We start from the raw sequence: 72,089 nt of genomic DNA, 5'->3' as shown, positions 1-72,089 counted from the left end.
ATAACCTCAAATGGGCATTACACATGAATCACCTTACATGTAAAACAGCACGGTCGATTGATTTATTGAACAGATATCGGGCATTGTTGCCAATGAATCTAAAACGACAGCGTTCCAATTGAAGTATTGTTTATTAGCGTGGGGAGTATCATCTGCAGCTGCATTGCACAGCATGTATATACTTTAAAAGATAGGCATTAAGAATAATCGAAAATCAAAGCATGACAATACTTCAGATTTACTTGAGTGCCGCGGATATTATCTTTTCAAACTTTATATTCCCTGTACTTATCAGAAGTAATATTTTCTCAAACTAAAAGTAACCCCGAATTATTTTGTTTTCATATGCACTGACGCTACCCCGTTATCAATTTAGTTGCGCAAATTTCCGAAAGCAGACAGAACTGGGGCAACTTACTGGAGTTTCAAATTTGGAACCTCCTAAATAACTATATTAGTATAATATATTTATTAGACGGATCAACATCCTTGGTTTTTATAGAAAACGTAAAAAACTACAATTTTTCGCAACACACTAGCCTTTTTCAGAAATGCTCTGTGGATCGTTTTAGCTTATGCATACCCACTTAATGTATGTCTTTTACGTTCTTTTGCTGTTTATTTACGAAGTTACTACTGAGTTCCATGGTGTTAAACTTGCACGCTAATTATGCGATGTGTTTAGAATGTCGTCAGTTATTTCTTCTATCACGTTTGTATATTATACGCAACCATGTTCACCAGAAACCAAAACTGTTGCGCTTCACGTACGGTGGCTCCGAGGGCCAAGTCAGGCGACTGATTCTGATAGGATCGCCTTTAGCCATAGAGTCACTTCATTTTCCGCTGTATATTATAAACAAATAAATGAAGGGATAATAAATAAGTAAATAAATAAATAGAGAGAAAACCCGCAGTGACGCACCATTTAATATGCAGAGTATTTTATTCTATCTCAAATACCCGAAAGTGCGGAAAAAAATTATCCGTCGAGCCGGATTCGAACCAGCGACCTATGGATGCCCGCGCAGGATCAACCTCTACAGTCCACCGCTCTACCAACTGAGCTATCGACGGCACACCTGGAGGTTCTCCTGAGGGAGAGCTTGAGATTGGAGTGGGTCACACGGAGAGTGACACACTTCAGTGCTGGCCGGGACGCGCCATGAATCCTCGTTGAGAAACTGGTTCGGCCACCACGCGGTCGCATGAACGCAGGGCTGATTGGGTGTCGGCTGGCGCCTCACGTTACCCAGGCTTTCAGAACATCTGATTAGCAATCGGAATTAAAGCTACCATTTAGAATGTTCAGGAGCGGCACCTAGAGCTTACCCTGTGACGCGCTTCCACCATATCTTTCAACGCTGCCGGTCGCAGAAGGCACACGGACAAAAAAACATTGACCGAACGACCTCACTGGCGTCGGCACGATCAAATGTCAGGCTCGTGACCTGATCGGCATTTGTGGTTACCTTACGTCATTATTATTATATCAATGACGCTTAATATTATTCTATAGTTGACGTAACCTGCAGTGATCCGTGAAAACCCGGTGTCGATGTAATGCGTGGCGTCCAGAAGCCTTTAAGACGCTCCGACGTCATGCAGCTTTGCATGATGTCACATAAGCACGTTGATAGCATCTAAAGACGGGGTGCTGCGTCATCAGCGTAACTTCGCTCTGTGGCAGACGCGCCTACAGCACCCGCTGCATGTCCTACCACATGCTTAGACCTTCTTCAGATCTAAGCATGCAATTAATTTATTATTGCAATAGCAACTGTATGGACACTCCAGGTGCAATTATGTCGTCGGCGTCACCGTGAGGTTAGGTATAAAGTTCAAGGGCGATAAAATCGTCGCCGAGCGCCACATGCGCGAGTGAAAGCGTCTGACGGTGAGCTGGCGGTCGCGGCTCAATGTGGCGCACGCAACGGCGGAAAGCGGGGCGGAAGCGCGCCGCCTTCCGTCGCGCCCAAGGCTTCGTGGGGAGGGGAGGGAAGGGGGTGCGTTTTACCCCGGGCAACCGGGCGGCTGCTGTATCTTGAAAGCCATCTGTGATAGGTACAGAGTCCGCGCTGCGCTGTTATTGCGTTTTAGTTCGCGTTGATGTGAGCGGCAGCACGAAGGCCGAATGGCTCGCTGCTGCTGCCGCGGTTGCTCACTGCAGCGTTTTCACAGCGAGCTTTCGCGGTCATTGCGTGAGATGTGTTTATGTTGGCTTTGCGCATGTTACACTGTCCTCTTAATTTAGTTAGTATGCCCATGTATACAAGTTTATACGGCCGATAAAGCTGCTATCCTTAATTCCTATAGCTTTCCACTAATTTGCTGTCGCAATCGGTGCTTGGCCTTTCGGGTGAAATTGCGCCTCCTTTTGTGTGTGTTATTCACATCGCCACTGCAGGCATCCGTGCTGAAGAGAATCAACGTAAACGGTATATATACTTTAAATTATCTCTATCAAGTAAGTTTTATATATGAACAGAAAATGCCTAGCGCTTTCTTTTGTTCAATAGGCACCAGATCAGTTTTCTCTACGAACGGACAGTCGCAGTTAACTAATTAAAAGGCTATAAGCGCACAAACAACTTCAAGAGGAACGCATGATACTCGTAAATAAACATGATAGTAATGCACGCCGTGGTATGTACGTGAAAAATATAGCCCGCTTGTAGAGAGATCATAGGGCTTAAGAAGGAAGAAAGTTCTGGATACACAATGTTTCTGTAAACATGTATAGGCCTCATTTACTGCTAATCATTTGGCCAAAAAGGTATAAGTAAGCAGTAAAATTTCACTAATATCCTGTCTTGAGCTAAGTATATTTCTGCTCTGATAATACTTTCCGTGATAACAAAAGACAGTCTCGCAAAACGAAACTGGTAAAGTGGCTCACGCATACAGCCTGCCAATTAAAGGAGGCTGCATTCCAAGTACTACTCGAACACTATAAAACCATGTCTGGCTGATGCACTATCCATCTGAATTATCACCGTTGGCGCTCGCCGAGGCCGATGTTTTAGCCGCGCCGTCGAAACATGCGCAATGTAGCAGTGCCGGCAGAAGCTGCCGCGATTCCCCATGGTAACGAAGCAAGCGCTGACCTATATTGAGGAAGAAGAAAAGGCCACGTGCCGTAATTTGCGTGAGATCCCGTGTTTCTGGCTAACACTGCAGTGCCTTCTAGCACTTATGATTTTTGAGAAAAGTGTAGTTATATTTGCTGGAGGTGCGTTAAACCTCGTTATAATATCAGCAACGGGACGAGTGCATTACTTATATTCCGCCTTAGTTTCTCTGCATAATGAGCGCGAGAATATTATTCCGCGTCGGCGGAACACCCGAGCGGCTTGTAGATTTATAGGTGCGCCTATAGTGACCACCAGGACTTTCTTTTACGGGACAGGACACCTATAAGACGCGCTGCATAATAAAGCACAGTCATGCTGGACACGCGCATGCGAACCTTCAAACAACGCTCATACCCACCGTGCTTGCTCAGCGGCCATGGTGTTCGGCTGCTGAGCACGAGGTCGCGGGATCGAATTCCGGCCGCGGTGGCCGCATTTCGATGGGGGCGAAATGCGGAAACAGCCGTGTACTTAGATTTAGGTGCACGTTAAAGAACTCCGGGTGGTCGAAATTTCCGGAGTCCCCCACTACGGCGTGCCTCATAATGAGAAAGTGGTTTTGGCACTGTTGGAATCTCAGCGCTGACACCCGTTGTTGCAAATGGGTCGCAAGCCCCAAGGGTAGCGTTGGCCTGGCGGCCTGGGGCACAACTGGAAGCATCCGAAGGTCCCGGCAAAGCATGAGTCGATGGTAACAGAACAACTTGTTTATTCTAGCATCGCAAAAGAGCGGGCGGTCAGGTCGACCGAAGTGGAGAGACGGGAGAGCACGTTACTCAACAGAGGAAATCGGAGCCTCCCTCTTGGCGTCCGGGGGCAGCTGCTTTTTATACTCTCGCAGTCGCGGGCAAGAAGGAACGTCTCTGGATGAGACCACGTGACGGCGGCGCTCGGGCACGTCGAGACTAGAAGGTGAGGCATCCGCTGGGCCGGCGCCGGTCAGACCTCCTCGCTTCACACTTGGGGAGCTCCTCTCCCCGGCTGCCGCGCCTTGACAAGCGTGGGCACCAACATGCACACACACACACACGCGCACACGAAGACACGTGGCATTGAAACATGCCTGGACGCGCTTGGCGGGGAGGCGTATTGGCGGCGCTGAACGGGCCAAAATGTCCGCCGCTTTGAACGAAGCCCCGGCGTCCGTTGCATCCGCGCCGGCTATACCGCGCGTTGTAGGCGAAACGTAACAGACCGCCCCGCCGGGGGAAGGAGATCCCGATGGTCAGGGGACTGCATCCGCTGTCCGGAGGGATGTCGCTCGATGATGCTCATAACCGAAGTCGGGCGTCCTTCGGCGTTTCTTGAGCGCAGCGCACAGAGAAGGCCTCGTTCTCTCATTCAGGTTCACACAGGACACTGCAAAGTGACTTCGGGAGAGTTGACATTGTTGTTCTCGTTCCTGGCAAGCGTTAGAACTACGCCGAAACTCAACCGCTCAGTCAGCAAGCACGACACAACCCTCACTAAGCCATGCCAGGCTCTTTCCCCTTTTATACTACTGCCTAGTTCCTTACAGTAGTCTAGCAGCACCCAGAACGCGTCCACAAATTTGAAAATTGCACTAGAAAGCACGTCATCACTTTGAAACACTAAACAAAAGCAATATGTTAAAAGTCCTGCCTCAGGAAGAAAAACATCAGTAACAAACAACTCTGAGGCTGATTCCTACGTTAGGGGCTTCGACTTAAGCCATCGGCGTTACCGTTGAGACTCCCCTTTTTGTAACACACCTCAAAGGAATGTTGTTGCAAAGCGAGGCTCCAGCGCAGGACGCGGCCATTTATGGAAGAGATGGTCTGCAGCCATTGGAGAGGGCAGTGATCCGTCTCGAAGCATGCGAAGCGGTGACCACAGCGAACGACCGTACAATAGCTCAGCTGGCGAAAACCCCGTAGCCGCATGCGGCGCGGTCCTTAATGCAAACTTCACCCCAGGCAGACACAGCTCCCAGTCAGTTTGCTCAAACCACAATGCTCTCCACACGCGCTTCATGACGGAGTGGAGCTTCTCAACGGAATTCGACTGTGGGTGGTACACTGAGCTGTCTAACAGCTTTACCCCACACCTTTCGAGAAAAGTTGTGGTCAAAACGCTAGTAAACACTGTGCCCTGATCTCATTGGATTTCCGCAGGAAAACCAACTCGCGCAAATATGGACAGTAGTGCATTGACTATCTCAACTGAGCTGAGTTGTTTAAGCGGCACTGCTTCAGGGAACTTTGTCGCTGGGCAGATCACAGTCAAAATGTGTCTGTACCCCGTGGCTGTTACCGGCATAGGTCCCACTGTATCAATAACGAACCGTCTAAAAGGCTCCGTAATGATAGGTACCGACTTCAACGGCGCCCTCGATTTGTCCCCTGGTTTGCCCACCCGCTGACAGGTGTCACATGTCCTCACAAAGTGGTCTGCGTCCCGAAAACACCCTGGCCAATAGTACTCTTGCAAGAGACGGTCCTTAGTTTTCTTAACTCCTAGGTGTCCGGACCACGAACCCCCATGCGACAAGCGCAACAGATCCTGACGATAGCACTGAGGCACGATCAGCTGATCGAACTCCACTCCCCTGCGGTCTAGATACTTCCGGTACAGGACCCCACCTCTTTCCACAAAGCGACCATTTTTCTTGGCGATACCTTCCTTGACAATGCAGCGTATGTTTTCTAGGCTGCCATCCTTTTTTTGCTCGGCTATCAAGGCCGACCGGCTGACTTTTAGCAACCTATTAAGTCCGTCTGACGTAGGCGCGATGAGCAAATCTGCAGATAGCTCTTCTAACTTTCCCATGTCGGGCATTTCCTCTCCAGTATCTGGTGCCTTCAACGCTACAGGCTCAATTTTATTCAGTTCGGGCGTGCTCAGAATATCAGCTTGCTGCGCCTCTGACCCTTTCTCATTTTTCGACAACGTCGGCCCCGCAACTACCGCTTTTGCAGCGAGCTCCCGAACCTTCGATCTGGTTAAGGCCTGAACGCTAGCCTCACCAAACAAAAGCCCCTTCTCGCGCAGGAGGTGATCGGACCTGTTCGAAAATAGGTACGGGTACTGGGGGGGCAGCATAGATGACACTGCGGCCTCCGTCTCAAGCGCTCCGAAAGGACCTTCAATAAGCACTTTTGCTACGGGCAGACACACGCTATGAGCTTCCACGGCTTGCTTGATCCATGCGCACTCGCCCGTGAACATATCGGGTTCTACGTAAGAGGGGTGAACTACATCCATTGTAGCTGCGGAATCGCGAAGCACTCGGCACTCTTTCCCGTTCACGAGGAGGTCTCGCATGTAAGGCTCGAGAAGCTTCATGTTCTCGTCAGTGCTGCATAATGAAAAAAACATGACTTTTGTTTTTGTTTCCGGACACTGCGCTGAAAAGTGACCCGGCTTCTGGCACGTATAACAAACGCGCGCTTGCCTCGTCTCGAACCGCTTTCTGCGTTCGGCTTCGGTTGCCGCCGTCTCCTTACGTTCGGTCGGGCTGCTTTCACTCGCATCCGCACTACGTGTGTCGCCCCTTGCTCTCATGGGCGTGAACTTCGGCCTCTCAAACTTGGAGCCAAATTCACCCTTTTGACCGTCCTTAGCTCCGCGAGCCCGACGCGTCACAAACTCCTCGGCTAGCTCAGCGGCTCTAGCCACCGTACTAACGTCTGGCTTATCCAAGACCCAGTACCGCACGTTCTCAGGTAACAGACTATAAAACTGTTCCAGCCCGAAACACTGCAGAACTTTCTCGTGGTCACCAAACGCTTTCTCTTCTTTGAGCCACTCCTGCATGTTTGACATAAGCCTGTAGGCAAACTCTGTATATGACTCACTTCTGCCTTTCTCATTTTCCCGAAACTTCCGACGGAACGCCTCCGCTGACAGCCTGTACTTTTTTAGCAGACTCGATTTCACTTTGTCGAAATCCTCTGCCTCCTCTCTCTTCAAGCGAGCGACTACGTCGGCCGCCTCGCCGGGTAACAAAGTGAGCAAGCGCTGTGGCCACGTTTCCCGAGAGAACCCCTGCTTCTCGCACGTTCGCTCAATGTTAACCAGGAACAAACCAATGTCCTCTCCAAGCTTAAACGGCCGCATCAGGTCAGTCATTTTGAACGATACTCGTTCTCCTGCACCGTGTGCCTGACTTCCATTACGAGCGCGTTCCATCTCTACCTCGAGACGCTTCATTTCCAAAGCGTGTTCGCGCTCTTCTTTTTCTTTCTGCTCTTTAAGTTCGCGCTCATGTCTTTTTGCCCTCTCCTCAATGATCTCAAGGCATTCCGACAGCTCGTCATCCTCAGCCTCTAACTCAAGAATAGCCCTTAGCAGTTCTGGTTTTCTGAGTTTGTCTGAGACATCCAGACCCAACTCTCTTGCAAGCTCCAGCAATATCGGTTTGCGCAACGACTTCAAATCCATGGCTGCTCTGAATGCTGCTTTCTCTACTGCCTACTATTGTCTTGCCGCAAACTAACCCGGCAGCAACGACAACCACAATTACCAGCTCTGTTTCTGACACTAACAAAAGCCTGGCAAAACTCAGAAGAAGAAAGTCCCGCACTCACCAAACCTCGCAGCCAAGAATTCAGCGCAGTCGTTCCGCTGCAGGCAACCAGTCATCACACAGGGCTCGTTGCACTGCTCCCGGATGGTCGTTGTGCTGCTCAGCATACAGTCAACCGCATCTCTTCGCTGCTGACCTCCGTTGTCGCGATCTCACCGCTGGCAGACAGTTGTTGGAACCGCACCGCTGGCACGAGTTGTTGCAAATGGGTCGCAAGCCCCAAGGGTAGCGTTGGCCTGGCGGCCTGGGGCACAACTGGAAGCATCCGAAGGTCCCGGCAAAGCATGAGTCGACTGGTAACAGAACAACTTGTCTATTCTAGCATCGCAAAAGAGCGGGCGGTCAGGTCGACCGAAGTGGAGAGACGGGAGAGCACGTTACTCAACAGAAAAATCGGAGCCTCTCTCTTGGCGTCCGGGGGGGCAGCTGCTTTTTATACTCTCGCAGTCGCGGGCAAGAAGGAACGTCACTGAACACCTATACAAACTTAGAGAAGGGAAACTGTACCTTCCACAGTGCTACCGAAATAAGCGTAGCGGTGGCGTCGTGAACTAAAGTATGTGATCACAGGTGGCGCTGTACAACAGGAAACGGAAACGGGGTTTTGCACACGCTTTACCAGGTGTTCTGTGGCTTTACTGGGTTTCTGGCTGCTGCGCCTCGATCGTGCTCCCGCCAGTTTACTTGCTATGTAGCAAACGTAGCGCCTACATATTTATGTAGGCGCTACGTTTGCCACACAGAAACCAAACTGGCGGGAGCACGACCGAGGCGCAGCAGAATACATGTAGCGCTGAGTCATATCGAGTTAAGGCACACTCTGAACTGACTTTACAGGGCATCCCGAGCGGTTTTTCGTTTATTACGCCACCGTTACCCTGAGTTAAATTGTGCCACCGCGCTCCAGCTGTTGCATTTCGTGTAGGACTACTGACAGAATGCGGTTTCCAGGTGGCACGATGGCCTCGACTGGAATAAACGCACACGCCACCAAAGATTGAGTAAGCCTGAAAATATTTTATTTGCATTTTACAAGTACAACAAAAAGCACACGTCTACGCATCCACACAAACGCGGTTACATAGTCAAGAACATAGTCAAGAAATGGCTCATTAATAAGGGCAGCACAAACGCACAAGAAAGAAGACCTAAGCTACAAAACGTACGGTCGGCTGCTAAGTATAATAATTTCCCTGGCACCGCGCGTCACTTTTATACAGCATCTTTACAGCACTACCAGGCCGGGTAGTTTGGCGTAAAGAACGCAACAGCTTATACGGCCGTCAGCTGCCTCTTCCTTACGGGTGTCATAATTATCCTAATCTCCGCATTAACGTCGTGCAAGTTCGCATACAGGTATCTGTATCTGAACCATATGTGACAGCTTAATACACGTGTAGTGAAATTATGATAACCACTGCGTCTTATCAAACGTATTGGTTTTGCAAATGCGCATTACAGCTGACGGAACGACATACTGTAAGTGAAGCACAAGAGAACAAGGACAAAAGGAGGATACAACACTTGAAGAAATGAAGAATTAGTAGGCATACAGCAAACAAGCGATGACGGAGAACACACAATGATGCATCGGGTGTTCTGTGACATCGGTTTGCGTACTTACGGTGTTATGGAGATCAACGGCATAAAAACGTACCTTCAAGCGTACTCCCTCAACCTCCGCCGCATTCATTATGATAATCAACGCCTAAACAAAATGAGGCACTATTCTTTGCCAAGAGTAGACCTTTTTACAGCAAGTCTATGTAATGACTCGCAGACGAAACCAGCATGCTTTCGAAAATGTTTTACCGCCGTAGTATTCGAACGCCAACGGCCAGGAAACACATCGATACCAATAGGCTGTCGGCTGCCGGTGGTTAATCGAGCACAAAAACCTTGACGCTATGACTAAAAAGCAGCTTCAACAATCAAATTTTAAAAAAATCAACTGCCTATTTGCCTGAGGTAAAAAAGCATCCTTAAACACCTCGATTGTTCATGTCAATGGTTTGTGTAAATTAAAAAATTCAGCATGTTCAGCGCCCCTAGCAGAGAAAGCACAAATTAAAGTATTCGACCAAATTACAGTAGCTCCACTTGCGCGCTTACGCTGAAACGCGCCTCGATTGATTTTTCGCCCTCTGTGGCCATTTGTTGAACTTGAGAGTGTGCGGGGCCTGGGAACGTCTCTGGATGAGACCACGTGGCGGCGGCGCTCGGGCACGTCGAGACTAGAAGGTGACGCATCCGCCGGGACGGCGCCGGTCAGACCTCCTCGCTTCACACTTGGGGAGCTCCTCTCCCCGGCTGCCGCGCCTTGACAAGCGTGGGCACCAACATGCACACACACACACACGCGCACACGAAGACACGTGGCATTGAAACATGCCTGGACGCGCTTGGCGGGGAGTCGTATTGGCGGCGCTGAACGGGCCAAAATGTCCGCCGCTTTGAGCGAAGCCACGGCGTCCGTTGCATCCGCGCCGGCTATACCGCGCGTTGTAGGCGAAACGTAACAGCACGTAAAACCCCATAACTCTTTTTTCGAACAAAGCTCATGTGAAAGGAGCAAATGAGCACGAAATAGACACGAGTGGCAAGAGAACTGAAAGGACAATAGCAGATACGATTAGTTCGCACGTCACATCGGTATAGATCATTCAATGCACAGCGCGCGATACCGCCTTTGTAGTTCGCCGCGTAGCAAACAAAAAAAGAATGAAAAGAAACAAAAAGGAGGCGGCACTCACGACGTAAACACGATTTAGCCCCTTGGCAACGATGCGGGACGAGGCATGCAAAAAATGCCGCAAGCGGGTGCTAATCGGGGCAAGCGAGAAGATTGTCCACACTTGCACTGAAGCTCGTTTTTGCCTGCATGGCAACAAAACCTTTTAATTTGGTCTGTCTCCTCTAATAAGGATACCAATATCAGAAATATTTGTTCTAAAATGCTCCCCACGCGATACACTCCTACTCACAGTGTTTAGCCATGATTTACAATAAGGACTGAGTGGCGAGGGGCCCTTTAACAACGACGTTCTCTTCGGCAACACCGTAGTCAGAAAGAGAAGGCGGCGCGAATTTTGGCACCAAATGGGTTGAAATGGTTTTGACTAGGCCTTAGTCGTGCGCGAAAAAAGGCTGTTCCAGACAGGCAGGGTTCAACAGACCACCTCCATCAACCTTGAAGCTACGACATGATTCGAAATACTGAAGTGTACTGGACGCTGGAATAGTTCAAACAAGGAAGTTTCAAAAGCGTTCATTATGTATGCACAGAAGGAAAGTTGCAAGATATACGCACCACAGGGACCAATAGCGGTCATTATTGGCGAACTCCGACTTTATGTTTCCCTGAGTGCATTGTAAAATTTTTCGGTCTCATGTCGCCGTCTTGGGGGGTCTGTTGTCTTTTATTCTTAAGCCGTAATATAATAACTAGATCTATCTTTTTTTGCGCACTTACAAGCTCTGTTCGTCGTCCTGGTTGTATCCTCTAATAGTCTGAACTGGACATCATATCCTATCAGTGTTGTTTCCAGAATAGCATAACAACAGCCCAAAAGCGATCAGCATCTTCGCTTAGTTCGGAGTATATACCATTGTAAACAACGATTAACGTTGTCCGTTTGTGCCCGACGTCCTAAGAATTTCGTTTGATTGATAGTGATGTTACACTTGACTTAAAGCGCAAAGAAATAAACACGGAGACAGAGGAAAGGAAGACCAGACAGCACGAGCGCATCTTGCTATACAATGTCGACAATGGGGATGTAAACCTGTTCTACGCAATACAATTGTTCTCTTCGGCGACCGAGACGGGGCAACTAGACATGTTGTAGAGGCTTTCTACTTTCACTAAAACGGTTCCACGTGTGACAGCTAGCCCGGCATTAACCTTCACACAAGTGAAATAATATATCTCGATAAATCGTTTTTCACTGCTAACACACGCCATCAGTCCGCACACGAAAAAGGCCTGATTCAGAACTTGCTTTTATGTCTTACGATCGGGGAACTTTGGGTATTTTGTGTTCTTTGTGTGTGTGCGTGCGTGCGTGTGTGTGTGTGTGTGTGTGTGTGTGTGTGTGTGTGTGTGTGTGTGTGTGCGTGTGTGTGTGTGTGCGTGTGTGTGTGTGTGTGCGTGTGTGTGTGTGCGTGCGTGCGTGCGTGTGTGTGTGCGTGCGTGCGTGTGCGTGTGCGTGTGTGCGTGTGCGGTTGTGTGTGTGTGTGTGTGTGTGTGTGTGTGTGTGTGTGTGTGTGTGTGTTTGTTTATGCGCATAGCCGTGTTGCGACTGAATTTTACAACTATTTTAAACTTTTGGGGGGGATCGGAGCGTGCTTGCGCACTGATGTATTCTGCTTTCGATCAGTGTCAGCAGGTACAACGCGCAGTTTTCTGAAAACAAACTTTAGTTTGAAGACAAACTAACGGTCGTCCTGTCTGGTCTTCCTTTCCTCTGTCCTCGTGTATTTCTTCCGCTTCCAATCAAGTATGACGTCTCACAAATTTGTCCGAGTTTCACCTCTTATAGATGTTCTAAATATAGCTCCCTAAATTGTAGTTCTCAGGATCCATTTGTACTTCTTGTAGTTCCCTGACGGGCACCTGATGTTCGTTATGCATGTTTTCCTGCCTCTCGTCAATTTTGAATGTCGCCGCCGTGGGCTGCAATCGAACCCACGACCTGGTTTGCGGCAGCACAAGGCTGAGTAACACTGCCGGTGTTTACAGAAATGCTGTGATCATCAAAAAGATGCAAGAAAAGACCACCCATCACGCGCATACTGTACTAAATGTTAAGAGTGCGCCTTTACATAGACGGGCAGAAAGAGCTGCAAGAAACTCAATCAGGGCGAAGGCGGTAAAGTTGGCCCGCGGTGGATGCCTCTGAGCTCTTCTCTACGTTTTAGATAGTGTCCCGATAATGTGCGGGCTCCGGCTGCCTTGTGCTTTCGGACCAGCCGCGATCCTTATTTCGGGTTCGTATTAGAGGGCTGAATATCTGCTTGCTCGTCCAAATACGTTTGGTCATCCTTGTACCCAGTAAATGAATTGCCGGCTTCACGGTTATATATGAAATGGAAAGATTGTTTGATTGATTGATTGATTGATTGATTGATTGATTGATTGATTGATTGATTGATTGATTGATTGATTGATTGATTGATTGATTGATCCATCCATTGTTTGGGTGTAATGAGCAAAAGCCCTAATGGCACTAAGTTGTAAATGATGCTGGAGGACTTCGAGGTAATTTGGCCACCTGGGGTTCCTTAACGCGCACGTAAAGATAAGCATATGAGCATGTAGCACTTCGCCTCCATTGAAATGCTTCCCCCGCGACAGTGATTCGAAGACGACAATACCTCGTGCTCAGCCGCGGGTGGCCATGGCCACTGATCCACCACGACGGGTCACAATATAAATAGTTTGTCACGACGAGATGAAACGCATTGCGAATTTCGTCGTCCCTCGCTGTAAGAATATTTCGGGTGAAAAAAGTTATGCAGATTAAACAGCGCGGTTTGGAATCTATTTGAAGCCAAGGTTTCGCGAAGCGGTTAATCAAACGCTGTAAATTTTTCCATTTCACTGCTGCGTCCTTGGCAAAAAGGTAACGCGAGCATATGTGCTGTCGGGCGTTCGTGTCACGCAGTGTGACACCTGCGCCAATAATTCGTGTTGGCACGCTAGAGGAGCGCGTGCAACTGTGGCCTGATGGTTGGCGCACCGGGCTGCTCGATGGGGGACGGAGGTTTCTTCCAACCATCGGTTAATTCAGTTTTTTTTTTAAGGTATTCGCGATTCGGCTAGACAGCAGCACATCCGACAGTCATGGTGAGGAAAGTCCGGCAAAGATCGCAAGGACGGCTTCGCTTTACAGTTATTTCGATTTAGGTGCATGGCTAGGAGGTAGAACTTATTGCGGAGCTCTCTCATAAGGCGTCGCTAATAGTCCACAGCACAGCTTCGGTACGTCTCAAGAAACAGTGCAAAGGTAAGTGCCGCTAATGGGCTGACCCACCACGTTACTTAAGATGCCAAGCGAAATCCTTGCAGTAACCGGTCGTCGCTCCGTCCACCCTCGCGATCCCTTTTTTTCGACCCAATTTCACGCGTGAGACGTTATACACTGAACTGTATAAAGTAGAAACTCTGTTACGTGGCGACCGCGTCGGGCTCGAGAAGAAATTAATTTTGCCGTCGGAACGCTGCAGAAGAACAAGACGCCTGGTCCTGATGGCCTTAGCGCTCAATTTTACATAAAATTTCAGAAATTCCTCTGTCCTTTTCTGGAGCAGCTTTTCGAGGAAGCGTATCAATATGGTGAGCTTCCTCCATCTTTCTATCAGGGCCACACAACGTTAATATCAAAGAGCACTGATGATGAAACAATAAAGAGAGTAAATGGATATAGGCCGATATCGTTATGTAACCTGGATTACAAAATATTTGCAAAAGTACTGACAAATAGATTACAGACAGTCATTACTGAATTAGTAGGTGATCATCAAACATGCGGAATTCGAGGCCGCTCTATACAGACAAATGTTCATATCGCACGTTCAGTCCTTGAGTGCATAGAGGGTAGTACGGATCAAGTAGCTCTTCTCCAGATTGACCTCGCCAAAGTCTTTGATAAGGTTCAACACGAATTTTTGTTCCAACTACTGCGACATATTCAGTTAGGGGATGTATTATGCAATGGTATAACACTTTGTTATAAACATTGCACTACAAAGTTAATTGTGAACCGTACCCTTTCAGATATAATACAAGTACAGTCATCCATTCGTCAGGGTTGTCAGCTCTCGCCTTTACTCTTCGCCATATTCTTAGAACCGCTTTGCTTAAGCGTGCTTTGTGACTCGAGCATTAAAGGATACATGTATGCCGATGAGGAAATTAAAGTGCTAGCTTGTGCAGATGACATTGCCTTCTTTTGTGTCGATAAGCCAAGCATTACCAAGGAAATAAACGCTACCCTGCGTTTCTGTGAGACTGCAGGCGCTACTGTAAATTTTGACAAAAGTAGAGGCTTTTGGCTAGGCATGTGGGCGCTCACTCCCTCTGTATTCGCGAATATTCATTGGAATCAGTCTCCGTTGCGATATCTTGGAGTACCTCTCGATAACTTCCGTAATAGTGGACCTCATTGGACGTCCACGATAACCACTATCCGTCGAAAGGTGACAACCTGGCAGGGACGTGATCTCTCCATTTTTGCGAGAGCGAAGACATGCAATACATTTCTCGCTTCTAAGCTTCTTTATGTTCTGCAGGTCTTGCACTGCTCATGTGTCCATGTCCAGGCATTTCATAGAATATTTGCATGTTTTATTTGGCATTCATCTTGGGAAGCCATGAGAGGGGACAACCTTTTTCTCCCGCTTGAAAAGGGAGGACTGGGTCTTGTGCATTTGTTTGTGCGACAATTGGTCATGCGCTTATTTTACCTTAAAAATGGCCGTCATCCATTCCTTCTCGCAGTTAATCGAGCACGTCTTGCGTCACACCTCCCTTTTCTTTTTGTCACGACAAACTTTGCTCAAGAACTACCGTTATGGGGCTTCTTAAAGGAACCTGTCGACACTATTTCATTCTTAAAAGCCAGATTCACCCTTGAATATTTGTTTACCGTTAATCGCACGTCGCTAAATGTAGCACTTATAGATAACCTTTTCCCTGAACCTCTGTACCGAAAGCCGTATCTGTCTCTATTTGGTCAAGATGTTCTTTGCCGTGTCCGTAGAATGTGCATTGCGCCAGCAGCGAAAACGTTTTTCTTTAAGCTGCACGCCTCCACACTGCCAGTTAAAACGTGGCTTCAGGAAAAAGGACTGTATGTACCCTGGAATACAAGTTGTAGACTTTGCAATCAACCCGAGACAATAGAACATTGCTTTATACTTTGTCGTGACGCATTTCTCTTTTGGGACATTTTGCAAAGAACTATCAAAAAAGGCTTTCCTCTCACATATTATGGTATCCGGTTCCTTCCTTTCAAAAAGACAGCCAGTAATACACCATATGATTTGTTTATGTTATGAGGACTTTATTCATTATGGAGAAGTCGAATGATCGACAGACATGCCGAGCCACCTCGCTCGACAAGGTCTATCTTCCGAGAAGAGACTGCTAAAGTCCGTAGTGGGGTGGCTACATATGATCCCGTCCCTGATTGGATTTCGCGTCTGGACGCCTGTGTTTGTTTGCCAGAATTTTGAACTGTCATTGGACTGTATACTATCTGTGAATTTGTTTCTCTTATATGTTCATATGTAATGTAACTGCATTGGTTTGACAGTACCGATAATTCCATGCAATAAAGAAGAAAAAAAGTCGGGGGTGTAGCTCAGTTGGTAGAGCGCTCGCTTAGCATGCGAGAGGTACTGGGATCGATACCCAGCACCTCCACGACTTTTTTTATTTTATTTTGTCGAGAAAAACAAATATATAAAGCAGTTCGTTATTCGGTGTCCTCCTTCCAATACGTTGAGAATAAGAAATGCATTTTCTTTAGACGCATTTGATAAGACATTTTTTTTTCACCTATTCACACAACTTTCGAGGAAGGCTGTCAGATTTCTTAAGAGATAATGCTGATTCATTGTGGCCCTCTCGGTGAACAATTTGCCGTAACATTGCAAGTACCAGTACTACTAGAAAATTTAAATACCAGGATATCACAGGTGCGCTTTCACCAAACGGTCGGGGAAGCAAGACACAGTAAAACAAGATATCAACTGCCTAACAATCGCCTATAACATTTAAACCATCATTCTAAGATGTTCATCACAAAATCGGTATTTGCTCTATGATGCGAACGGATCCTTTGTTGAAAATATACGTGTATTTTACTTACTTATGCAACATCATTTTGTTACGATATATTTTATATACACGCTTTGCTGGCGTTCGGCTGCTCAGCACGAACTGGCGGGTTTCCTTCCCACACATGGCGGTCACATTACCACGGAGGCTGATCGTGCAAAAGCGATGATTTACCATGCTTTTGTGCACGTTAAGTAACTTCAGGCAGTAAAAGTTATTTTACAGCCCTTCATTACGGCAGTTTCGGGATGCTTATGCAGTACAATATTAAGCACGATTGTGTTAAGAGGAAGCTTTAGCTCGGGTGCTGCTATCTAAATACATGTAAAATGAGAATTCGTTTTTCTCGGCAACCACTGCACCAAATTTCACGAGGTTTGTTGCATTTAAAAGAAAAACCTAAAGTCTAGCGACTGTGCGTTTCAAATTTTTTAGTTAGCTTGTCAATATTTTATTAAAAATTGGCAAAAATCGAAAATTTTCAGAAAACGAAACTATCAAGTTTACAACTCTGTAACTCAACACCGACAAATAATACCACAATTCTGTGAATTGCATCTAGTAGTACACCTAGAGCGTACAAACTTGATGTGTTACACATGAATATAAAAAGAAATTAGTGATATGGAAATACAGCTTTTGTAGAGCCCTCGTAAACAACGCAACAAATTCACGTAACATGTAAAATTACATATCAAATTTGTCCGCTTTGAATGATCTAATGGATGCCGTTTACAGATCCGCGATATCTCTTTTTGATGCAGAGCTATAAATTTTTAAAAATCGTGCTTCTATTTTTTCCAAACGGTCGAATATTTGAAAATCCTTTTAACAAAATTCAAGCCCTAAATCGAAATTCCGCTTCCAACAGTCACTAGAATTTACCTTCTCTTTCAAATGCAACAAATTTCATTAAAATCGCTCCAGGGGTTATCTCAGCAAAACGTTTTTGCGTTTTACATGTATTTGAATAGGCCGCGTCGGAGTTGAGCCCGAGCTAAAGCTTCCTCGTAAGAGGAAGCTTTAGCTTGGGCAAAAATAAATAAATTTAGCAGGCTTAAATAAAGTTGGCTCCAATCCAATCCAATAGCTCGCGCCCAACTCCAACACGGCCTATTGAAATACATGTAAAACGCATTTGTTTGCTGCTCTCAAATGCCTCAGGGGTACTTAAATTGGATTTTGCATCGTTCCACAGATGCGACAGTGGACATCTGTGTGTGCACGGACGCAGCCTGCCAATCAGAAGAAGGCGTCTGCTCCTTTTCAGAGTTGCAGGCAGTGAAGGGCCAGCTCCGGAGCATGATGCAGCGACTCCGCCAGAGCCAGATAAAGCTTGCGAAGATGAACGTGTGAGCAAGCAGACAAAAAAGAATGGATCAGGACATTCAGAAGCCGTCTGCTCGCGAAAAGTTGATTTTTGATCAGTGCTTGATGAAAGCGAACGCGAAGTCTCCAACAGCTGTAAGGTAAGCTAGTGAGATGCGCGCAAATGCTGTGTTGCCCTTGTATGATGTAGGTTGCTCAGTAGCAGGGGCGTAGCCAGGGGGGGGGGGGGGGGGGGGGGGGGGGGCTTATGGGGCTTCAGCTTCCCCGCGAAATTTTTTCGTGCTGTCCATGCACCGCCGACCAAAGCAACCCCCGGTGCCGAAAATCATTCTAGATTTTGTCTAGAGGTCTGTTTCACGCTCGAAAAGCCATTTCACCGTGAAAATTGCGAATTCGGGCTGGATTTCGCGGCCACGCCCATGCGGCGGGAGTCGCATAACGCAAGCAGCCCCAGCCGAGCACGAAGTTTCAAGGATGTTTTGATGGCGAACGGGCTCACCGCAGCATCTCGCGGATGCTGCGGAATCTACACTATATCATGGAATTTACGGAGCGCGTGGATGTCAATTCCGAAATTTTATGGCTATAAAGTGCTCATAAACTGTTGATTTGAAAGGCGTATTGACATTTCCAAACGTGTACTTTAGATTTTCAATTGCGCAACTTTGTTAGTTTAATGCTCCAATAAATATTTGACGCCAAAGGTCCATTGATTTTTCAAAGTCGTACATCGGGGCATACAACGAAACAAGCCAAATCAACACGATATCAGAGAAGTTGGCAAAACCCGCAGCCAGGCCCGATGAGACGAAGCGTCGCGGTGGTTCTTTCGTGCCGTCATGTCACATTAAAAAAAATCTACATTTTTTTTCACCTGCGCCAAAGCATCCAGTGATGACACTAAAGCCAGACAAGGTAACTAGGTTATTTATTCTTTCTACTTTGACATTTAATCGCGAGGACACGCGGGCTGCCAGAGCCAGCCAGGGCACATGCGTTTTTCTCGTGTTGCCCCGACCACCGCGCGGCGCACTTCGGTGCGCGTTCGGTTTTCTCTGGCCGAGTGCTTTTTCGCCTGGCAGAGCTCTGGACGCTTTCTAGCTAGCAGACGAGAAAAAGAAACAATGGTTGCTAGCCCCCATCCCTGTGGGTATTCGACGGACTGCACCGCGGTCGCTTGAGCGCAACCTCTCCAGAAAGTCTTGTCTCGCCGGTGTATGAAACCGAGCAGTATGCGCATGGTTCTTGGTGGACCAAGCGTCTCGTGTTTTCTTCGATATTCCTTCAATAGTCACATTAGTTCCCCAAAGTAGGCGTTCGATTGTGACCAACATACTTTGCGTTTTTTTTTTCATTACGGTGCCCCCGCTCCACAAAAGGAAAAAGAAAGCGTTGTTGCGGTGCAGCGAATTGTCGCATGGTGAAAGTTCTATTTTGTTACTTCTTTTGCGGAAAGTAATGGGCCATGGGACGCTTCAGTTGACGGATACTCTTATTATATTATTGCGTAGCAATTATATGGACACTCTAGGCACATTCCTGCCGTCGCCGTCGCCCTCATGTTCCGCATAAAGTCCAAGGGCGATAACATCGTGACCCCGCGCCGCATGCTGTATGTGCGAGTGAATGCATGGGGGGGGGGGGGGGGGGGGGTCAGGGGAAGGGGTGAGCCGACGATGGTGGCTCAGTCGCAAGGGACAAAAGTGAGGAGCAAGCGCGCCGCCTTCTGTCGCGCGCGATACATCGGGGTGAGTGGATGGAATGGGGGCAGGATCTTGGATTCTGTGAATCTGTGATTGTGCATCATGTTTATTTGCCTTGTTTGACGCATTATATACCGTGACTTTTTCTTAGTTACGCAGATTTATTGGAGACTTACTTATACGTATGTTTAAATATCTTGTTGCGAGGTTTTGTGTGTACGTGCAGTGAACTTCAATTGTTTCCAGTGGCACTCTTTTGCCCTTTATCAAGCTGTATCTTCGCATTTGTATATTCTATTGTGTCTCCTCATTTCTAACGTACGAGGGCGAGTCAAATGAAAGTGAGCCTACCCACCCCGCGCAATTATGGTTCTGTTCATTATCTCCAAGGCCTGCGCGTAGCACACAGGCATCTCTCATTTACAAAAAGTGACACGCAGGTGTGAGGATAAATATTCTTTAATGCTCTCATGCACTGGGTTGAACATGGTTGCGTGCCGTAATGGACGCTCCAGAAGTTGAGCAGCGTGGGGCCTTGAAGTTTTCGACAGCTGAAGGTGCTTCCCAAAAAGAAATTGGTCGCCGTATGGCTGCCGTGTAAATTGAACATTGCATTTCATTTGCCACTGTGAAGCGTTGGAACAACGGTTCAAAGAAGGACGGGAAAGTTGCAAAGACGATCGCAGACCGGGCAACAGCCATCGTGCAATCACCCCTAACGAAATTGCAAAGGTTGGTGAGCTGATGAGACAAGAACGGAGGATGCGCATCGAAGAACTGGCAGAGCGCGTGAGCATCAGTCACGGTTTGGTTCACGCCATAATTCATGAACATCTCGGTTATCGTCTCTTGTGTGCGCAATGGATGCGCAAGATTTTCACCCACTGCCAGAATAGTGAGACGATCGGCGCTGCCTTTACTCATCTGATCCGCTATCACAATAAGGGTGACAATTTCTTGACTCCAATTGTGATCGGAGACAAACCATCATGCCACTACCACGAGCCTGAAATACGACGGCAAAGCTTACAATGGAAACATTCGAATTCACCACCCCCAAAGAAAGCAAAGGCCTTCTTTTCTGCCGGTAAGGTGTTTGTTTCCGATATTGTGAAACGCCGGATCGGCTGCGTGTCGCAATCAAGAACAAACTACGTGGAAAATTGACGAATGGGATCATCTTGTTCCACGACAATGCCCGTCGCCACGTCGCTGATGTGGTTAATACAAAATTGGCGGGAAAGTTCAAGTTCAAGCGGGAAACGCTGAAAAATCCGCCATACAGCTCAGACCTGTCGCCTTGCGAGCGGTTAACCAAGGGGCCCGATTTTTATTAGTCATATCGGGCCCCTCGGTTAACCCCCTTTCTTCTCGTTTATTACATAACGAGGGTCTTGAACCCGGCTACATTGATGCCTTCAGGTAGCATATGTGGGCTTATTGACCAGTTGCCTTCACCCAAAAATATCACGTTCTCGTGACGCCTGCGGCAAAAAGGACGTTTCACGTCCGCCGCCAAGGTCTGTGAGTGGTGGCGCTGGCTAACACACCCAGGGTTCTACTCTGACACATACATACCCAAGAAAAGTGGATAGGGAAACAGGGCCGCGTTAGCGCAATTGGTAGAGCATCGCACGTGAAATGCGAAGGTTGTGGGTTCGGTTACCACCTGCGGCAAGCTGTTTTTTTCATCCATTTTAATTTCCATTAACTTATCGTTTCTTTATTTCATTTATTAAGGACAAGTAATTTCCATGTTGTTCTTGGTGTCAGTGTTTGTTGGCTTCTGATAGGACTGCGCAGTACAGTAGCACTAGTTGAGAGCCTCCTCAGCTCTGGCTTCCGCTATGTGCTCGTAGAAAATTTCGGACAAGATCCATTGGAGGTAACTGTATTTACATTTCAAGCTAATGTGCTATAAATTGGTTTCTCCTTCCATAACTTATTTGGGATAGTGAGGCATGTTGCTGGCGATGGAGGGCAGCCTACCGTCCAGCACTTCTTATTCATCTACATTATGCTGTCTGTAAACAACTTGGTGCGACCACCCAAACGTGCTTCTGTTGATGGTGATGAGCCACAACTTCTCCTCAAGCTACAGGCCTCTTCGAAAAGGAAAAGTCTTCTAACAGTCAGGTAGTACACCATCTTTTACCATTTTGGTATAAAAGAAACATTATTAGAAAGCAAAACAGTATTTTGCTTTCAAAATATCAGTGATAAACAACTAGTAAACTCAAACTTGTAACGTGTTAACCACTCACGCCTCTGGTGTATACGTGCTCTCAAAAACAATACTGGAGCATGAGGACGCGAAATGTGTGTTTCAGGTTGATGCCCTAGCAGTCCTCTTCAACGACGTTTTATTGAAGCCACCAGACAACATTCAAGTGGCCTCGGCTTCAAGCCAAGTGCTGTCTCCGAAAGAGTGCATACTAGACTACCTCGCAGGATATGTGACGAAAAAGTTCCTGACCATGAGCTGCCTTAGCTGTGTTCAAGCTCTGAAGGGCTCGCCTCGGCAAGCAAGCGTCCTAATACTTGCCAAGTCAAGAGGTTTCCTGCAGGTGCCGTCATGCCGACTGCTCAGTCTCCTGCAGATTGTGGAGAGCTGCGTTGAAGAACTCACTGTTAATAGAGTAGCTTGTGCGGACATCTACATGAACATTGCGGAGAGAGTTCTCTTGGATAACCGCACTTCAGCTGTTGCTGTAGCTTGTGGCTGTCACTATGTGGGCACCACGGCAGAAATTGTGAATTTATTTCTCAGGTGCCGTCTGCACTTTTTCACAAGAGAACAAACTTGCACGGGCAAGTAAGCGCGCAGCATGACCAGCCGGTGGGGACAAGAAGGTGATGTGCTGAATTCCTTCCGTAACAGTTTTAGCCATGCAGACAAGCAGCAGTTTTTCTTTTCACTGCCTTTTTCTCAACGCGATAGATAATTGTAAAAGAAATGCTTTTTCCTCTTTTCATTTTCTGATATGTAGATCCTGTTCATTTTTCTATATTAAAATACTTCATTAAAGCGAACATTGTTTAACTGCGCTAACAAACGGACCACAGAGACAGCATGGGACAAGGACGGGCGCAGACTTGCAACTAATGTTTATTCCACAAAGACCACATATAAGTACACCCCCGACATACACCACTGCGCGTGCGCGAAAAGAAAAAAGAAAAGAAAAGATAAAGGAAAGGAAAACTTTGTATCTGCAAAACGCGACCTACTTACGCTCGTCAATAAACCTCATCTCACTGTTGTGTAAATAAACTGAGGTGTCACTGACAGAGTCTTGTCCCTTCTTTCTAATATGGTACGCCTCGAGTAGCTCTCTGGCTCGGCTATCTCGGCAGCGGCACAAAATCTTTAGTTCCTTCATGATCGGCTTGCACGGGCACGGCAAGATGGAAAGCAATATTACTGAAGACGCAAGGGAGCGCAAGGATAAGAAACGTAAAGTTGTGCCTTATGTTCACAAGACTTCCCACAACTTAAAAAAAGGTTGTGAAACGGTATCGATTTGAGATAGCTTTCTCGGCTCCCGGCAAGCTCGCTGGGCTATGCTCGCGCATAGGAAGAAGTAACGATAGGATCCAAGGGTGCGGAACAGAACACACCATTTTCCACGTAGATTGCAGTGTTGGAGTAGTTTATCAGATACCTCTATCATGCGGCAAAGTTTACATAGGCCAAACAGGAAGGTGCGTGAATGTGCGCTTGCGTGAGCATGAATTGTCAATTAGAAATAAAACGAATGCGCACCTACCTGCCTGTCCACTGCTTGGCGTGCCCGCGCAAGCCGATCATGGAGGAAGTAAAGATTTTGCGCCACTGCCGAGATAGCCGAGCCAGAGAGCTACTCGAGGCGTACCGTATTAGAAAGAAGGGACAAGAGTGTGTCAGTGACACCTCAGTTTATTTACACAACAGTGAGACGAGGTTTATTGACGAGCGTAGGTAGGTCGCGTTTTGCAGATACAAGGTTTTTCTTTCCTTTATCTCTTCATTTTTTTTTCTTTTCTTCTTTCGCGCACGCGCAGTGGTGTATGTCGGGGGTGTACTTATATGTGGTCTTTGTGGAATAAACAATAGTTGCAAGTCTGCGCCCGTCCTTGTCCCATGCTGTCTCTGTGGTCCGTTTGTTAGCCCAGTTAAACAATGTTCGCTAATATGTACCAACTCGCCCAACAGCAAGTTCTGCTATACTTCATTAAAACTGCTTCGTAGCTTGCTGTTTTATGATGTGCTTTCCATCATATGTATTTTGCATTATTGCCTTGTTCAGTGTAAATATTGTTGCGCAGCAGTGTCATGTTCACAAACATATGTTTTCAAATGTGCCATTATACTGAAGCTTGTGACGCAATGGGCATTAGCGTCTGCTGAGCTTGACACGTTTTGGGGCATTTTGTACCACGTTATGTGGTTCACACTCTGAATAAATGGGCAGTGCAGCAGCGTCATGTTCGTGAACACGTGTGATTATTTTTGTTTACATTAATGACGCGAAACACAGCTTGATTCCAGTTAATCAAGTCTCCCCAGTGCAGTCTTCATTACGCAATCTCACGCCATGCAAACGTAATCCGTCCAAGTAACACACGCTGTCAATATGAAGCATGCCACATCGGAGTGGAGGTGACAGCGAGACTGGTCCCAGAAGGCGAGACATTTGTGAAAGCGCAACGAACGCGAGAGCTGCAGCTGCACGGGCGCCTTTGCGTAGCTGCGCAACGTAAACTGAGACCCCCTTTCGTTCGTACAATGGCTACGTAACTTATCTTGTCAAAGTTACACGTTGCAAATGAACAAACGGCAGTTGCAAACTCGGGAGTGAGGCTAGGCTAGACGTCAGCGTGTATTCACGCGACACACGGACGTTGCGTTGCGAAAGCTTCGTAGTTCCCGCTTTGAAATGTTGCCGACGCTCTGCGATAGGCTGCAGAAGAATGAAGTTAACTTTTATAACTGTAAACACGGGAAATCAACAGATTTTCTGTTTTGTAATGCAGCAGTGGCAAACTCCCGCGGCGTAGACGGTCTCATTGCAAATAGCTAGCGCGATCGGCGCTGCCTCAAGTCTCGCTGCGAGGCTTAAATTTGCGAGTTAGCGAGTTTCTTAGGCTCGCACGGTGTCACAAGCCCAAGCAAACGACCTATTCGCAAATAAATAATCTCATGCTCCCCTGCCCGAGATAAGGAACTGCGCTGTAAGGACACATACATTCAATATCGCGGCGTCGCCACGACTGCCTCCATCGTTGCCTTGTTAACTTGCAAAGGTAAGCGAAAGAAACATTTTCAGACGCAGATGCAATTACCACATTCTACATATGGCGAAATATGAGTGATAGGATAGGATAGGAATAACTTTAATAAAGTGCCGGCAAACGACAATTTAACGAGTCGTGACGCTGGCCAAGCGTCGACCCGGGGTTATACCCTACTCTGCACTAGCCCAGTTGGGCCCGTTTGTAGTGGGTCATGAGGCTTGTGCTTTTCGAGCGCACCCCGGGCCTGCTGGACGGCCCATAGTTGTGAGTCCTTGTCTGCAGACTGCAGTGCACTTTGAAGTTCTGACGGGTAAGTCCTGGACGTAGCTGCCGTCGGGAACCTGGCACCGTCCCACATTATGTGCCATTGGTCCGTCGGACCCGCTGCACAAACACCGCACAGCCCACTCGGATAGAGCTCTGGGTGAAGCACGTGCAGCATTGCGGGGGCGAGGAGTGACGCGGCCTGTATTTGTCTTAGGATTACGCCCTCCTCCCGACTGAGTGCGGGGTGGAGAGGCGGCATTGTCCGTCGAGCTAAGCGGTAACACTTGGTTACTTCATAGTTAAATATTAGCGCTTTGATGGAAGGTAAACGGTTGCCTCGAACCGGTACAGCAGTTTCAGCCTAGTGCAGCGCGCGCGGACGCGGAATTCCCCCATGCTAACAGCAGCAACCCTAGTGGCAGCTTCTGTCCCTGTATAAATCTGCGGGCGGAGTTTCTTGACCAGAAAAGCATTGAAGGAATCTGCTACGAGCGACGTCACAGCGTGCGATGTACGTAGGCTCACTTGCTCGATATACGTCACCTCCTCCGCTGCGAGCGCAGCGCTCGCGAGGAGAAGGGCGAACGGCGTTCGGTTTAAAATTTTATATCTTTCCGCGGTGCGTAGTGATGTAATACTTAGCAGACACGATCGTTACCGCGCGCAGTATGCACGGCACTTGTCAGTTCAAAATGGTCAGACCTGGTAAGGGCACTTAAAACACCGTAGGGTACAGGGGACACTATGGAAGCGATCGAGCGTCAAATCAACAATGCTGTGGCCGCCGCGGTCGCTTGACGGCTATAGCATCGCTCGAGGTTTCGGATTCAATCCCGACCGTAGCAGTCGCACTTCTATGGGAACGAAATAGCGAAACATTAGTGCGTTGAGATTCAGGCGGACGTCAAAGAACACCAGGTTGTCAAAATGAATCCGGAGTTCGCCACTATGGCGTGCTTCAGAATCCTATTGTGCTTTTGACACGTACAGCCCCATAATTCAATGAAATCGTAACGCTTCTGCCACGATGCGGTGTGCCATGTGAGGAAATGACAATGCTCTGCCCTTTGAGAGATTATGAACAATGGCGCACAACACCTTAAGCAAACACTTATCCATGCGCGTTCGGTGTACTGCGCCGAGAAACAGCAGAGGTGCACACAAGGTAACGTTTAACAGCCGCTCGCCGTTCTCGTATTGGACTAAAGGCTAAATAAATTACACATTCGGCGCCAACGTCACCGCTAATTATCATCAATGAAATCAAACAGCATACAAAGCTTCGCTTGCATCGATTCCCACAGTGCATGGGATCCGCATATATATACATATATATATATTTTCCAACGCGCTAAATTAGTCCGCTCGTTCTACCTATCCGCATATCATGGCTGATGCCCGTTGCTCCAAGAGTGTTGACCCATCTGATTGATCAGTACGCGCATGCGTATGCACTTTGAGAGCGTATCCATCTCAGCGCGAAGCTATAACCAATACACTGGCTCTAAGATACAGGAGGAGGACAGCGAGTAGAGCATTGGGCAGATGAAGCACGATCCGTACATTGGACCAGAAAAAAAAAAAAAGAAGGACACTGATTCTGCTCGCTTCATCGTGCTTTTGTTCCGATTAAGTACCGGTTCCACGAAATAAAATCTAACTCAAGTCAAACATATATAAAGATAAATGGAAGATAGGAAATGCGGCGAGACCAAGTGGAAGACAACTTCGATTTGCTGCCCTACAGGTCAAAGATAAAATCTGTGTTCATACCCGTGCGCTGATCAACAAGTGAGAATGAACTACTGGCAACGTTGACGAAATATACTTGTTGCCTGTACGCTGACGTTAGACGATATTTGGCATTTCCCACTCTCCTCAACCTAGCTGGCTTACTTCAAGCGTATAGTTAACAAGATGTAATTATAAACACATAACTCCGTTGGGTTCCATCGCGTAGGGCAGGGACTCAGATCCTTAGAGCGGCGTGTAATCTTTTGAACCTCTGGCGGTACATTTACGAACGTGAAATTATGGCGCAATCAAGACCGTACCCTTGAGAATAATTTGTCAAAGGTCATGGCTTCAAATAATTGCGTCTTTTACTGCCTGTTATCCACAAACATTTGCTCACCCATGATGCTCGTCCTTTTTTTCCTCTTCCCCCGGCGCACAGCAATTGGCTAGTCAAATGTGCTGATCTCTCTGCCTTTCGTGATAATCAACATTTTCTCTCTGTCCATTCGGCCCGCCATCTTTATTTACCTCGACGGTCTCCAATACCGGCATAGGGGGCACTGATTTAGCCGTCAGTGGGAGGTGTTTGCCGCGGCCCCAGCACTTTTGCATGGGCGCTGACTATTGGCCAGGCCTTGAAGCGATCCGACGCCAGATATTCCTTGAGTCCAGGCAAGGCGGCGACGCTTTCGCAATACTTCACCAGAAAAGGGTAGTTCTTGGGGAAAGATGTCGGGCCAAGAATCTTGACAGCCTGCACAACAACAGGCATCATAAAACGTCGGCCTAATATGTACTGAGCTGCACCGAATAAGAACAATAACTTCCAATAAACTGGCCAAGAAGGATTATCACAATTCACTTGTGACGGTTACAAATTGTAACTTTTTCTCGTTAAGTACAAGAAACCTCAACAAAATCGACGCAGTAGTTGCGGAAAAAGAAAGTCTCGTTCAGACAAGAGCTCGCGCACTCGCGCAGCCTTAATTCGACAATATATATATATATATATATATATATATATATATATATATATATATATATATATATATATATATATAGAGAGAGAGAGAGAGAGAGAGAGAGAGAGAAGCCCGCGAATGCACGCAACTTATTAGACTTTTGCGCTCACGATGACAGGACGTCGAATGCAGAAGGGACACACAACATGTCGCCGCTGTATTTGCGCATGTTGTGTGTCCCTTCTTCGTTCGACATCCTGTCTTTGTGCGCGCGAAAGTTTATTCAGAACCATGCACAACCAACTCGCCCAAAACGTAGCGCTTTGCAATACACGCAATATTTCCGCGCGACTTCCGGCACTTTGCGTGTATTCGCGCTCTTCTTTCACGATTGGAAAAACACTTTTATGTAGCACGTATTCAGAAATAGAAAGCTGTATCCGGAGTTTCTCATTTTGCTCTACAATTTCCTCATTGACACTTATCATCTAATTATAATACTTGAAAAGCTGAGTAATTAATTACGCCACCCGGACTGTAGGGCGACAGACGCGATTCCCGGCCCTGACGTCACGCGAGTGGCGCTCGCGGCACCGCCGTAAGTCGCACCCGGGGCTAAAACGTTGTTTGGGAGAACATTTGCACGTTTGTTCCTTTAACATTCTTTTTTTTTGCCTGTAACGTGCGTACCGATTGTTTTGTAGAATATTTAACGCGCTGGTATTGTGCACGCAGCCAACACCTCCGCGGGCACCTCGCAACATGCGTCATCAAATAAGCTTCACATGGCTAAAAAAAAATTTTTTTTTTTTTTTGAAGTAGCGTCCGTCTCGTCCTCGTGAAGAAAATCTAGTGCATTTGAAGGACGCTGTACAACATTGTCAGTATCTGCGCAAAGCTGTCATGATAAAAAAAAATTGAGCGCTAGTTCTCAGGCGGTACTTAACGGAGATTGGCGGTTCACAGTACAGATAGCGATATTAAAATTGGTTCGATGCAAGGTCGTTCTGCATCACCCCCTTCTTCAATTTGAAATTTCTATTTACTTCGTATATTGGTACAAAAGAATTTCTTTGTCGTTTTTTAAAGTGTTTGGGCATCACACGGCTGGTTTTGAAACAGTTCTTTCTTGCACTAAAGTAGCCAGAATTGCTTGGCCTAGACATATACACATGCGCTGTCCTTCCCAACAGAATGTGTGACAGTGTGGCGTCCTTCAACTTTCTTATAGTTTGATCAGCGAAACAGTAACGAGTCAAGCAATCGACATGTCAGCACCTCCTTTTATCACATCCTTCCTTATAGTGTTGGTATGAAACGGTGGTATCAATAGTATTAGATTGGCTGCACTTATATTAAGAGTAGTAGTGGCGGCGGTGGTGGTGGTAGTACCGCTCTCGTCGTCTTAATCATCATAAGCTTGTCTTTCATCGAGCTTATCTTTTTCTGTCCGTGTTTAAATTCATGTGAGAGGCTGAAACACCATCTCTGGGCAACTGCAGACAACATAACAGCGTGTCTGCACGTCTCTCGTGGCACAGCGAAATTTTACAGAATTTTTCCATTCAGCCAAAACTCCGAAAATCGAGCAATTCCATCTGAAGTCCTCAGCAATTTAAGCATATTACAAGGTGTGTGAAGGTACATCATGAAACGTTGTTCAGGTTAAAGCACAGTGAGATAGAGGGTTATTATATGTTTAAGAGGAAGCAACAGCTAGCGAACAATTATGCTTTCTCTATACAGGTTGGGGTGATTAAATGCAGGTACGCTCTTCTTGCCCTTTTTGAGTCGGTAAAGCAGACAACTGCGATAGCATGACGAAGCGTCACAACACAAGGCCCAATGACAATCAAGAATATTGAACCTACCATATCTGAGATCATGCAGAAGAAAAAAATGCAAAAAAAAACACTACAATTACAATGGTACGTTACGTGCAATCGTGGTTTACAAGGCCGTCCCCGGTGCCCATGAAGTCATCCTCCGTTATGTGAATGAAAAGTGTTTAGCAACTTATACTACAGTTGTAGGAATCAGTTAAGTTAAACGTTCGCGCATCTGTAAAATAAATTGCGTAAGGCAAATAGAGCAGCGCAGATGTGTTTCCTCTTAAATACCACAATCATCATGTGCCGTAAAGCATTACAACTTCCACTTGATAACATCACCACAACAAGAAAATTTGAACAAGGCAACCAACTCGTCAAGCCGCTGCAGCTTGTCTACAGTTCACAACACTGGCGTTCTAAAATCTGACAGGTGAGCACAATTTGTTACTGGCATGGGGCCGCTGCGCGGGCAAGTCAGTCCACATGCACCGACCTCGAGGGTGTCTTGGAGCAGGAAGTCTATGTAGGTGACGCTTGTTCCCGCGCTGAAAGGCCCGTACTTGATCAGGCACGCCTCGAACTGGCGAAGCGTGTCGGCGACGTCAGCCAGGAGCTTGTGCCGCTTGTCGTCGGTGTAATTTTTGTCGTAGCAGAGAGCCGCCATCCGCCTCGCTAGGTCCATAATCTGCAGGCGAAAAAAGAAAAGCAAAGCAATTATACTAGCCGTTTACCGACATACTTGCCGTCCTTTATTCTTCAGTTTCGTGTATTTCAGGCTGACCGTCATAGGTCTGAACGTAATGTAGGCCTAGTCGGTTCATCATAGCTACAAACGGAGTCAGTGAACACGAGGGACAAGAAAAGGAGGCGGGGACGATCACGAGGCGCTCTAGCAACCAGATGGCTTTTCCTTGAATGCCCAGAACAAATAATGGTTATATATCGAATTTGCTTACAACCAGTATTTATTCCGTATTCCAAAGGTAAAGGTCATGGCCAGGCAGACACTTCCTGCTAAGTGTGGTGGTTTAGAAGCAAGATTGCACTCTCTCAATGTTCGTTTATAAGAGGAGAACTCGCCAGTCTACCCTGCGGTAAACAGGTGGCAACATTTCTGTTCGGCAGACAACGAAAGCGTTATTGCAGTTCCTGCATGTCATGGGACAGGGCGAGGCGAGTGACTTGATTAGGGCCACTTTCTTAATATACCATGAGCAGTCATTACCTCTCCTAACCATCAATCATCAGTGTACTGTTTATTTATTTACTCTTACACACTGCAGCCCTTTAGCGGAGCTATCGAAGGAGTGAGTACGTGGTGTAAATACGCAGTTTCAAAGAAATAAACACATAATATAAGAATAAACGATGTAGTTTAAGCTACGAGCAATGAACCATAAGTAAACAAATTCGATAAATAATTAGTGTCGTAAAAGAATGAACCTGCGAGAAAATATGAAAGTCCATGGTACAAAAAACTGATCAATCTAAATCAAAATTCTTCTTTGGAAATCGATCCAACGTGGCCATTTATAATATTCAATAGTTCAGTGGTCCGAGGAAAAGGACAGGCCGAGAATAAACTGCAGATAAAGTACGCTCCAGATAAAGGAAACTAGCTTAAACGGAAATGCTAGATGAACCGAACAAGGCTACCAACTTTGGTTGGCCGCCCATAGGCAAAATGTTAACAAACTTCCCTTAAACGGAATGCCTCTTGTTCTTGTGAGCACTCCGATTGAACTGAACTGGAACCTAAACTAACACGTACTTCATAGGCCACTATATCAAATACAAAACCCGAATAGAGCGATAATCATGATCTCTAAAATGGTGCTGCGAAACAGTCAAGAACGTTTAATCCATCAAGTATTTGCGGTCTGTGGCGACGACTACTACTATGCGGCGTTCACATCGTACAACGTTCACGTTCCGTGCCTTCAGATGGCGCCAGTCGAAAAAAGTCGCAGTTTGATTCGAAAGTGGAACCATGAATTGCGATGGCAAATTAGTGGACATCTACACGAAGTAACGCTAGTAGTTTTATCGGCCGCATAAACTTGTAAACATAGGCATGCTAAGGGTATTAACAAGCATGGTGTCACGCGCGCACAAGCAAACATGAGCACATCTCACTCAATTACCGCGGAAATTCGTTGTCAAAACGCTGAGGGGAGGAAGGGCGGCAGCAGCAGCGAGCGAATTGGCCTTCGTGCTGCCGCTCGCATCAACGAGAACCAAGTCATGACAACACCGCACAGCGCGCATTCTGTACCTGTTGCAGATAGCTTTCAAGATACAGCTGCCTGACCGAGTGCACGCAGCCGCCCGGGCGGCCTAGGGCAGAACGCCCTCTCTACCCTCCCCCGAAGCCTTGCGCGCGACGGAATGCGGCGCGCTTTCTCCCCATTTTCCTTCGTTACGTACGGGAGACTGATACGCGATCGCCGGCTCACCCTCGCACGCTATCTGGCACGTACAGCATACGGCCGACGGAGACAATTTTATCGCCCTTGGACTTTATACGGAACCTCACGGCGACGCCAACGGCAGAAATACACCTGGAGTGTCCATATAACTGCTATCGCAATAAAAGCGAATGCACAAAATGAGAACACTAGCTACCATAACGGATCTCGTAAAAGACGTGAAACGGGGCCCTCTTTCGCAGTCTCAGGTCCTCGTTGACGCGGACAACGGAAGACGAACAAAAAATGCACGTTGTCTGGAAGTCAGAACCGCAGCTTTTTTAAGGTCTAGATGAGAATGCGTACATCTCAACACGAACAAATGGAAAAGGTACTTCTCCTTTGGGGGAAACACCCTTGCTGCGCCAATATTCCTTTGAGTTGTCTCACTTTGAAAAAAGAAGGCAGCAGAAGTTTAATACAAAACGGGCTTGAATGGCTTATGTGGAAGCGGTAATATAGAAATCACAGCATAATAACGTCGCATTGTTCATCGCAGTAAAATTAAAACACTCGAAGCATTTCGTGTCATTCGCTTAAACACGAATTCGAATCAACAGAACAATTGCGTTTTTTGTCTTCGGGCTCCGCTTTAACGGGTTCTAATGCATGGTTAGTACGTGACTGTTTCCTGAGTTCGATAATTTAGCATGTGTTAAATCAGTGTTTAGCGGTGCTTATCGGGATGACTTAAATAGGAGGTGCAAAAGTATCCGGGATTCTATAGCGCATCGTTTAGAAAGAGAAGTGATGCCAAGGGGCGCTAGATGAAGAGATGGTGAAAAGGTCATATTGTAGCGTATGAAGCGAACGACTTTCTTTCAGGATCGATTTATTATGTTTATATGGGTGATTTGATACGAATTCCAAGGAATGGCACCATACTCAAGAACTGGCGTTACGGGGGTTCTTCTTTGTAATTTTGTTTCCTTTCGAACTAGTCGTAATGAGCGACTTGTCCTTGTATTCTACAACGCTCCTCCACTTAGATCTCCCCTTTGACTCGACGTGATGTTGACGTAGCTTCACCTTTTAGAACGGGCTGGCACTAGTCTTGCGCCTCAATCGCTGACGGTGAAGGGGCTTTAGCGGGAAGTAGCCGGAAGTGGATGGCAGCGCCGCTCCTTGGCAAAAGCGGTCACTGCTCTTCGTTGACACTCCACAACGTTTCTTGAGATGCCTAGCGTGTTTTTCAGTCGAGGGGCGGCGCTGTGCTCAACTCGGGTTGAGTGGAGGAAGACGGAGGATCGTTTGAGAATACGGGGGTTCGATAACCCAGCTTCTTCGGGACATTGCCGCTAATAAGCTGCATGTGCTTAGACGAGGACAAGGTTGGGCTGAAGAGGTGACAAATGTACTTACATGCTAATACAGACTGCATTATAGAATCATTATATGAGTAAACAAATGGTCTTGAGATGACCATCTAATAAAGCACGTTGCAACTCTCTTCCTAAACTATGTCCTCATTTGCCAATTGTAGCATCACCTGCAATAAGCTCAAAAAGGAATTGTCAGGATAATGGTGATCCTCAGGATTTTATTACATTACAGGCAAGGAATCATCAGCGCAAAGATTAATTTTAGCAAAAAAGCGTGTCTGGAGTGTCATTAATATACAAGAGAAAAAGCAGAGGCCCTACCACGAAGCACTCGGGTACGCCAGAAGATACATGTACTTCACATTAACCAAAAGAGTTAAAAGAGACATATTTGTTACCATTGGAAAGTAACGTAACAATAAAGTCAACAAAGGAAGGGTGATGACGTTAAGTCTTTACAAAAGTTAAGAGTAAGTTACAGTATAAAAAGCTTCCGAAAAGTCTACGAATAATGTAGCAAACTGAACACTTGAGTCAAATGGCTAGAAACGTGTGATGAATAAATTAAGCTTGCTTAGTGACAGTGCTGAAACCACGTTGAAAACCATGCTCACCATTATAGGGAATATTGTTAGATTTAAAAAAATTGAGGACGCGGTTGTAGCTTGTGCTTAACGTAGTTTGCATGAGGTAAACGTTAACGTTATAAGTCTGTAACTTATGAAATACTGCTTTGCGCCATATCATAAGAAGCCAACAAACACTAACACCAAGGACAACATAGGGGAAATTACTTGTGCCTAATAAATGAAAATAAAGAAAGAATAAATTAATGGAAGTTAAAGTAGATAAAAACAACTTGCCGCAGATGGGTACCGAACCCACAACCTTCGCATTTCGCGTGCGATGCTCTACCAATTGAGCTACCGCGGCGCTGTTTCCCCATCCACTCTCTTGGGTATTTATGTGTCCTAGTAGAACCCTGGGAGTGTTAGCCAGCGCCGCCACTCACATACCTTGGCGGCGGACGCCAAGGTATGTGAGTGGCGGCGCTGAGAGTCTAGCTGTTTTTTCAAGTTTCTCCTTCGCTTTAGTAAATTCACTTCTCCGCAGTGGATGACCCTTACGACATGCGCACCGTAATCTGGCAAGACGACTCTGCATGTGAGATATTTGCCTCGTATTCCATGAAATCTCAACATCTTTTTGTATTTAGGGAGGCGAAATCTTTCGAGGCATGTTTTAACAATGTTTTAAAAACACATCACTAAACTGTTAACATCACCAGAGCAATTAATTTGCACAGATCTGTAAAACACTCTACTTAATTGTGGGATGTCTATTATCGCACATCAACAGCTTGGCTGTAATATCGAAAACTACTGTACTTGTAACGACGTTTAGGAACAGTTTGTTCGCATTTTCTCTTCTCAAGTGCACATAAGCGGGCAAGAGGGATATAGCTCAGGCTGACCTCTGTGCTTTTCCTGGACATAAAATTCTAAATCTTGTCAAATCACTATTATCCTGATATATACAAAAAGTTGTGTATGCAATAAACACGGTTAAGAAGCGTGTTTTTCTCTTGTTCTCTTTCTTTTTCATTGAAGTGCGTAAAAAGGAAACCCCACATATAGAAGGACCAAACGCACTTATCTGCCTCCATAAATACGCATCACTCGAATGCGACGGCAAGGTTTCTGGACGCTCATACAGCAAAGCTATCGCTCGTTATCGAGAGATGGCTTCGTAAGAGCATCGTAATCACAATTTTGGGGAGAATTCTGCCGATGCTCTATACCCGCTTCTGCGTCCATTCTCAACTGCTGTTGATATCTAGTTTACCGTTCTTGCTTTCTGTTATCTCTTAGTTATAGTTCCCAGTACACGCTTTCTATTTCTTTGACCACTGAGATGTTTGACATTTTTCTTGCACATAGGCCCCTCTGCTATGTACCTCTGTACATAGAGTAGCGTTTTTGTTCCTTCCTTCTTCTCTCTTTCTCCTCCGCAGCAACCAATCACAGGGGCCTTTTCTAAACAAGCGTCTTACATGCGTTCGCCAATGGCTTCATCAGAAAACTATAGTGTTTACGGCGAAGCATACAGCATCTATTGCGGTAAACAGATGTGAGAATTTGCGCAAATGCTAGTTTCCCACATTCAGTATACTTCAGTGGTGCCTCCAGGACGCCAATCCGGCAACGGAGACGCCAAAGCGAGAACCTGGAATGGTCTTCGTGTTTTGGGTCCGTAGAGGTCGTAGTGTGCAAGACGCATATAAAATCCGCTGTGCATGACACCGGACCGTCAATTTTTTTGCTTGAACCGCTTGCGGCGCTCTTCCAAGAAGGTCCTGCTCCGCATACTTTATTATAATCTGAGGTGCTTTCCTGAGGTATCCATATGCAAGAGTTTTATTTTTTGCATGCCAAACAACCTCGCCGCAATACAGATTTTTATGGCGGTGAACCTTGCTATAGTGCATTCGTCCTTATGGAGCGCAGCCACCGGTGGCGCCGAAAACGGTTTTTCGCTTTAAATGTGCAGGTTAATTGCTTTAGTGAGCGCCAGTAGTATACCTTCCTCTCGATCTGTTGGGTTTGATATGAGAAGTGGTGCTGCGACATCACACATTTGTTTTATGCTGTAAGACAATCTTCTGACTCAGATAAATTATGTATTTTAAATGTTATGCACTCATTTCAGCGCATCGCTGCGTCTTGAAGACGATGGTTCAGGTTTAGTGAACGTGCGATTCTAACACTCAGCGCCATTGCACAATTAGTCAGAATACGGCAAAATCGTTAACATTTACGTTCATTTTACGATGACTGAGAACGTTAACGTTATTAGCATTGAAGCAACGTTGCGAAACCCCGTATCGTCACCGCTTGAACACGTCATGAAGTGAGGCTCGACGCACAGCCGCGCTCCTCTCACGTTTCCCTCTGGACACGCTGCGCCACCGGGTGGCGCGTGTACAAATCGAAACAAAATTTTTGTGATGATGACGATGATGATGCTGATGATGATGATGACACAAACACGGTTGTCTGAATACATATCGCGCGCCTTCTGTTCCGGCCAGCGTCTCAGAAATCTTAAAGGATTTCGTTTGTCGTTGAAGAGTGGAACGTACCCAGATCTATGTAGTAAGCTAACGTGGCGACAGACAGGTTCATCCAGCAGTGTCACTAGCTCAGATCACATAACCAGTGACTTAAGTTGGCTCAAACATTATAAATGCAGCTGCAGTGAGCAGCTCGACGGGGCGGTTTCCCACTGCTTTGTCAGCTATACCGCAGGAAGGTAACGTTCGATACAAGTTGGTTTGAGCGCTTATTTAAAGAATTGGTGCGCATGGACACATCGTTACGTGGAAAAAAAGGCGAGAAACACTACTTGGTTCAAAATAAAACACTAAACTGGAAACGGACAAGCTGGAAACTCAGAAAAAGAAGGGAAAAAAAAGACAATGCAACAAATAACAAATGCAATCGGTGTAATGATTCGGACACTGAGACCAGTCTACTGGTTTTTGAGGAATAAGTCGGGCACGGTTTTTACAAATATAAGAGCCAGATAGGTGCCGTTGTTTTGTCCAAGTTCAAATAAGCGTAAAGCGTACCATTTGCTTTCCGTAATCCTTGCGGCCGCCATCAGCATTCCGTTGTTAAGGGTTTCTAAATTCACACGCAACTCTATTTATCTGAATATTTGTCATAAGTGTTAGTGTGTTGTCTTCCTTGATTATTTCCAGTTTATAGAGGGCATTAGAACTTGTTTCTCTCAGCTTAGCAGCCCGATAGACCATGGGCTACTCAATGACTCATGTTGACGGGAAAATGACTAGAGACATAGATCGTTTGATAGCTAGATTGAGAGATGCCGGAAAGTGCGTAAGTTATGGAAGAATATTCATCGCATTAAAACATACGTGACTGTATTGCGCCAAACAGCAAGAGGGCAGCAACAAAATGATGTTTAGAGCTGCGTCCAAAATGGCACTTTAAGAAGCAAAATTCTTTCCTGCGAGCACTGCACTGACAAACATGTATATCATCATTACTAAAGACATCACTTAAATGAATCTGAACTAAGGTGACATAAATTATCAAAATAAATATAAACCAATTTGTCTAATGTATCATAAGTACACCAGTCCTGTGCACGAAAGAGGCATATCTTTGGCTTATAAACGCTCAGAATTTTAGTTTTACGTTTGCTCACATAATACAGACATACCATGAATTTGAAGTTACTTCCATAAGAATAATAAAAAAGAACATGTAGATAAATTGACGCATGTATATTGTTCATATTTTTTCTAACGACTCGAATACTCCCGAGTCATTCTTTCTTTTGTCGATGTGTACGCTCCATCGGTGCTTACGTTATGACGCCCTGAGACGACCCGAAGACGGAGGGCCCGTATTGGCCCTAATTTATGGCAACCAACCAATGGCAGGTTTAAGACACCGCTCAGAACGCGTTTTTATTGCGTGCCTCTATCACGCGGCGTTCATCTACTTGAATCGCGCTGCAGGCAGATGACACCCACTATAGCTTCACAGAGAACGTAAGCAGGCTTTGAACCTTCACTTTATCGACAATAAGGAAACTGCGTATACATAGTGCACTAGTTGTTCTAGTGCACTTGGTGAAGCGAAACTCTCGTAAGTGCTTAATGAAATTCTATGTAAAACTAAACGAGCTGCGTGCGAGGGTTTCTATTATAACTTCATGCAACATACAATGGCATAAAATTTTCGTGTTTAGGCACCGCAGAATTGCAAATTTATTGTCCTGCAATGTTTATGCCTCCGCACTACACCGTTCACGGGCTGTGCCGCAATGCAAATAATAGTTCATGCGAATCCACACGATGTGACGTCGACGTAATTGTGTAACGGGGACGAAGGCGGCGTTTGATGTTTGACGAGGGAAGGATGGTGAGAAGGAGGGCACGCTAGAGAGGAGGACGGGAAAGGCACCACTAATGTTAACTATTTATTACTCGACCTATCGTGTATTCTTCCGACAATTTTTGCATACTAAAGGTTTTGCAAGATGTCATTCTATGCTTGAAATCGAACACCTTGCCGAGTTTAGAAGCTAACCAAAGGTCTGTAGGCCGCTGGGAGATGGGGGCCTGCGGTAAAACCGCAAATGAGGCAGTGCATGGTGACATTGGTTGGGCTTCTGTTAAAAGTTAAATTATGGGATTTTGCGTGACAAAAAAAAATTTCTGATTATGAGGCACGCTCTAGTGGTGTACTCCGGAACTTTCGACACCTGGGGTTCTTTAACGTGCAGTTAAATCTAAGCAGACGGGTGTTCTCGAATTGCGCCTCCACCGAAATGCGGCCGCCGTGGCCGGGATTCGATCCCGCGACCTTGTGCTTAGCAGCCCAACACCACAACCACTAAGCAACCACGACAGGGATGGGTCTCTGTTGAAGTCGGAGAATCGCAGAACAAAATGAATATTGAACATGTACTCGGGTACAAATATGGAAATAAATTGGCAGGTAATGTGCACATATCTGTCCCTCAAAAGCGCGGGCGCAGAACGAAGGAAGAGGTCAAGAAAATTCGCATCCAAGAAAAGGGTAACTAAAAGTGTAAAAAAACAATTAGGAATCATGAAAAAGCAGGTGAGAGAAACCAAGATAGTGAATTGAATGCAATGAATCGAAGCATAAAAAACCATGGAGGTTTACAACAATATAAATACATGAATTAATAGGGATTATCTATACAATATCACAAAGGGCAGTGCCTTGATATTTGAGGTTCGAGCTGGTTGCCTAAAGGTACAAACATACCGCAGCAAATATTCGCAACAAGATGAGAGATGTATACGCTGCAGCGAAAATCCGGAGCCTTAACCAGTCGGAAGTCGAGACAAGCAAGATATGTTTAGATTATTGGTGGTAAAAAAAAACAGGCAGGTGATTCATAGCACCGGACCGGTGACAAGCATAGGTAGCTGTACAAAGCTGATATAGCGGCTTTAAAGATCAGAGAAAAGATTACGGAGCTGTAGACAAAATACTAGACTGATAAGCACGTATAGCATGCCTGATTAGCTCAAGGAGTCTAGCCAACCACTTGGGAATGCCAAAAAAAATGGCCAATATCATCCTCAATATACACGTGTTTTGTTTTGTGTTTACAATAAATCAAGCTTGAGCAAGCACTCTGACTCGTTTCTTTTCTTCGTGTTTGTCCTTGGCGCTGTTTCACCGCATCACTTGCCCGTTTCACTCCTGCGTCTCTAGCCCAATGAACACTGACGCGCGCGCACTGGCTCTCGAATGTGCTACGCACGCCGTCACGCAAGCGCCAATTGTCTCAAAACACTGCTCGATGTTAATTGGCACAAAGGAAGAAGGCGTGCAGTAGTTGCCCGTAAGGGCATCGGGCGGTTGTGCTAGGACACCGAGGTTGGATGCCACAATCCGACAGGCACTTATTTCATTTTCTACGTATGAGCTATTCGACAATACAAGAGCAGCAGCCAGCAACGGGCGGGATGGTTTGCAAAGGAAGCATTGGAATTAAATACACTTTCTTAAAGAAGCAATGGGAACAACGGTGTATTTTGCCGGAAGCTTTAGGACGCTTTTTTGCCAAGTTCGTGCCACTTTGAAAATTCATTCCAAGTGGGCCTGGCCTGCCTCATGTTCTCAGCGGCTTCAATTATTCAATTGTGACGTGTTCCTTAAAGTGGCTAAAACGGATTAATAAAATGTCACTAATAGCAAATCATTGACCGCAATTCATTGACTATTGCATTAAGTCGTCGCTGCTTCTAATAAGCGACGCCGTAGTCGGGGAAGTCTAATAATGCAATGGGGCAAAGACAAACTCAGTAAGAAATTATGTAGATGCACCTAGCCATTACTTTCGCACACACTTCTGTGACGTCACGGCCACCAAGGAACCCGGCTAGCTTTCCGAATGCCCATCCCCGTAGGTATATATATATATATATTAACAGTTGTACTTGAAGAAACTTTTTTGATTTCAAAAAATTGTTCACTGGAGACAGTTCACTTTCACAGCCTGAGTCGCCTCACATCACTAAGAGATCCGCGTCTCTCAGTGGCGTAATCTTCCTTCGTGTAATTGTCTTGTGCTTCGCTACCACTAATACTGCTTCGCCTTTCTGGGAAAAGTGCAGGCTCTGTTTTTCTTTTTTTCCTTTTTTTCCTTTTTTAATGTGAGTCCGAGTATAAGCGCTATTGATTCTGTTTTCGAGTGAATCCGGCTTAGCTTCATTTCGATTAATGAGTGAATTGTATACATTTATGAGCTCTGCCTGCAAGTGGTGATGTTGCGATCCCTAATAGATGTTATAAATTATTAGAACTTTCTCTTTCTTTTTGATGAGCCGTTAGCATTGCCTGCAAGAAAGAGAAGCAGTACAGAGACAAATATCATTCATGATCATTTCACACGCCGTTCATAAACGACTGTGCCGAAGGGGTCGCTAAAGTCTGCAGGCTTTTTTTTTTTTCAGGGTCGAAAAAGCACGCAAAGCACTTTGAAGCGAGGTGAAGATACATGTTCATTCTCTAGGCACAGACTATCCACACCATTATAAATAATTGTTAGTTGGCTACCCCTTTTTATTAAAAAAATATAATAAACTTTGTCGTTTGTACAAACTTAAGTGTATTGTGTTTGCGCGTGGTGTTCGCAGTGAAAATAAAAAAAAAAGTTGAAGTCAGAAAATGCGAATCAGCTGGCCACTCCTGGTACTTCTAGTGGGCTTGTCCTCGTATATTGTCAGGATTTTTCCGAGATAAAGCAAAAGCACGAATTAAAAACCGTGCACGTTGGCGTCTGCAACGATACCGTTATCTTCCAGCCGCAATAAGATTTTAAGTGAAGAGGTAGAGGCAACTGAAAAGAAACCTCAAATGACGTAGCTAACAGAACTCTGACAACGGCACTGCGTGAGGCAGCGCGAAGAGGCAGCCGCCGAAGCCACGCTTTATTCAGGCCGGCCAGCCAGGGTGCAGCGGCATCACGGGAGCAGCCGACACCGCGGCCACTGAGGTCGAGTGCGCTAGCGTGTTCTCTCCTCGCGCTACATGCACGTGATCCGTCTTCTTTTCACAGGCTGCGAAGGCACCTGCTTCAAATTTTGTAGTTGTCGTCGAATACAGTTTTTAGTCATCCGCCTAGTTATATAAGGCAGCTATATGATTTAGTAAAAATATCGTGTCCATGAAAACGGGGCTAAGCCGTTAGCCGTGTTCTTCAGTTCGCACAAGCGTTTCTCAACGTCGAGATTTTGCAGCATTGAAAGTTCGTTTTTTTTTCACGATAACTACTACATAAAGTCAAAAACGCGTCCTCAGACACAATAGTCGTTGTAGTGTCATGTGTAAGCGTGCGATATGTAAATTTACATGTATAAGATAGACTGTCCTATCACAAAAAAGAGTTGATTGAAGATCAGTTGGAGACATGTTCGTGCTACAATGGACATAAGAGAGGCAGCTGACGATGACCGAAGTGAACTGAAGGAAGGGAACGCGCGGGATGCTACCTTGATTTCAATCATGTCGACCCGTCGCTCGGTGTCGTCGTCCTTGGGCATCAGGCCGTGCTTTCGACCCAAGTAGCGCATAATGGCGAAACTCTGTGAAAGGCGGACCTCACCATCAATGAGGTACGGCAGGTTGGGGAAGTCCAGGCCGAGCTTGTACTTATCCGCCAACCACTCGTCACTGGAAGGCACGGGACCTGTGCCGTGGCTGTACCTGAGCAGCGGCAACGACGCGTCAACGCCACAGAAGACGTATTAGACTCAGCACACAATGCCATTCTTACAGGTTGTTATTCGAATTAGTTTTATTGTTACCAATTCAGCAGTGAGAATGTGTGCATGTTGGAATGAAACGTTGCTTACTCGCTGCCTAAGTAGCGTGACCTATAGAAACTCGTATAAGTTTTACATATATATATATATATATATATATATATATATATATATATATACCACATTGTAACTTTCTGCCGCCCTCTGCTACGCTTTCCTTCCCTTGGAATTCATTCCGTAACTCTCAATGACCATCGATTATCTTCCCTCCTCATTACGTGTCCTGCCCATGCCCATTTATTTTTCTTGATTTCAACTAAGATATCATTAACTCGCGTTTGTTCCCTCACCCAATCTGCTCTTTTCTTATCCCTTAACGTTATACCAATCATTCTTCTTTCCGTAGCTCGTTGCGTCGTCCTCAATTTAAGTAGAACCATTTTCGTAAGTCTCCAGGTTTCTGCTCCGTACGTGAGTACTGGTAAGACACAGCTGTTATAAACTTTTCTCTTGAGGGATAATGGCAACCTGCTGTTCATGATCTGAGAATGCCTGCCAAAGGCACCCCAGCCCATTCTTATTCTTCTGACTATTTCAGTCTCATGATCCGGATCCGCAGTCACTACCTGTCCTAAATAGATGTATTCCCTTACCACTTCCAGTGCCTCACTACCTATTGTAAACTGCTGTTCCCTTCCGAGACTGTCAAACATTACTTTAGTTTTCTGCAGATAAATTTTTTGACCCACCCTTCGGCTTTGCCTTTCCAGGTCAGTGAGCATGCATTGCAGTTTGTCCCCTGAGTTACTAAGCAAGGCAATATCATCAGCGAATCGCAAGTTACTAAGGTATTCTCCATTAACTCTTATCCCCAATTCTTCCCAAACGAGGTCTCTGAATACCTCCTGCAGACACGCTGCGAATAGCATCGGAGAGATCGTATCTCCCTGCCTGACGCCTTTCTTTATTGGGATTTTGTTGCTTTCTTTATGGAGGACTACGGTGGCTGTGGAGCCGCTATAGATATCTTTCAGTATTTTTACATACGGCTCGCCTACACCCTGATTACGCAATGCCTCCATGACTGCTGAGGTTTCGACTGAATCAAACGCTTTCTCGTAATCAATGAAAGCTATATATAAAGGTTGGTTATATTCCGCACATTTTTCTATCACCTGATTGATAGTGTGAATATGGTCTATTGTTGAGTAGCCTTTACTGAATCCTGCCTGGTCCTTTGGTTGACAGAAGTCTAAGGTGTTCCTGCTTCTATTTACAATTACCTTAGTAAATACTTTGTAGGCAACGGACAGTAAACTGATCGGTCTATAATTTTTCAAGTCTTTGGCGTCCCCTTTCTTATGGATTAGGATTATGTTAGCGTTTTTCCAAGATTCCGGTACGCTGGAATTCATGAGGCATTGCGTATACAGGGTGGCCAGTTTCTCTCGAAGAATCTGCCCACCATCCTTCAACAAATCTGCTGTTACCTGATCCTCCCCAGCTGCCGTCCCCCTTTGCATAGCTCCCAAGGCTTTATTTACTTCTTCCGGTGTTACCTGTGGGATTTCGAATTCCTCTAGACTATTCTCTCATCCATTATCGTCGTGGGTGCCACTGGTACTGTATAAATCTCTATAGAACTCCTCAGCCACTTGAACTATCTCATGCATATTAGTAATGATATTGCCGGCTTTGCCTCTTAACGCATACATCTGATTCTTGCCAATTCCTAGTTTCTTCTTCACTGCTTTTAGGCATCCTCCGTTCCTGAGAGCATGTTCAATTCTATCCATATTATACTTCCTCATGTCAGCTGTCTTACGCTTGTTGATTAACTTCGAAAGTTCTGCCAGTTCTATTCTAGCTGTAGGGTTAGAGGCTTTCATACATTGGCGTTTCTTGGTCAGATCTCTCGTCTCCTGCGATAGCTTACTGGTATCCTGTCTAACGGAGTTACCACCGACTTCTATTGCACACTACTTAATGATGCCCACAAGATTGCCGTTCATTGCTTCAACACTAAGGTCCTCTTCCTGAGTTAAAGCCGAATACCTGTTCTGTAGCTTGATCTGGAATGCCTCTATTTTCCCTCTTACCGCTAACTGATTGATCGACTTCTCATGTACCAGTTGCGTCCGTTCCGTCCTCAGGTCTAGGCTAATTCGAGTTCTTACCATCCTATGGTCACTGCAGCGCATTTTGCTGAGCACGTCCACATCTTGTATGATGCCAGGGTTAGCGCAGAGTATGAAGTCTATTTCATTTGTAGTCTCGCCGTTCGGGCTCCTCCACGTCCACTTTCGGCTATCTCGCTTGCGGAAGAAGGTATTCATTATCCGCATATTATTCTGTTCCGCAAACTCTACTAATAACTTTCCCCTGCTATACCTAGTGCCTATGCCATATGCCAAGTACCTGCCTTGTCTCCAGCCTGCTTCTTGCCTACCTTGGCATTGAAGTCGCCCATCGGTATGCTGAATTTTGTTTTGACTTTACCCAACGCCGATTCCACGTCTTCATAGAAGCTTTCGACTTCCTGGTCATCATGACCGGATTTAGGGGCGTAGACCTGTACAACCTTCATTTTGTACCTCTTATTAAGTTTCACAACAAAACCTGCCACTCTCTCGTTAATGCTATAGAATGCCTGTATGTTACCAGCTATGTTCTTATTAATCAGGAATCCGACTCCTATTTCTCGTCTTTACGCTAAGCCCCGGTAGCACCGGACGTGCCCGTTCTTTAGCACTGTATATGCTTCTTTTGGCCTCCTAACTTCACTGAGCCCTATTATATCCCAGTCACTGCCCTCTAATTCCTCCAATAGCACTGCTAGACCCGCCTCACTAGATGACGTTCTCGCGTTAAACGTTGCCAGGTTCATATTCCAATGGCGGCCTGTCCGGATATATATATATATATATATATATATATATATATATATATATATATATATTGTTCTTTGTTCTTCGCCTAAGCAGTCAGTTGGATATTATGAAATTTTCTTTTTGTAATATACCCAAGATCATCCAGATCCCACGCAGTCTGCGAATCGAGGTAAGCGAAGTTTTCTGTTTTGTTTGCATTGTGATGGTATTTGGCAGTGATGTTGACGGAATACGACAGTCGTGAGGTGACGTTAAATGTTACCTTGTATACACCACTGGCATTTGTCTACGTAGTTCGCAAAACACAGAGCGAGACGCGGTTGCTCCAGGCTTTCTAGCGCTTCACTGTTGGTAGTCTGCGAGCAGGTTACCACTGTCATTGCCTCTAACGGCACATCGCATCGTGGCAGAAGAGTTCTTTTTTTTTTTTTTGTCGTCTGCTGGCCTTGCGTGAGTTGTACACATGGACAAACTTGTACAATGTTTATTTTACAGAAACACCAGAAACATTCAGTACCATGCCTTGAAGCTGAATTTTTTTTTCAGTTTGTCCCCGACTTAAGTGTAGTAGTAGCGTTTACTTTATTATGTGACAACTTCTTTTCTCACGGCACCGGTCCCATCTCTCGCAATCCTTCCAGGTACACAAGGTGCCACGTGAAAAGAGTAGCAACGTTGTGACTTGCCCATATTATGAAGGCGTTCCCTTCACGCATTCTCTTGTATTTAATATTTCGTCTCTACCATTCTATGCAGCTTTTCTCTGGACTATGGCGCGTGAGTACAAAGGTAAGCGCTGCAGGTTCTGCACTATTTTTTCGAGGAGGTCACGCATGATTACAGCGGCCTAGCGGGCATTGTGTCGACGCCGGGGGAACCTTGTTGGACAAGTCTCATAGACCTCTCTCCCACGTCCCTGCCACGTGCATTGTGCACGTTCTCAACCTGTCCCGACGCGTCGTGCTAGACAGTAGCAGCAGCAGCAGTGGAAAAGTCTAAGGACGAGGCAAAGAAAGCTTCACTTCAATACAGTTTTATGTTGTTTAAAAGAAAAGCGCAAGATACTAACAGGTGTACAGGAGTTAAAACCGCTGCACAAGCATCGCACACGGGTCTTCTTCCTCAAAGAAAAGATACGTTTCTATGCAAAAATGCATACGACCTTGTCGTTAAGGCAGTGAATCGTCAGAACGGGTGGTATCGCTTCTGCGCGTGTCGAATGGTAAACTTGTAGACATTTATGTGCATTGAACAACAAAATAAAATTGGCAGAAATCATCTCACGATGGCTGTATGTATGTATGTATGTATGTATGTATGTATGTATGTATGTATGTATGTATGTATGTATGTATGTATGTATGTATGTATGTATGTATGTATGTATGTATGTATGTATGTATGTATGTATGTATGTACGTGTGTATGTATGTATGTGCGCCCAAAAGGAAGTTAGTCTGAAGTTACGTTTGGACTCTTCTCAAGGAAGACTAGCCCAAGTTTGTTATGCAGTTCAGAACTAAAGTTAGGCAGAGGCCGAGGCGCTGCCGTCGCGGAAGGCTTAGATCAAGCGTCAGTCTGTGGGCAAGTGTGACTAGAGAAGCTGTTGAGAGTTGGGCGACTGGAGATTTTGAATGTCAACCGGAGAGATAAGTAAGAGAAGGTAGGAGTCAGGCAGCTACCGCGTGGTTCTCACACATTAATGGATAAAAAAAAATCAAAAACGGCTTCGTATTTTTTACCATGTAGCAAATCACCCAACAAAATAATTTGCTCATTCCTGTACAGAGGAAGAAGAAGAGGGCCAACCGAGTAGACTTGCTATACATGTGCTCCCGATTCAGCTTGCGATTCCTGCGGATCGCTCCCTCGCAACGCCTGACTGTCCGCAGCATTAGACTCATCTCAAGAAACGCCATTCAGACAGACCACGCACACCGACGTGAGTTTATTCTTCACGCAAGTACTATTCCTGAAACTTGCAAGGCGACGGCCGTGCCCAGCTAAGCCTACCCACGATTGCCGATCCCGCTGCCCGGGGCCACGCGCCTCGTGCCTCGAGATCCACGTGCACGCCGGGCTGCCCGCCAACGGCTTTTTAATGTTTTTTTTTCTCTCGTCAAACGTAGTCGCAACCAAGCGGTATGGAAGTTGACCGAACGAGCTCCATAGCAGGAATTACAAATAAAGAAGCAGAGATGAACGACACGGAGCCGACGTTCGACAGCAACAGCGGAAAAACACTATGCAAGACCGGAGCGTGGGTGATGCTACAAGCGCAACATTAGAAGAAGAAAGAATCCATTGCAACGTCGAATACGCAGAAGGAGTTCTCATACGAACACAGCACGGGGCAGAACACGAATGACGGAAAACGACAACAAGCTCCTCAAAAGCCATGGGGCCAAACCAACGCAAGACAGCCACGTCCTCGCTGGCCAACGACTCCACCGCTACCAGAAAACCATTACAAGACTGTGTACAGACCTAAAGCCGGTGTGAAAGTATCAAACTGGAAAGGTGGAGTAATAGCAAGAGCATTAGCCCAAGCATGCGGAGTCACACCCCAGGAGCTCTACGCCAAAGTGATTATACAAACACAGTCGCAACAAAACTTAATTCTGGCAAGTACCGAAGAAGAAGACTGCGCACTTAAACTAGCGGAAATAACAAGCATCCAAATAGGACACGCAACATACGAAGTCACACCGTACCTCAAGCCAATGTACGTGGCGTTGTTCACGGAATATAGGAAGGCACCACCTACGAGGAGCTAGTAGATCTCCTAGCAACGACCAATAGTTGCAAAATCTTCTACGCTAGAATGCTGGGAAGATCGACGTCGGCAGTGATCACCTTCGAGGGCCCGCATGTGCCGTTCTATGTTAAAGTTGGATGTACGCTCACGCGCTGCAGATCCTACAGAAAGTCAGTCCAGTACTGTAGATCTTGCGGTGAGATAGGACACAGACAAGACGTCTGCCCTAATCCAAACGACGAACTATGTGACAACTGCGGAGAACACAACGCTGATCCAATCAACCACCAATGCGAGCCGAAATGTAAGCTCTGCGGAATGCCCCATGAAACGGCGAGTAGAGACTGTCGAAGGAAGCTGAAACCGGCCCCGCCACCGTTGAGAGTCAGGGAGCGGTCAAGATCGAGACAGAGAAGATTCTGGTACCAGGCCAGCGTAGTAACTACCAACGACAACGAGCACATGATGACCATGTCACCATCGCTACAGTCACCGAATGAGACCGAACAGACAAAAAGATCGAGATACAAGTCGGTATCGAGATCGAGATCGAGGGAGAGAGAACAGAGCATCGTCTGGATACCGGCAACGGGCGTGGAACACGACAACACCCAGCGCAAAGTAAGCTGGGCCAACGTCATCACAGGGCACAATCATACGTCGAGGGAAAATAATGGCGTTCAAACCACAATACACTAGAGGTACGAGGACACGATAATGATTCTCCGAAGACAGAACGATCAATTGAAGCGAGAGCTAGAACAGCAAAAGAAGAAGACACAAGAGAAGGAAGCTAGCACTGAGAAACAGCTCGAATACCTCATGCGAGAAATAGAACTACGGAGAGAAAAGGGCCAGCAATCGCAAACACCACTACCGCGACCTTCATCCCCCCCACCACCATCCTCAGCAACACAACCAAAGCCAGCAACACTGTCGAACCAAGCGGTGATAACCCAGAACGACCTCAGGACACTTGAAGACCGCATCAACGCCAGCGTCACCGCCATGATGGAAGCCACAATGTCCACGGTAACACAGGTTATGCAAAACACATTGACCCAGATGATACAGACTGGGTTCCAATCTCTCAAAAGCGAAATGGACAACCAGATTCAGGCCCTACAGAACAAAATGACTCAATCGGGACAAAGTTTCAGTCAACGCATCCACATGCTAGAAGAAAGAGATAATACTCGCAAAAAGCCTAAGTGCCCTGCGAGAGAAGCCAAGATCATGCAGACCCTAGGCGAACAAGATGGCGAGGCTAACTAAAGAGAAAGATGACTCCAAGCAACACCCACGGCTCAAAATTTGGCCATGGAATTGTCATTCTATCCGAAGTAAGAGAAGCAACCTTGTACAATTCTGCACGCAGTTTAACCCGGACATTATAGCCTTACAAGAAACCAAAGCTGAAGACTTCGAGGTCAGTGGTTACCTAACTCACGTCACCGACGGTAAGACGAGCACGTCAATCCTGACCAAGAAGGTCATCAACGTTCAACGACACGACATCCAACACCGCATCGAACACACCCTCGTCGAAGTCGTACCCGAGAAAAAACAGCAGCAAAGCCTCTTTGTGTTAAACGTGTACAGCCCGCCAAACTACCACCTAAAGGATCTAGACAAGCTAATGCGAGAAGTGAAGAAGCTGAGCAAGGATAACGGACTGATAGTCGTTGGTGATTTTAATGCTCCCCATGTGGCCTGGGGACATGCGGCCTCAAAGAAAAAAGGAGATGTACACAACGTAGCCCAAAAACACCTCCTCACGCTACTCAACGACCCGCACACACACACGCGCATCGGCCACAGTGTATCTAGAAACACCAGCCCCGACCTCACATTCGTACACGGACGCAAACAGTATGAGTGGAGCTGCATGGACGAGAATCTGGGTAACGACCATTATATAGTGCAAACGATCATCCCGCACCACAAAGCGACGATGAAGATTGGAAAAGCCAAGATCACGGACTGGCAGGCCTTTCGCAGAGACGAGAGCGCCATTAATGCGACGATAGACGACATAGAAATATGGATCAGAGGAGTCGTGGAAAGAGCCGAGAAGCATACGAAGACAATCCAGCTGTCGCAAGTCACCCCCGTGGTCGACCCCCACTTCCTCCACCTGCGGGAGGCGCGGAGGGGACTCGCGAAACGCTGGCAGAGTAACAAATGCAACCGGAAACTCAAAATTCGAATCTCCAAGCTGATCAAGGAAACGCACGAGTACTCTGAACAACTTGAAAAGCAGAACTGGCGCGAAACATGTAACAAACTTCAACGGACCTTAAGCAGCAAGCGCACTTGGGTGGTACTCAAGACACTCCTATCAAAGAAGGAGAACAAGAACGTCGCAAAACAGAAAGTGCAAAGACTTATACACAACCACCCGGGGAATGAGGAAGACATCATCAAAGAAGTGAAGGAGAAGTTCCTCGGTACAGAGCGAAACATAACTGTAGATTCGCACTTTGAAGAGTATCGAGGCAAACCAAATATAGAACTGGATCGGCCCTTCACAGAAGCAGAAATCGAGAGGGCCTTGAGCTAGCTCACCCGCAACACGGCGCTGGGGTACGACAGAATAAACAAGACACTCCGGAACCTTGATGGACCCTCTGTTGACGCACTCTTAAAATACATCAACGAGTGCTGGGAACACGGTAAAGTACCACCGGAATGGAGACATGCCGAGGTAGCCATGATACCTAAACCCAACAAGCCCATCAGCGTGCAGAACCTTCGACCTATATCCCATACCTCGCGTGCTGGAAAACTTTATGAGCACATGGTGCACAACCGCATGATCGAACATCTCGAAGACGATGGACACGTCCCAAACACCATGTTCGGATTTAGAGCTCACCTGTCCACGCAAGACGTGTTACTGCAGATCAAAGAAAAAGTCATCGACAAACTGGACACGCACAGCAAAAGAGCCATCCTCGCACTTGACGTGAAAGGGGCTTTCGACAACGTGTCACACGAAGCCATACTGCAACACCTCAACGTATATAACTGCGGCAAAAATATATATAATTACATCAAAGCTTTTCTGAAAGAACGGACAGCCACAGTGGGGATAAGCAACTTGTGCTCTGAGAAATTCGACATACCGCGAAAGAGAACACCACAAGACTCCGTCATTTCGCCGATGCTATTCAATCTAGCGATGAGCTCGCTACCTAAACAACTGAAGCAAATAGAAGGGATTGGTCACGCAATATATGCTGACGACCTCACCATCTGGACTACGGGCGGGTCGACAGGTAAACAGCAAGACGCTCTGCAAGAAGCGGTTGACACAACGGAGAGGTACCTGGAAGCATGTGGACTGACGTGCGCACCAGAAAAGTCAGAGCTCTTGGTGCTAAGCAAGCGCACAAGAGGCCGACAACCGCAGCATATGCCAGACCCGGAATTAAAGGTGGGAGGCATCATGATTCCGCAGGTAACGAGGCTCCGCATCCTCGGACTCCTGATTCAAAAGGACGGGGCCGGGGGAGCCGAGTTGGAAAAAATTCAGAGAACAATGCAACAAATAACCCACCTTACCAAAAGAGTGACGAGCAAAAGGCACGGACTCAAGGAGGAAGACTGCACGAGAATACAAGCGCTGCTCACGAGCATCGTCACCTACGAGACCCCATACGTTGACATGAAGAACAGTCAACGAGACAAAGTAAACGCCCTCATCAAAAAATCCTACAAAATTGCGTTGGGCCTGTCGCCTTCCACATCCACAGTGAAACTACTCAAAATGGGAGTTCACAACACGTGGGAAGAGCTCGTGGAAGCGCACAACGTCAACCAACTGGAGCGACTAAAGCTAACAGAATCGGGAAGAGCCCTGCTCCAAGATCTGGGTTACCAAGTCGAGGATGAGAGGCACCTACCTCAGCGTATTCCCCACGAGATCAGAGGCAAGCTACACATAAGTACCATTCCCAGAAACATGCATCCCTAGTACGACAAGGAAAGGCGACAGGCGAGAATACAGGCGCTTAAGCACATACTGGAACGCACCAACAGCAAAGAAGAAAATTTGAGATACACGGACGCAGCTGCGTACAGAACAAACTACCAATTTGCAATCAGCGTGGTCGACGAGAAGGGCGAACAACTTACAGCCACATCCATACGTGCCAAGGTCGCGAGCACAGCGGAGGAGCTGGGCATAGCTCTGGCCATCGCAACGTGCAAGAAGACCCTGGTTACCGTGGTGACGGACTCGCAAGAAGCATGCAGGAGGTATGTGAACGGAAGGATAGGAAAGGCAGCACTTCAGGTCTCGACCAACACCGAGATAGAAACAGCACAAATCCTCCTGACGCCGGGACACGAGTCTCCCCCCCCCCCCCCCCGCGCATAAGACGATGAGTAGGGAGCAAGCGGTAACCTGGAGAAGACTCCAGGCTGGAACCTACCCGCATGGAACACTGTTGCACGCCATGTATCCGGGCACCTACGGGCGAGACTGCAAGTTCTGCCCACCGGACAAGCCCAACACCTTGCGCCACATGGTGATGGCGTGCAGAAATAACCGCGAAGTACTACCGTCATCATCACCACCAGGTGATAACATGCAGGAAGAAGAGGATATAGAGGAAGAATCGGAAGACCAGTGGGAGGCTCTGCTGGTGACGCGAGACCCTGACAGCCAGCTACGGTTGGTGAACAGGGCTCGGGCGGCGGCAGCGAGCCATGGCTACCTGGACTGAGGAGGCCACCCACCTTTGGGCTCAAGAAGCCTGGTCTAACAATAAAGTTTATTTCTCTCTCATTCCTGTACAAAGCCTGGGTACACGTTGAAAAAGTCAGGGTCTTCAAGATCCGCTGCCATTGGGCAACATAGTAAATAATTAGAATGGCCACTCGAGACGTTTCGCAGCTGAGCTTGAGGTTCCTAGATTCTGGTTGGTGGCCGAACATGTGTCCCGATAAGCTGGCTGCGGCCAGGGCTACGGCTGCGGTCATAGCTAGCAGCTTGAAAGCCGGCGCGATCAAGTGTGTGCGACTTGGCACCCGTCGCGGGGCTCGCGATGTTACTTTGTAAAATGCGCCCGAGAATCGTTGTTTGGTTCTTCTGCCAGCATCTGACGCTACTGCTCCGTCGGCATTTCGTGGTAAGGCCGCAGGCAGTTCATTTGCACGTTTTTAAAGACTTATCCTCCTCGTATTTCGTTGTGTCACTGTTAGCCGCTTGAACCAGTGGCGGAGAGGGACATGGCAGCCATGAAGCCATAAACAGCTGCTGTCCTTTTTTTTATAATGCACAGAAATTAGTTATGATGCCAGCGATAACAGCGATTGCGGCAGCGTCCTAGCTGCGAAGCACGTTCGAAACAGTGATGTAGTTCCAACACAAAAGGAACTGAAGTGGTCCGGTAAAGAATGCGGTCTATGAAGACATGTTCGGTTATGGCTAGAAATATGGCTATTTCTAAAGCCGTGCTCCTGCCATATTTAAAGCCGTGCTCGTGCATGCGTATGAAAATAATGCGCACGCTCTCAACCTCTGTACCACGCTATGTGCGCTTGAGCGTTGGTAGCTGCTTTGTATTGGGCTGAAGAGGCATGTTCTCATGTTTTAATTGCGGATGGAGTCCTTACTGCAGAAAGTTTCTTCTTTCTTATTATTTATAAAGTGCTTCCTTGACAGCCATTATTTTTGATTGCATACTTTGATACCAGAAACAGTCGCCATGTTAGATCAGAAATACAAAGATTACACCAACCAGCATCTACATTCAGTAAGCTTCGAAGGCTCTAGTACTGCTCACTTTCTACCTCTACCATTCTACGTATGCGGGAAGCTGCATGGCTCCTTCCTCAAAATACACTTCACAACCATAGGACACCGCGAGGGCATATTTCCAAGTATCAGAAGATGACTGCAAGGCTTCGAAGACAGCGGATGAAAACCCCCAACACAGTCGGAAAGCTTAACTGGCTGTGATGCCGATATCTTGCAGCTGTTTAATAAGCAACTAGCTAGCGCAGCACTAGAGAGCGAGAACACATGCGTGCGCTCCAGCCTCCTTTACGCCAAAGCGGCCGGAATGAAAAGGCACATTTGTCATCATCATCATAACCATAAGCCTGTTTTTGTCCACTGCAGGACGAAGGCCTCTCGACGCTCGACGCTCACCGCGTGATTGGTGGGTGCAAAGTCCGATGCGGGGCGCCTCGTAAGTGATCGCTGCGCCGTAGCGCATTGCCTTACACCCCCTTGGCGGGTCGACGGCAACGCTTTCGCGTTCCACTCTTGAAGGCGAAGCTTAAGCGTCCTCCAATTTTTCTTCTGTGAATTTCTTTCTCGTGATCAGGGTTCCCTGTGATTAATTGGTCTAGGTAAACGTACCCTTTCACAGGCGCCAGAGGCGGACTGGCGATCCTGAACTGTTGTTCGTTTGCACAGATATTTATCATTATCTTTGTCTTCTGCATATTAATATTCAACCCCACTTTTACACTCTCTGTTCAGCTCCTCAATCATTTGTTGTAACTCGTCTGCATTGTTGAATAGAACAATGTCATCGGTTGCCAAGATATTCGCCGTCGATCTTTACTCCTAAGCCTTCCCAGTTTGATAGCTTGGATACTTCTTCCAAGCATGCAGCGAATAGCATTGGAGAAATTGTGTCTCCCTGTCTGACCCTTTTCTTTATAGGTATCTTCCTGCTTGTCTTGTGTAGAATTAAGGTGGCTGTAGAACATCTGTATTTATTTTCCAAGGTATTTACGGAAGCCTTCTGTACTCCTTCTTTACGTAATGCCGCTATGTATGTCGGTATCTCTACTAAATCAAATGCCTTTTCGTAATCTATGAAAGCCATTTAGAAAGGCTTATTATACTCTGCGGATTTCTGGATAACCTGATTAATGACATGAATGTGATCCATTGTAGAGTATCTCTTCCTGAAGCCAACATTTTCCTTTGGTTGACTAAAGTCCAGTGTTGCCCTTATTATATTGGATAATATTTTGGTGAATATTTTATATAATACTGGGAGTAAGCTAATGGGCCTATAATTTTTCAATTCTTTCACGTCTCCCTCTTTTGTGGATTAGTATAATGCTTGGATTCTTCCAGTTTTCTGAGACCCTTGCAGCGGATAGACACTTCGTATAGAGAGCCACCAGTTTTCCAAGCATTATGTCTCCTCCATATTTGATTGGATTCACTGTTATTCCATCTTCTTCTGCCGCTCTTCCTTGTTTCATGTCTTGCAAGGGCCATCTGACCTCATCGCTAGTTATGGGAGGAGTTTCTGTATCCTTTTCATTACTGCTTCTAATTGAGGTATCCTAACTCCTCTGGGTACTGTACAGCTCAGTATAGAATTCTTCCGCTGCTTTTACTATATCTTCGACACTGTTGATGATATTACCCTGCTTATCTTTCAGTGCATACATCTTGGTTTGTCCTACGCCAAGTTTCTTTCTCACTGATTTCAGGCTGCGTCCATTTTTTACGGCTTCTTCAGTCTTTCTCACTTTATAGTTTTGAATATCACTTATTTTCGCCTTGTTGATCAGTTTTTCCAGTTCCGCAAATTCTATCTGTTCTCTTGCGTTGGACACTTTCATTTTTTGTCGTTTCTTTATAAGGTCCTGTGTTACTTGGGAGAGCTTGCCTACTCGTTGCCGTGGTGCTTTGCCTCCCACTTCAACTGCTGCCTCTGAAGCCGACCTAGTTACGGTTTCATTCATTAGCTCTATGTCATCATCAGCTCTCTGGTCTAAGGCTAGATAATTGTTTGCAAGTACCAACCTGAATTTGCCTGCTTTTACCCTGACTGCCTCTAGGTTGACCTGTGTCTCCTTCAGCAATTTTGCTCTTTCTCTCTACAAATGGAGGTGAATCCTAGCCCTCACTAACCTATCATTACTGCACTTTACCCAATCTATCACTTCTACATCCTGCACTATGCTGGGATCAGCAGAAAGTATGAAGTGTATTTCCTCTTTTTTTTTGTTTCCCCACTAGGGCTTTTCCAGATCCCCTTTCTGTTGCTACGCCTCCTTAAAAAGGTGTTCATTATTCGAAGTTTGTTCCTTTCTGCGAATTCTACCAGCATCTGTCCTCTAGCGTTCATAGAATCGACGCCGTAGTTGCCAATTGCTTGTTCACCAGCCTGCTTTTCTCCCGCTTTCGCATTGAAGTCGCCCATTACTACAGTATACTGAGTTTGCACTTTTGTCATCGCTAATTCAACATCTTCATAAAACCAATCTACTTCCTCATCATCATGACTGAATGTTGGAGCTTTGGCTTGTACTACCTTTAATCTATCCCTCTTATTACGTTGATTACGGCTACAGCTACCTTTTCATTAATGCTATAGAATTCGTCAATGTTGCCCGCTATGTTCTTATGGATTAAGAATCCTACCCCGTATTTTTTCTTATCGATGAGACATCTATAGCAGAGGACATGTCCGTTATTCAACAATGTATAAGCCTCGCCAGTTCTAATCTCACTTAGGCCGATGATATCCCAAACAATGTCTGATAGTTCCTCAATGAGCCCTGCTAAGCTAGCCTTACTCGAGAGGGTTCGGGTGTTAAACGTTGCAAGGGTCAGTTTCCATTGACGGCCTGTCCGGACCGAGAGATTCTTAGCACTTTCTGCTGCGTTACAGGTCTGACCGCAGCCTAGGTCAGGTGCTCCGCAGCTGCCGGGGACTGAGAGCCAGTGGGCAATTGAGTGAGCCGTTTGGGAGGGCAGATTTGTAGCATTTCACTAACCGATTCGCGAAAGCTTCGCTTAACACGGATTCTAAAACGCGAGTTGCACCTGCGTATATTATTTCTTTGGGGGTGTCAAACTTGATCGACAGATAAATTAGCCCATCAGAAGGAAGGTATACCCTGGCGGATAAATACTCAAAGGGCGTCGTATGGACGACATCAGCCGGGGCGAGTCCCTGCGGCTCCCAACATGTTTGCTGTCGTTTGAAAACAGTGCATACGGACAACACGCACCTCTTGTCTTCATACTCCGCTCCGACGTAGGCCAACAGGTTTCGTATCGCCTGGGCACGGCCTCGGATGTCCCAGTAGCCCAGTACTAGAGGAGCCATGACTGTCACTTCGTCTTTTCAAATATTGGATATTGCCCACTACAGGGGATTTCCCAACAAGCAGGCAGTTTTGCAAGCTCTTCTTTTTATGTATAGAAGTACGGCTTCTTGGGCCAGTTGTTAATTCATACTGTGCATTATTGATCAACAGGGATTGTACATCAAGGACTGAGAGATACACTCATAGAGTAATTCGGGTGCGCATTAGCAAATGACGTTTATTGAAAGTTCCCGTGTCCATTTATATATGAATAGACAGTGTGCGTCCCGTGGCTCTTAAAGCTTGAGTACTTATGTACGAACACGTGAAATTGCAATGGACGTCGGTTACTCATGAGCTCCCATTGTGTTGTTGTTGTTGTCTCTTTAACATGTAGATCATGCCCACTGTGGGATATTAGCCATTAAATAGGTGGATTATCACAAGTGATATTCCGAAACAACTTTTTAGGACAGTTATAAGTATTTTAATTTTGAAAGGTAATATTCCGCATGTTTATGTACCTTGCTCGGTCGTCGTCTTCTAGCGCGCAACTCGAAAGTTTCAAATAATAGTACTGCAAACCAAATTTAATCTCAAGATGTTACAGTATGAGGGAAAGGTTTAACATTTTCAGACAGAATAATTAACTTCGAGAATAAAATATTTTAAAATGAAACAAATTGAAATAAGAAATAGGGAATTTTGGGAATTTCACAAGGTTGTTGTTTTGTATCCTAACAACGTTGTAAATGGCAATACAGGCGTCCCGATGGCTGAAGCCCAGTAAGGATGCCCCAATGCCTGGTGAGTCAGGTATCTTCCCAAGGGGGCAAAATAAAATTTCTAAGTATTTTTAATCGGCGACAAGTAAAAAAAAGTGCGATATATGCAGGTACATTGCAACGATACCACAGAATGGGCGCAATCTAATCGCGCCTTTATAAATGAAAATTCAACAGCGCAATACGGCAGCGCAAGTTCTTCACGAGGAACTGAAATTGTCTTAAGCGACACAAATTATTGCTACACGGGAAAACCAGAAGACGGCGAGAGCAGAGTTTGCAGAATCGTAAGCGAGGGAGAAATGTGCCTAGACGTGGTGAGAGAAGGCCAGACTGGCACAGCGGAGATATCAGTGCCAACGAGGGAAGCTAGCGTGCGTGAATTATATTTTTAATTGCTTTACGGCACACGTTGCATTTCCCAAACTGCAGGGCGTGGGTTTGCAAGGCGTATCCACTTGGAAGATATTTTCAGGATCACACCAGTTTCAAGACATTTATTTCGAAAGTGTGAGAGGAATTGAATGAGTGCTTCAGTTACTTGTGTGCTTCCGTGCATAAAACGATGGTTTGTTAAAAAGTAAGTGGAACAATGATAAACTTTTAACGCAAGTTTAACGCCGTGTGTCCGAATTCCGTGCTATCCTTACAATTCGGTCGTTCGTAGGGGATACGCCTTGGAAAGTCTCCGGCCAGATATAATAAATTACGATATGTGTCGTAAAGAAAATTATTTTATGAAGAATGAGTCAATTCGTGTTAAATAGTTGATTATGCTTTCTGACTTCTCGCGCGACTAGCGTCATCCGCTTCGAGTAATCCAGCTAAAGGACAACTCCAGAATGACACCATGGCTGCCACAGGCCATATATAAAAAAATCTGCGTGATCTAAAAAAACGCGCCGTTGAAGCCCGTTCGCCGGTACATTTATTTGGCGCCTAGTAGCACCTAGTGACACCCGGTGTCCCAGATTCGCAGTAAACAGCGAGAAACTTGCAAATCGCAAAGCGAGGGGAAGAGCAAAAGCAAGCTATCGCTGTAATAGAAGCTTATTTACAATAATGAGGCTTTTTATTCGTGTACATACTACAGACCCTGATTAAGTCCAGCAAGGAAGGGTACAGTTATATAAATGCAAATCGCAGCAAGATAAAGGATAAGATAATATAGTAACGATATAACAACATAAATATATAGCAGTACAATAATAAAACAGGGAAGTATACAATATAGAACGTGGAAAGATTGTAAAAAAATAGTAGGTTAGATTCAAAGGAGTAGACCGAATACGGTTAACGAATTCCAGTCATTTGTAGTGGTGGAAAAAAGGGGAAATTTGCACACATCCGTGCCTGCAAAAAGCAGTCATAATAAATCTTCGTGATAGAATTGTGTATTTGTTGCTGGCATTGGGGAAAGGTACAGTGAAGGGTCCAGTCTGAGTTTATTGTTGGGAAGTAATGAAAGAGCATGTAAACGAGAATTTCGCCGTCTCAACTGAAGTTGATCAATGCCGTGGGCGCGCATCAATTCTGACGGGGAGTCAGCAGGTAGGAATTTTAAATATATAGATCGGACTGCGTTTTTTGTATATTTACGAGCTTTTCCATATAAGATTTGGTATACAGGTCCCAAATTATGCAACCATGTTCGAGCTTCGGCCTAATTTGAGTATTATAGCTTAATACCTTAACGTTAGCGGGGGCGTTACAAAGCTTATGCCTGAGATAATGCGGCTTACGGAACGCGAGTGAACCCATGTTGTCTATGTGAGTGTTCAAAGTAAGGTTATTACTAACTGTTACACGTCAGTACTTTACGGATGTTAGTTGTTGTAATAGTGATAAGTCGAGTTTATAGGCATACTCTAGTGGATTTTTCTTGTTAGTTACTCGAAGAAAAACAGTTTTCTTCGTATTCAAACCATGTCCCACCGCTTGCCCCATTGTCCAATATTATTAAGGCTATTCTGCAAGTCACATTTATCGTTACCATTAATAATTTGACGGAATAAAACACAATAATCTACGTACAATCGAATTCGTACAATATTGTCGTTTATACATACTAGAAACAGCAGCCTACCCCCTTTGGATAGCTCCCAAGGCTTTCTTTACTTCTTCCGGCGTTACTTGTGCGATGTCAAATTCCTCTGGACTATTGCCTCTTCGATTATCTTCGTGGGTGCCACGGGTACTGTGTAAATCTGTATAGAACTCCTCACCCACTTGAACAATCTTATCAATATGAGTAATGATATTGCCGGCTTTGTCTCTTAATGTATACATCTGATTATTGCCTATTCCTAGTTTCTTCTTCACTGCTTTTAGGCTTCCTCCGTTCCTGAGAGCATACTCAATTCTATCCATATAATACTTCTTTATGTCAGCTATGTTACGCTTGTTAATTAACTTGGGAAGTTCTGCCAGTATTATTCTAGCTCTGGGGTTTGAAGCTTTCATACATTGGCGCTTCTTAATGACACCTTTCGTCTTGCCGCGATAGCTTACCGGTATCCTGTCTAACGAAGTTACCACCCACCTCTATTGCACTCTCCTTAATGATGCCCATAAGATTGTCGTTCATTGCTTCAACACTAAGGTCCGCTTCCTGAATTAAAGCCGAACACCTGTTCTGTAGCTTGATCCGGAATTCTTATATTTTCCCTCTTACCGCTAACTCATCGATCGGCTCCTTATGTACCAGTTTCTTCCGTTCCCTCCTCAAGGGCTTAGCGGAGAGACGTGAACTAGGAGTCGGATTCGTGATTCATAAGGATATAGCTAGTAACATACCGGAATTTTATACCATTAAGAAGAGGGTGGCAGGCCTTGTTGTGAAACTTAATAAGAGGTACAAATTGAAGGTCGTACAGGTCTACGCCCGTGCATCCAGTCATGATGACCAGGAAGTCGAAAGCTTCTATGAAGACGTGGAGTCGGCGATGGGTAAACTAAAAATAAAATGCACTATACTGATGGGCGACTTGAATGCCAGGGTAGGCAACAAGCAGGCTGGAGAAAAGTCAGTGGCGAAATATGAAATAGGTTATAGGTCTAGCAGGGGAAAGATACTAGCAGAGTTTGCAGAACAAAATAATTTGAGGGTAATGAATACCTTCTTCCGCAAGCGGGATAAACCAAAGTGGAGGTGAAGAAGCCCGAAAGGCGAGACTAGAAATGAAATATACTTCGTACTCTGCGCTAACCCTGGCATCATACAAGATGTGGAAGTGCTCGGCAAGGTGCGCTGCAGTGACCATAGGATGACACTGCTAGACTTGAGGAGGGAACGGAAGGAACTGTTGTACTTCATAAAAGCTTTAATAAGTTCATTGTTTTCAGGCAATTGGTCTTCAAGTATTTGACATGCGGGATAAATGTGAGTTTCGAGTCCAATATGATGCAGAGAAACTCAATGGCAGGGTCTGATACTATTCCTTACTTATTCGTGAAAAGAACGCATGTCCTTTTCAGCTAGCTCAACCTAAAGTCGTTTTCAGCAGCCCATTATGCCACTTTATTTAAGCCATGTTGACTGGTCGTTCGCAGATAGCAAGGCTGCACGGCAAGGTTGCACGATTCAAACACAATCTGCACATCATCTACATATACAAAGTAAAACATTGTTGGTGGGATACCGTGTGCAAAGATTTGATTTTCACAATAAACAGTGTGCAGCTTAGCATACCGCCTTGCGTAACGCCAGTGCCCTGGGTGAAAGAACTCGACAACGCATGGCCCACCGTTAGACGAAAGATGCGGTTAGGTAGATAACTTTCGATGGTACAGAATATATTGCCGCGGAAACCCATAGACGGAAAGTTTTGGATAATACGCAAGCGCCATGTTGTGTCATACTCTTTCTCCAAATCAAGAAATAGGAAGAGAAAAAAGTGTTTGTGCATGAAGCCACGCCTTATATTTGCCTCAATGCGGACAAGGTTGTCTGTAATTCGACCTGCCTTGTCGGAAGCCACACTGGTAAGGATCGATTATTCCGTTGCGTTCTGGGGGATATACTAGACTCTAGTTTACCAGTTCTTCAAAGAACTTGCACAGACAGTTTTTCGAAGCAATAGCTCTGTAGCTGCCAGGTGCCAGGTAAGGACGGGTCCATACCTTGTTCAAGTACGGGAATTACTATCGCTTCATTCCCACAATATGGAATGTACCCGGAAGCGCTCATGATATTAAAAAGAGAGAGGAGTGTTTTCTGTGTTGAAGGTTGTAGGTGCTTGATCATTTCATATATGATATGGTCACCACCTGGTACGGAGCTGTTTCACCAAGTAAGAGAAGTTCAGCTAAACTAAATGGGCGGTTGTAATCTTCATTTCGAGTGCATTTCTGATCAATGGGGCTGTCGCTGTGCGGGATCTTTGAACCTTAAGAATGTTTGTGTTTAATGAGATGCACTGGAGATATATTCAAAGTGTTTCCCCAGCAATTTGGAGATAGCCTGGTATTCCAGGCTATGTTCTTGGCTACTTACTAAGGGCAGGGGGTTCGTCTCCCTGGCTTTTAATTTATTCATCCTATATCATACTTTCACCTCGTCCTGTAAGAATATATCCCAGATATGTAAAACTCCAAAATTTCTCTTTGCACGTCGACGTCTTTTCCTGCCATGTGATTTGACCTGTTTGATATTAATGAGTGCTCTGTGATTGGAGAACTACGAAGCAATCCCGAGACTTTGTTTGGATTTTTGCGCGGTTTCCAGCAATCATCATTCCACCGTGGGATGCGACGCTTATTAGCAAGTCCATTAGTTTGTTTAATGCATTTCGTCGCAGCGTTAGTAATAAAACCTGTTAGGTATGCCACATCACCATCTTCATAAAAAGCAGAAATGTAATTTCCGCATAAATGTGTGAGCGCCGAAACAGTTCCCAGTTCGCTCATTCCCAGTTCGCAGAGGTTTAACACTTTTTGGAAGTGGTAACTCCCAAAGGGGTTCTTGAGAACACACCACTCCAGGTACGGCATTAGTGTGATCCACACCAGGCTTTAGTCTATGAACGACTAAGTGTTATGTGTAATTAAAAAGCGTTAACACTGTGTGTAACACTGTAGTACGTTCGTACTTTCGTGTCCGGTAAACATGCAATTGAAGAAAAAAGAATATTTTCTTTCAAGCGCCCTCACGTATCTCGACGAGAACCACCCCATAGGGGGCAATGAATGTTTAGATCGCCAACGACTATTTATGGCGGAGGAAGTTCATCAATGAAGCTCTGAAACTGCGTTATCGAAAGCTGATAGCAAAGGGGCATGTACATGAAACTAATTGGGACTACCTTACCAAACAGCACTGCTCGAACAGCAAATCCCTCGAGGGTGATTTGGAGGTTTAGTTGCTGACATGCAACACCCTTATGGACTGTTACGACTACACCACCCAAAGAGGCGAGTGCGTCGCGACCGTCTTTGGGGAAAGGGGCATATTGCTTTAAAAAGTTGGCATGAATTAATTTCGGGTTTTTCTTCGATACACAGCACCTTTGGACTGAATTTGTGGAGTTCTTTAACATCGTCAAGCTTGTGGAGAAGTCCTCTCACGTTCCATTGTAATACCTTTGGTATCCATAATGAAGAAGTAGTTAGCGCTTTGTGTCTAGGAAAAAAAGGTTACGGGGCCCTTTGTCGGTTGCGTAATGCGATGTTTCTCTTTTTCGAGCACTCGTCAGAATCTCGCTGTTCATTAGGCACGGGTGGTTGCCATGTCCATCGCCTCCTGCGAGGTGTTGGACACTACCACTTTTGAGTGGTTTGTTTGACTAGAGGGCCTCTTCTCATTGGATGAGGCCGGGACGGCGGAGCAACGCCAGCCGCAGCCGCCGAGGGGTCGGATGACGTCACTGCTGGCTCTTTGTGTGCGGGCCGGACAGCCACCGGAGGCCATTGTGGTGCTGCCCCCTGTAGTGCCATTGCGGCGAAGGTAGTCTTTGTCAGGAAGGATACCTGCCTGCGTGCTTCCTAATACAAAATATTCTCTTTGAATTTGATTACCACTATTTTTTTGTACAAGATGGACAGGACCGTGGGCACACGGCGTGCTTCCCGTCACAATTCCCACAGTGTGGAGCGTTCTCGCATAATTCGGACGGATGTTGATAGCCACCACATTTTGCCTAGGTTAGTTAACCTCGTCAGTTTTGAGAACTGTGGCCGAACTTTTGCTATTTAAAGCATCGGATGGGACTTGGAATATATGGCCTGACCCTGATCTTCACATAGCCTGCCTCGATTGTTTCGGGCAGCACACTTGAACGGGATGGTAGAATAAGATACTTAGCCTGTATTTCTGTACCATCGTGCCTCATTTCGATTCGTTTTACACTGCTCACATTTTGCTCACTACTGCTTCCAAGTAGTTCCGCCTCTGTCAGATCAAGTAGGTCACTATGGGATACGACACCACGGATGGTGTTCATGGTACGACGCAGGGTCGCGTTCACTGGAACGTCCCCAAAAGACACAATATTCGGTAGCCTTTCGCATTCACTCTTATATCGGAGTCCAGATAGAGATCTCCACTTGCTAAATTGGAAACATTATAGCCTTGGCCTAGAGCTTCAGTTAGTGGTTTTGAAAGCACAATAGAAGAGATCACTGTCACTGCCTTTTCGGTTTTGTCGGAAAGTACGACATGAAATCTTGGAAACTTCTCACTTTGACGGCCCAAAAATCTAAGTGCTTCTTCGGTTCGCCCTCACTTCTGAGGGCGATCAAGGAGTGCAAGAAAACTTGGCAGTGGCTTAGCTCGACTATGCCAGGATATACATAGCGAAAGCTAAGGCATAGCATAGATAGCCTGGTTAATATTGATTGCAAGTCCAGGTTAGTCTGGTTGTCTAGCTATGTTGCGGCGTTTAGCCAGTCGTTCGGCGCGCTGTTCGTCTGTTTCCTGGGAGATTCGTTTCCTCTTCATCTCATTCCGATGTCGATTCCAGGCCTCCTCCTGCTTATCAGAATTGTCGCCGTCCATACTGCTGCCTCAACTGTGGTTATGGCGCACGCGAGCTCTCCTTTTCAATCCTCCGACATGTTATCAGCCATGCGACGCAGCTGGCGAAGCGAGCGGAGGCGAGCGCAATGACGAGGAACGCGGTGTGACGTCATACCAAACCGCGGCGGCGGAAAGGTGCGGCACTGCGCAGCGGCGGGACACCTGTGGCTCGGTGCTACTAGTGCCGCATGCGCAGTAGTGACTAGGGAGCAAGAGATAGAGAGAGAGAAATATCCGCGGCGAGGTGCACGTTGTGACGTCATGTGCCTCCTCGGAGCACCGCCACGGCGCAATCGCAAGTTCGCGGCCACAAAAGCTTTCGCTTTAATAACTTGCCAAAGATATATGGGGAATTTTCGGCAGCAGCGCCAGCCACCCACCGTGGAGCCCAACGAGGGAATGCTGCAAGACGGTGAAAAGACAGGTCGTGCATGCGCTAGCTGTACAACACTATTATTACCAAATTTGTTATAAGCGAAGCTGGCCATACCACACAAGGCTAACCCTTGATGCCTGGAAAAATTGCAAATAAAAGGAAGCCAGGAGAAAACAGGACAGATGTAGAGTAAGAGAAAGACGAAGATTAGAGAGAAGGATAGGAAGAGGCAGCTACCAATTTCCCCCGCTTGGATCTGTCCGGGAGTACCGTCTACGTGAAGTGGAGGTCAAAGGAGTGTGTTGCCTCCGCTGGGAGGCGCTAAATGTCCAAGCTCCCCGCATCGGCTCAACTTCCAGGACCCCACTTTCCTTGGACACGGCTCACCCATGTACGGTGGTCAACACGGTGGTACGGTGGTGTCGCAACACACGAAACACCTGTTGACGCAGAGACCCTGTGTGGCGATCGAACTTCGTGCTTAGCGTCCACAGCGTTGACTGATATGTATGGAACGTAGTATAACAACGCTAGCACTGTGCTCGCGTTCCCGCGTGGTCGTTGCCAGTTGAAAATCAGAGCTTTTGACCATTCACCAATGCGAAAAGCGCGAAAGGCATTCCACATCGGGAAAAGGCATTGCTACGAAATCGCGCCACAATAACATTTCACGAAACTCTCTCGGGGAAGCAGGATAACGGATTCCACCGTGCCGCTGGAGTTCATGCACCTGTACTGTTTTACGGAGCACGCGCCGGGGGCAGTCATTCCTAGCGTTCTTTCGAAACCTCGGTGACCAGAAATTTGAAAGCATAGCTTCACATAGCGAGAAAGTGACGTCTCTCTTCGCAAGCACCTGCATCTGCGAGCAGACATTAACGACTCTGAACAGGAACTGTCTTATGCTTTCAATGATCAACATGGAAATTACAAGACTTGCTGAGGAATGAAGCGAAAAGAATGCAATGACGCCAAACACTACCTTTCGGGAAGCAAACCATGCAACACTTCTCACTAAAATATTTAAAAGTTCACTGCACCTGCGCACCTTCTCTAGTACTGAATTTTTGTGCATCTTTGAAATGACCATTATACACGATGACTTAAGCACGACGCTCCCTCTACCTGCAATCAGTGCAAATGACTTGTTATTTAAAATAAGATATCCTAATAGTGTCACAATGCAAAGAAATTGAGCTTCGGTTTCGTGCGGCTTTCCCATTGGCTAACGTGCGTTGTTTCTGCTCCGGGGGTTCATTCCTTTAGCGTGGGAAGGGAGAGTGGTACTGAGGTCGGTAGAAGAAATAAAAAAATAACCGCCCAAGCACTCAGTACAGATGGTTAACAAAAGGAGGTGAAACGTACGGCCCCGGTGTTTATCGCTGTGTTAATCCGGACAGTTTATCAAACGACGGCTTGGTAGGTAGCTGGGGTCCTCGTTACGCAGTTGCTGCCTGCGCTCGGCTGCACGAGCGTGTCCTTGTGCCCAGGCTGCAGCGTCGGCATGGCCTAGACGAGCCCGCCGCGGTTCTGCTCGCGGCATTGCTGATCGAAAGCTGCCAGCTCCTCAGGAGTACGTATGACCCGTGGCCTACCCATTTCGAAGCCCGAGAGAAACTGCTGCGCGCGCGCTCGGATGCGACGGAGAGCAGCCATGTCACAGCACCCGATGCCACTCCCGCGCCCCTCTTTCCCCTTTTCTTTTTCGCGCAAGCGCCGGGGTTCACGCCAGTGTTTTGAGCGTACACGTGACAGACGGACGAACGAATCGGCTAGCTATATACAGCTTCGCTGTAAAAAGTAAAGCCGAATCTCCCTGACGGAAATTTTCGTAAATGTGTCAAGTTTGTGCTCGTCGGCGAGACTGGCGTACTGTCCTTTGATGCGAGCCGCTTCCACGAGCGGCTTCGGCGCGGCGCTCTCTTTCCTCGGCTGCCGCCACTTTCCTCTCCGCACTAGCTACGTCTTGACATAGCACCGCGCCACCCCTATCATGTTACACCACTTACGCCTGCATAGCACCGCCATCTGCTTCTTTCGGAACTCGCGCCGATGGGAACTTGACTGTATGAGGGCGCAGACCCCGCTATGCGACCCTGCAACCCCTTATTGCCGCTAAACGTACTTTGGCACAGCAGGAACGCTTATAGCATGCATTTGCACCAACATCTGGCTCATATTCCACGCACGCCTAACCCGAAGCCCGTTTTCCGCTTTAATAATAGTTTAAGTCCCTTCTAGAAAATTAACGAGAGCACTTTGAAACGTGAAACTTGCCTAATGCATACCTCATGACGTATACTTTATATTTTAGGCACTCTTTAGCGGCGGCTTTCAGCACGCTCAGCTAGCCCTTTTGAGGCTGATCGAAAAACCACCTCCAGACTCCGGTGTCAGTAGCCGCATGCAATCTTCGTATACAATTATACAATGTTTCGTATAAATAAAATTATTTGAAGAAGAAATTATTATTCGTCAGAAACCTCGCATAGAAAAAAACATGAAAAAACAAAGCGGCGATAACGGGACAACAGAGAGAGACAAACACAACGATGACTGCCAGTAGGCCCTATATGAATGTATGAAATTGCATTTCCCACAGTTCCACGAATGACTTACATTTTATCTGCATAGTAGCGTAGTAGTATGAAATGCGCAGATGCCTGTTTTTGCAATGTCGACGGAGTTAAAGCAAACAAGTAACCAAGACGCGCAATGGTGATGACACTGCATAGACCAGGTACAAAACGACGCCTATGATGCCGGCACAGCCACTGGAACTTGGAGGAATGAATGCATTGTTTATGTCGAGGAATCTACTAATAATAAAAGCTAACGTTTTGCACTGACGGAACGTGATCAAAGCTGCAAAGTCTTCCGTATGAGCATTACAACCAAGAACACAAAGCAAATTGCACTTCTTTGACTGAATGCATATGTTAGTATCATGTCGGCACGGTGTCTCGATAGCCCATGTCGTTATGCTGGTATTCAGGGGTGCATGTCGGAACCACGGGCGCAACTGAATGCCGTAACGAAGGGTTTGACTCCGCGCAGTTCACCGTTGCAATCAAACGAAGGTTTCAGTCGGCTTTGTGTATAGCAGTATGTGATAAAGAATAACGCCTCGGGAGAATAGTCCAAAACGTGCGAGAATTTGTCGTTGTGCTTGATCGTTTGGAATGCGCGAAGTGCCGAGAGAAAACTGACCTGGCTAACATTTCGGTTATCCGCGCAACTATGCTCACCGTTTGCCATACCGGCATTTTCTCCGTAAGGGCTCAAAGTATTGCCGAGGCCCTGGCCCTCGTCGATCCCTTGTAACACTGTCTTCAGAAAGGCCGCTCCCAGTCCTCCGTAATTGACGGCCTCGACAACGTCCTTATGGTAGAACGGAGCATGCGCGGCAGCAATCGACAGGGTGGCGGTGTTCAGGACGTCGTCGTACACGAAAGGTTCATCGGAGGAAGAATCTGCCAGCCTCGTTGATTCGAAGTAAGCGCCACTGCCTACAAGCTCGCCGTTAGCTTTTCGTTCTGCAATCCAATGTTCCAGTGCTTGTCGATGATACGTTTTACGCTTGGCGTAGATTTCTTCAAGAAAATTGTTGGACAGGTACTCCGGCTTCGGCCACAAATCAATTTTCAAGCTTCGAAGCTTTCGGGCGATGCGCTTATTTTTATCCAAGGATGGTCTCGATGTCTCGAAAAAATCAGCCGCTTCATCAAGGACGTTGCTTAGGACCAGATCGACGTTTCGCCGAGTGATTGGCGGAAACTGTAAGGCGATGTGATTGGCCAGGACAAGGAGCTTGAAGGAGTGTTCCGTTTGGATCTGACAAAAAATCGGTCGGGCCTCGTCGCCGGCTATGCTGCTTCCGTATTTCAGAGCAAAAAACATGCTACTAATTATCGGAGCAAATATCTGGATAACCCACCATCCCAGGTGACTTTGAATCAAACTGGTCTCGTACTTCGAGACAAAATGTCGCGCTACGTCAACGGTTCCCGCAGGCCTTACGATGACCAAGTCGGTGGGGAGAAAGCTTTCGTTGGGTCGGAAGTACTTGTTCGTCACTGAAATGAAGTGGTCCGCACTCATGCCGAGCCTTTTCGCCAAACTTTCGACAGTGAATTTTGCCGAACGACGAGTGCATAATGCTGCCAGACTTAAAACAATATCTTTTGTTATGTTGAACACGAGGAAATAGTCGACCGTCTTCTTCACATGCGTTGATTCAACTGAGGATGAAAAATATTTCACGTACTCCCCGATATACCTACGCGCGGCCTGGCTGTCCATCTCTTTGTAAAGTTGGCTCCAAAAGTACGCGTAATGGCTTGGTCCAAAGTAAACGACCCTCTGTCCGTCTGCCGTCTTGTCTGGTAACATCTTCGCGTTGAACCAGAGCGGTATATTCCACTTAACGCAAAGCTTGATCAGCACGTCTAGTTTGTCTACAGTCTGAACCGGCATCTCCGGCCAAGGTATGCTCAGATTCTGTAATAACTGCTTGAAGACCATGCTGTTTTTCACTGTATGATCAAATGTGCCATCTTTGCAAGCAGCGTAGGAGTTGGCGACGAGGTTCATCATGGAAGTCGAGAAGCGGCGGAGCTGAATCTCGTTGACCATCATGCTAGTCCACTGCCATTGGATTCTCCAATGCTTCATCCAGCGCACATGGTTCGAGACGTTGTATCCTCGCAGCCATCGCGACGTGACGAACGCCTTGAAATCCTCGCACGGGTTGACCGTTGTGTTAAGAGTTCCCCGAAGGAGAACTTCGTACTCGGCGCAGTCGGCACTCGGACAACGCACCAGTGACTGGGGCTGCGCCCCATTGCCTCTGCCTCTCGAGACCAACACCAGGAGTGTAACCAGCGCCACGACGAACACCACGAGGACCAGTGCGCCCACGGTGATCCAGGCCTTGAGGCTCAGACCCCGAGAGGGCGCCTGTTGACACGCGGTTGGCGATATCTGCGTGCAGAGAAACATGCACACACCGAAAGATTCGTCATTGTCAAAGGCACCAGAAGACAAATGTGATGGAACTTTTGTACGTGTTAACTTCTTACAGTGTGATACGGTTTTCTTCCCTGTGGGTACATTTTTTTTCTTCGCGAAAGAAAATGGAATTGAATAATGGCTATCCTGTTTCACATAAGAATGAAAAGCGCATTGTTCTGTTTAGTGAAAAGGAGATAAAGCCAATGCATGTGCTCAGCTCGTTTTACCGCACTACTTTGACTGTGTTGTATGAATCTCAGCCTACCAAAACGCTGTTTTGCCTGCTCACACCTACAATTTGTATTCCTCCGCAATTAGACACCGCTGCTCTTAACTTGGTAATGAACGTACGCTATCGGTAAAGCTAGCCAATGACACTGCAGCAGTCGGATACAGACGCTAGTAGCGTTCCGATAGTATCTCGATTGCAGTAAATAGTGGTCTACGAATTTTGGAGCAGGGGTGGGGGCAAGCCAACTCTCTCTCTCTTTCTATATATATATATATATATATATATATAAGGAGAGAGAGAGCAACTGATAAATGAAAGGTACGGAGGTTAACCAGGACTGAGCACGGTTGGCTACCCTACACTGGGGAAAGGGAAAAGGGGACGGAACGATTAAAAGAAGAATAGAAAGTCCACTGGGGATATCGTTCGGTCACTCACACCGAATCACAGACTCTGACTCAATCCGGTAGCCTTCAAATATTGCAGCAGCGCTTATGTGGCCTTTTGTAGCTGCGATAATTATATATATATATATATATATATATATATATATATATATAAATTAATTTAATTTAATTTATTATATATATATATATATTCCCGCTCTATAGAGGGTATAGAGATTTTAATCCCAAAGGCAGGACCCCGGCCAAAAGGTCGGGAAAATAATTAACGTTTCGCCAATTTGTTCGTGCGTCCTTTTTGTATGGTTTTAAAACAACTAGATCATCTGGACAAACATTCATTTGGCGTACACATGCAAAGCTTGCGGTTTGGAAACTGATCCTTGCGGTACGTACCATCTGGGATCGCTCTGCAGTCATTACCCTGTCGGCACTCATGCTACGCCAACAACGGAAGCCCCCATTGCTGTTAACCTGTATATAATTTTTCCCTTGACTTCTGCAGTACATATTCGCTTTTTGGTCGCAGCCAATAAACAATGACTTATTCTTTTATTTAATGTGTTAATGAAACGTTGATTTATTGTAATATATTCATTGGAGGTTATACAAAAGTTTATGTTCATGACTGGACGCAGCAAACTGTGAGTCGGCTCAGGTGGTCACTAATTAAAGGCCGCCTCCCTTGCGGATTGCCTTGTTACCATATTGCCATAAAAAAGGGCTGTAGAATGCTTCAGTGCAAGTTACCTTTGTCATTGACAGAGATGATTATCAATCACACATGATTAACCATTACAGTACAGTGTTTCCAAAATTTCCTGAAGCATGTCGCTGAAGTGAGACAAGAAAAACGCCGCTAACGTTCTCGTTAGAATTGATAAGCCGCTTTTGAGAACATATGTGTCTTGGTACACTCTAATATAAGCTGACGTGAAGTAAATAATTTACCTAGACATTTTACGTTTATCTAATGTCCATGCAGGTTAAGGAAAACAGCGAGTATACCAGGAAGGTATAGAGTGCTTTAACTTTACAAATGCATTTACTATAGGGTGGGCGAATACTGAAAGTTTCGAACACGAATAGTTGATGCGTAATTTTTATTCTTATTTGAAAAGAACTATTCGGTATTTTCGAATATCGAAGCTAACCAACTATTCGCAACAACCGAGTTTTAAAGTCCGGTTATTGTTCTCCACCTGCTGAACTCAGCATTGCGAATTATCATATGTAAAAGAACGGAGCAGTTTTTGCAGCAATGCAG

The 72,089-nt window shown here is 46.2% G+C and overlaps 2 protein-coding genes and 2 non-coding genes across 4 annotated transcripts; 2 read left to right on the top strand and 2 right to left on the bottom strand.

Moving 5' to 3' along the window:
- Positions 1–985: 985 nt before the first annotated feature.
- Positions 986–1,077, bottom strand: TRNAY-GUA (transfer RNA tyrosine (anticodon GUA)). Its single transcript is given in 2 exon segments — positions 986–1,021; positions 1,041–1,077. It is a non-coding gene; the product is annotated as a tRNA-Tyr (tRNA).
- A 13,668-nt stretch (positions 1,078–14,745) lies between these two features.
- LOC126522319 (uncharacterized) lies at positions 14,746–15,744 on the top strand. Its single transcript, XM_050171047.2, has one exon. The coding sequence runs from the start codon at positions 14,746–14,748 to the stop codon at positions 15,742–15,744; it is 999 nt and encodes a 332-aa protein (XP_050027004.1).
- Positions 15,745–16,038: 294 nt separating this feature from the next.
- TRNAA-AGC (transfer RNA alanine (anticodon AGC)) lies at positions 16,039–16,111 on the top strand. The gene has a single exon. It is a non-coding gene; the product is annotated as a tRNA-Ala (tRNA).
- An 11,228-nt stretch (positions 16,112–27,339) lies between these two features.
- LOC126522240 (glutathione S-transferase Mu 2-like) lies at positions 27,340–57,017 on the bottom strand. Its single transcript, XM_050170967.2, has 4 exons — positions 56,920–57,017; positions 41,995–42,208; positions 30,129–30,320; positions 27,340–27,595 (listed from the first exon to the last, which is right to left on the bottom strand). The coding sequence occupies exons 1-4, from the start codon at positions 57,015–57,017 to the stop codon at positions 27,407–27,409; spliced, it is 693 nt and encodes a 230-aa protein (XP_050026924.1). The 3' UTR covers positions 27,340–27,406.
- Positions 57,018–72,089: the final 15,072 nt, after the last annotated feature.

The sequence above is a fragment of the Dermacentor andersoni genome, chromosome 6, assembly GCF_023375885.2.
Source record: "Dermacentor andersoni chromosome 6, qqDerAnde1_hic_scaffold, whole genome shotgun sequence".
Taxonomy (NCBI): Eukaryota; Metazoa; Arthropoda; class Arachnida; order Ixodida; family Ixodidae; genus Dermacentor; species Dermacentor andersoni.
This window is presented reverse-complemented; position numbering and strand designations above follow the sequence as displayed.

Coding starts and splice junctions, on each gene's coding strand:
- LOC126522319 (XM_050171047.2), top strand. CDS start 14,746: ATGTGGGCGCTCACTCCCTCTGTATTCGCGAATATTCATTGGAATCAG.
- LOC126522240 (XM_050170967.2), bottom strand. CDS start 57,017: ATGGCTCCTCTAGTACTGGGCTACTGGGACATCCGAGGCCGTGCCCAG. Junction 42,209..56,919: donor GCGGAGTATGAAGACAAGAG/GTGCGTGTTGTC, acceptor GCCGCTGCTCAG/GTACAGCCACGGCACAGGTC. Junction 27,596..30,128: donor TGCTCCAAGACACCCTCGAG/GTCGGTGCATGT, acceptor GTTGTTGTGCAG/GCTGTCAAGATTCTTGGCCC.